This window comes from Oncorhynchus nerka, linkage group LG10, assembly GCF_034236695.1.
Source record: "Oncorhynchus nerka isolate Pitt River linkage group LG10, Oner_Uvic_2.0, whole genome shotgun sequence".
Classification (NCBI taxonomy): domain Eukaryota; kingdom Metazoa; phylum Chordata; class Actinopteri; order Salmoniformes; family Salmonidae; genus Oncorhynchus; species Oncorhynchus nerka.
Window position 1 is genome coordinate 91,895,467 of NC_088405.1, and position 71,470 is coordinate 91,966,936.

The 71,470-nt window shown below is 44.9% G+C and overlaps 3 protein-coding genes across 5 annotated transcripts; all 3 read left to right on the forward strand.

Annotated features, from left to right (window-relative positions):
• Positions 1-3,660: 3,660 nt before the first annotated feature.
• On the forward strand, positions 3,661-46,472 carry LOC115136176 (ankyrin repeat and KH domain-containing protein 1-like). The gene is made up of 35 exons (XM_029671705.2): positions 3,661-4,091; positions 20,769-20,922; positions 22,513-22,669; positions 24,397-24,544; positions 24,764-24,911; positions 25,016-25,249; positions 25,427-25,521; positions 25,615-25,852; positions 28,699-28,890; positions 29,326-29,435; positions 29,953-30,040; positions 30,238-30,365; positions 30,935-31,078; positions 31,190-31,292; positions 31,473-32,114; positions 32,395-32,643; positions 32,919-33,040; positions 33,673-33,784; positions 36,434-36,579; positions 37,806-37,948; positions 38,072-38,285; positions 38,414-38,589; positions 38,704-38,866; positions 39,307-39,402; positions 39,860-39,976; positions 40,162-40,336; positions 41,210-41,693; positions 41,815-41,970; positions 42,206-42,355; positions 42,590-44,103; positions 44,335-44,508; positions 44,766-45,008; positions 45,218-45,381; positions 45,634-45,798; positions 45,897-46,472. Exons 1-35 carry the CDS (start codon positions 3,816-3,818, stop codon positions 45,954-45,956), a joined length of 7,680 nt encoding a protein of 2,559 aa, XP_029527565.2. The 5' UTR covers positions 3,661-3,815; the 3' UTR covers positions 45,957-46,472.
• A 1,189-nt stretch (positions 46,473-47,661) lies between these two features.
• LOC115136174 (eukaryotic translation initiation factor 4E-binding protein 3-like) lies at positions 47,662-52,015 on the forward strand. The gene is made up of 3 exons (XM_029671702.2): positions 47,662-47,973; positions 50,459-50,620; positions 51,479-52,015. Exons 1-3 carry the CDS (start codon positions 47,835-47,837, stop codon positions 51,508-51,510), a joined length of 333 nt encoding a protein of 110 aa, XP_029527562.1. The 5' UTR covers positions 47,662-47,834; the 3' UTR covers positions 51,511-52,015.
• A 6,869-nt stretch (positions 52,016-58,884) lies between these two features.
• On the forward strand, positions 58,885-64,298 carry mat2b (methionine adenosyltransferase 2 non-catalytic beta subunit methionine). 3 transcript variants are annotated; one of them, XM_029671676.2, is made up of 8 exons: positions 59,568-59,730; positions 60,599-60,793; positions 60,989-61,103; positions 62,239-62,385; positions 62,547-62,740; positions 62,849-62,962; positions 63,006-63,055; positions 63,480-63,550. In XM_029671676.2, exons 1-7 carry the CDS (start codon positions 59,674-59,676, stop codon positions 63,012-63,014), a joined length of 831 nt encoding a protein of 276 aa, XP_029527536.1. In that variant the 5' UTR covers positions 59,568-59,673; the 3' UTR covers positions 63,015-63,055; positions 63,480-63,550. The 3 variants fall into 3 exon arrangements, with proteins under 3 accessions (XP_029527535.1, XP_029527536.1, XP_029527534.1); XM_029671675.2 differs by lacking the exons at positions 59,568-59,730; positions 63,006-63,055 and adding an exon at positions 58,885-58,993 and having other exon boundaries at positions 63,480-64,298; XM_029671674.2 differs by lacking the exon at positions 63,006-63,055 and having other exon boundaries at positions 59,570-59,730; positions 63,480-64,298.
• The last annotated feature ends 7,172 nt before the right edge of the window (positions 64,299-71,470 follow it).

Here is a 71,470-nt window from a genome sequence, read left to right on the forward strand (position 1 = left end):
TCCACCTTTCCAGAAACAAGTCTCTCCATTGCTGCTTGTTATAGACCCCCTCAGCCCCCAGCTGAGGGGTCTATGAATTGATTGCCCCCCCATCTATCTTCAGAGTTCGTACTGTTAGGTGACCTAAACTGGGACATGTTTAACACCCTGGCCATCCTACAATCTAAGTTAGATGCCCTCAATCTCACACAAATGATCAATGAACCTACCAGGAACAACCCCAAATCCATAAACACGGGCACCCTCATAGATATCATCCTGACCAACCTGCCCTCCAAATACACCTCTGCTCTCTTCAACCAGGATGACCGCAATCACTGCCTCATTGCCTGCTTATATTTGTCCTATTTCACACATGTACAAGTGTGTATTAATACTCCTAAACTGGGACATGCTTAACACCCCAGCCATTTTAAAATCCACACTTGATGCCCTCAATCTCACACAAATTATCAGTGAACATACCAGGTACAACTCCAAATCCGTAAACACGGGCACCCTCATAGATGTTATCCTAACTAACTTTTTATTTTTTTTATTGTACTTTTATTTAACTAGGCAAGTCAGTTAAGAACAAATTCTTATTTTCAATGACTGCCTAGGAACAGTGGGTTAACTGCCTGTTCAGGGGCAGAATGACAGATTTGTACCTTGTCAGCTCGGGGGTTTGAACTTGCAACCTTCCGGTTACTAGTCCAACCACTAGGCTACCCTGCCACCCCTAAATACACCTCTGCTGTTTTCAATCAAGATCTCAGCGATCAATTCCTCATTGCCTGCGTCCGTAATGGGTCTGCGGTCAAATGACCACCCCTCATAACTGTCAAACGCTCCCTAAAACACTTCAGCGAGCAGGCCTTTCTAATTGACCTGGCTGGCGTATCCTGGAAGGATATTGACCTCATCCCGTCAGTAGAGGATGCCTGGTTGCTCTTTAAAAGTGCTTTCCTCACCATCTTAAATAAGCCTCATTCAAACAATGTAGAACGAAGAACAGATATAGCCCTTGATTTCACCCCAGACTTGACTGCCCTTGACCATCACAAAAACATTGTGTGGCGTTCTGCATTAGCATTGAATAGCCCCTGCGATATGCAACTTTTCAGGGAAGTCAGGAACCAATAGACACAGTCAGTTAGGAGAGATAAAGCTAGCTTTTTCAGACAGAAAATTCCATCATGTAGCACTAATTCTGAAACGTTTTGGGACATTGTAAAGTCCATGGACAATAAGAACACCTCCCAGCTGCCCACTGCACTGAGGCTAGGAAACACTGTCACCACCGATAAATCTACGATAATCGATCATTTCAATAAGCATTTTTCTACTGCTGGCCATGCTTTCCTCGTGCCTACCCCTACCCCGGCCAACAGCTCCACAACAACTTTCCCAAGCCTCGCTTTTCCTTCACCCAAATCCAGACTGCAGATGTTCTGAAAGAGCTGCAAAATCTGGATCCTGACAAATCAGCTGGTCTATACAATCTGGACCCTCCCTTTCTATAATTATCTACCGAAATTGTTGGAACCCGTATTACTAGCCTGTTCAAACTCTCGTATCGTCTGAGATTCCCAAAGATTGGAAAGCTGTCGCGGTCATCCCCCTCTTCAAAGGGGAGACACTCTAGACCCAAACTGTTATAGACCTATACCCATCCTGCCCTGCGTTTCTAAAATATTTGAAAGCAAAGTGAACAAACAGATCACTGACCATTTCGAATCCCACCGTACCTTCTCCACTATGCAATCTGGTTTCCGAGCTGGTCATGGGTGCACCTCACCTCAAGGTCCTAAAGGAAATCATAGCCGCTGTCGATAAAAGACAGTACTGTGCAGCAGTCTTCATCGACCTGGCCAAGGCTTTCGGCTCTGTCAATCACCACATTCTTATCGGCAGACTCAATAGCCTTGGTTTCTCAAATGACTGCCTCGCCTGATTCACCAACTACTTCTCAGATAGAGTTCAACGTGTCAAATCGGAGGGCCTGTTGTCTGGACCTCTGGCAGTCTCTATGGGGGTGCCACAGGGTTCAATTCTCGGGCTGACTCTTCTCTGTATACATCAATGATGTCGCTCTTGCTGTTGGGTGATTTTCTGATCCAACTCTACGCAGACGACACTATTCTGTATACTTCTGGCCTTTCTTTGGACACTGTTAACAAACCTCAAAACAATGCCATACAACTCTCCTTCCGTGGCCTCCAACTGCTTTTAAATGCTAGTAAAACTAAATGCATGCTCTTCAACCGATTGCTGCCCGCCCTACCAGCATCACTACTCTGGAAGGTTCTGACTTAGAATATGTGGACAACTACAAATATCTAGGTGTCTGGTTAGACTGTAAACTCTCCTTCCAGACTCACATTAAGCATCACCAATCAAAACTTGTATCTAGAATTGGCTTCCTATTTCGCAACAAAGCCTCCTTCACTCATGCTGCCAAACATACCCTTGTAAAACTGACTATCCTACCAATCCTTGACTTTGGCGATGTCATTTATAATCCAGACAGGATTTACACATGCTGTACATACACAATAGAAAAATGTATGTTTGTTTATGTGTAACTCTCTGTTGTTGTTTTTGTTGCACTGCTTTGCTTTATCTTGGCCAGGTCGCAGTTGTAAATGAGAACTTGTTCTCGACTGGCCTACCTGGTTGAATAAAGGTTAAATAAATAAAAATATGGAAATGCCATGTCCCATATGCCAACCTCATCAGTGGCTTTTGGAAAGGGTTTTAATGGTCTAATAAAAGTGGCATGGTTCTGAGAGATTGAGTTGAAATACAGGTGACATTTGTATATTTATGGACAGAGACTGACATGAAAATGGAAAGAAGTGGCCTCTTTACTATTGCATTGTTTATGTACCCCTGACAAATCTTGGCAAAGATTTAGCTCGAATCCTAAGTTGCTAAATATATTGTTGGACTTGTAAATTAATGATATATACCCCATTGATATTTAAAAAATATGATTTATAAATTCCTGATTAGCTTAGTTCAGCTGTCATACCCCATCATAACCCAACATATAAGCTTGTTTTACTCCCAATGTTTAAACAATTTAAAAACACTATGGACTCAACATGGTATAAACTATTTTGATTTCATGGATGGTCGGTCTTTGCATCCATACCTGTCTATGAGTGTGAAAGTGGTTACATTTATCCAGGCCCACCCCTTAATTAGATGTACGTGTATTTTGGTTCTATGTTGTGAAACTGTTACGATATTACTGCACTGTCGGAGCTAGAAACACAAGCTGTTCTCGCTACACCCGCAATATCTGCTAAACACGTGTATGTGATAATTGGAATTCGATTTGATCCCTCAGCTTTGTACCAAAACGGAAGCGGGGTGTCGTATTGTATCAATTAAGGATATCTAAATTTGATAAAGCGGCAATACATTATTACTATTTGCAAGGATAGGCGTATCACGGAGGTGCCACTTTTTGTGACAGACGTGCAAGTGTCCAATCATCTTCCAAATATTTCGTTTCAATTTGTTCTCGTAAACCGACCTTGACGTCGCGTGCTTTCCACTGATAAGCATCTATTCTAGCCAACTGCAGCATAAATATGTTGGTATTGTATTTTCCTAACCAATTATGCGCATGGATTCTGAATAGAGGCGGGCTAAGAGCGAACTATAGCGAAGCATGTTAGGTTGTTAGAAAGTTAATGGCTTGAAGGAAAGAGACGCTCTTCTCGCTTCAGGATTTTAGTGTAGTATAAACATAATTACTAACAACCTCAAAGAAAGTTTAAGACAGTATTGCGGCTATTAGAATACAAAATACTAAGGAAAGTATGCAGGATGCAGTAGCCGGGACGGCAATGCTGACGGACGGCTTCGAGGACGAGATTGACTCTGTGACTCCGCGCTCCCCTGCCGTAGGAATGGGGGTTGGAGCCACACCAGGAGCCGGACTCGGGGGTTTAGGGATTGGTGTTGGTGGAAAGAAAGTCCGCTTGTTTGGCGAGGCTGGTGGGCCTGCAGCTGACCGGCTTGATTTCCAGCTCGCAGCGGCCGCAGTGCTTTCCTCCGGCCCTGGATCTGCCAGCGACGATGATGAGGTATCTGAGGTAAGCAACTCATGCTAGCTAAAACTAACCCAGCGAAACTGGACAAGATTCACGTTAGTTAACGTTGCCTAATCCCGTCTCTTTCGACGATATCATTGAACCCTCATTACTTTCTTATATCAACAAAAATAATATCAGTCAGATGTCTTGCAATTTTTTTGGCGGATAGTTTTGCAGAGTCTTGTGGCTAACAAGCGAGTAACATGTTCTGCTATTTGTCATATTATGAACAGTATTTTTTTTGGCGGAGGGCTTCGATTTAGGCCCGACGTAGTGGGAACACACACGGCGCCATCAACTGCTAAAGTTAGCTTGCTTGTGAAATTTAGCTAGGTAGTGAGTGTAGCTAGCTAGTTAATGTTAACCACACGTTTTGTTAGCCTGTTATAGGACAAACTGGTCAGGTGTTTTGAACAGGTAACAAGGTGACGACGCATGTTAATAGTGTCAGATATGGTAACTGGCATTCAATCATGCATTAACTTATTCATTGTCACCCCAGTTGTCTTATTTGGCTCTAACGTTGCTTAACTAGCCAGCTGGCTAGACACATTCGCCCTCAACTTTGAATAGCAAGCTAATTAGTTACAAGTCCTCTTTAACTTGACATGCAGTTTATGAATTTTCATTATTACTTCGCCAGGGTTGATGGCACACTTTCCAAACACAACACGGCCTGATATGTGATGTTTGTTGAGAAGCATGATGCCGAGCTGTCAGTCAAGATGCTTACTGGAGTGGTGATGTAACATAATTCAGCAAGGATTTAGAAATGCCACAGTGATCAAATCAAACGTGACATTTCAGAGCGAGCTAGTTCTTTCCTCTACCTATTCTAAAATGACTAATCTCATATGTAGGATAAAGTAATGTTCAAGCAAGACACACTCACACTTTGATTCACACTGGACTGGGAATAAATAGCCAGAATATTTGATTTGTTTACACTTATTTCCCCCTTAACTGTACACTTTGTAAATGTCTGCTCTCAGACTCTGAAGGAGTGCCTGACCAGTTTGAAGAGTGTTGGAATAGGATGATGTGCCTCTACCACCTGGTTCCTCTGTGTTCTCACACTCACCTCAAGGAAATTCAAATATATATTTTTACACAATTGTCTTTTTCCTGTATTTGGTATTTAAGTTAGTCGACTTTTGGTCACAAATGTTTGAGAAATACATTTTGAAATCAGCTGTTAATTAAAGGGATCCTAACGATTTTAATTGACTTCACCTATGAAAATAGGTGATGTCAGAACAGTGTAGAGACATGCACATCATCGCAACACATTTCTGTCTGCAGGACAAGGGTGTCTGTTGCCTTGCATAGCTCACTTCCTCCCCTTGGGTTGTTGGTATTTGGGTTTGAATTTAGGGGTGTAATAGAGGGGGAGGGGTCAGCGGGGTATAGTTACTAGCACTGCCCCAGGTAGACTCACCATTAGTCTGCATTCTTAGATCAGGCAGCCATTTAAAGGCCCTGGCTGCCACACAAGCTGTTTATTAGGGCTGTGACAATGCAATACTTTTTTCCAGGGAAAAAATGAATACATGAAGCAGCCCAAACTCTTAGGTCCTTTAAAAACCTGCTGCATGTGAAATATTGGTTGCTATAGCTTGGAAAATAAATGTGAATCTGGATGACAAAATAATGCTTGTTTTCATAAAGAAGTTAAATCCAGCCTTGATTGCTGTAGTCATGTGAATGAGACTTGGTGTGAGCCAGAAGTGTAGGGGTCCACTCCACAATGAAAGCCAGGCTGGTGAGCCAGAAGTGTAGGGATCCACTCCACAATGAAAGCCAGGCTGGTGAGCCAGAAGTGTAGGGATCCACTCCACAATGAACGCCAGGCTGGTGAGCCAGAAGTGTAGGGATCCACTCCACAATGAAAGCCAGGCTGGTAAGCCAGAAGTGTAGGGGTCCACTCCACAATGAAAGCCAGGCTGGTGAGCCAGAAGTGTAGGGGTCCACTCCACAATGAAAGCCAGGCTGGTGAGCCAGAAGTGTAGGGATCCACTCCACAATGAAAGCCAGGCTGGTGAGCCAGAAGTGTAGGGATCCACTCCACAATGAAAGCCAGGCTGGTGAGCCAGAAGTGTAGGGATCCACTCCACAATGAAAGCCAGGCTGGTGAGCCAGAAGTGTAGGGGTCCACTCTACAATGATCCAACTGTCACTTCCTCTTTCAGAGATGGAGCTTGACCCAACTTGACATTGGTATTGATCTGTAGATTTTACCACAGCATGTTTTGTAAGTACAAAGCGGTACAACATTTTAGGTAACAGTTAAAATGTTCCAATGTCCAAGAGGGGTCCACTGCGCTGCTAGTGAAGGTTTTACACACACATGTAGTGGGTTATGCAAATTCTGGCTCATCTCACAGCTGGCCATGTGCTGGTCATGTTGTTTTATACTTTAATACCGGATCACATTCTCTTGCACAACGGCATGTTGCGTGAATTAGGTTAGTGATTTGATAATGATTTTAGGTCAAATGCACTATAGACAACATGACACTTTATCAGTAACCCAACCCCATACAGATTTCTATGTCAAAATAATTAATAGTAAGAAAACGCCGATGATACAGTGCCACTTTGAGGGCTTCCTTCCCTGTTTGTGTTGGAGTAACGGCAGATTGACTGGGATTATTCAAGGCCCCTTGACCACAGGATGTTTTGTCTTTAATTCCCTGTGAATCTTATTAGGCACACACATTTCCATTGAAGGTTTAAATACTGTAGCAGCTCAGTACTGTGAGTGTGTGTGTATGTGGCTGAGGGTCAGGGGTCGACTATTGGACAGGAGATACTTAATTACCGGTGCCATGTACAACAGAAGTTATTGCTGCCGTAAGTCTTCCACCTCATTGTTATTTATGTATGTGTTTTTGTGGACTTTGACTTTCAGGTAAAGTCTCGTCACAGTGTACTGTACTAGTTTATCTTTTCTTTGTCGTGAGGTTCACATGGGGGGGGGCAAGTCAGAGATTAGATGGCATAAGTAAGTACCCGGGTAATTGTAGAGCAAAATAATGTGCCAAATACCATGATTGTGTGCAAGTAACCACGTTTCTATCCACTTTTTTTCTGCGAGTAAAGTCATACGGTACGGAGAGAGAATCACGGTCGCTGTGATGGAAATAGGAGGTTTCGCTACAATTTTATAAATGCTGTTCGTTTGACACGGTGGGATGTTTTTGTGTCAGTAAAATTATTGCAGGAATGGCGGTTGAAACGCCCTCATGCGCAAATGTTTTATATAATAACCATCATATCAAAATAAACTTGGAGTCACACGATAATGTGGTGTGTGGTTCTTCCACTACGACTTGGGGAAACCATGCAGTTTTATAGGCTAATGATGAACTTCACAGGATGGTCAAAGTACACTGTGATGAGCTTGGTGCTCCTTTCTAATAAATATTGAGGGTCTTATTCTGGTGACATGATGATAGATGCTTGACTGCCCTTAGTGAGAATATATTCTTAAATATTGTAACTAACAATCTCAGTTTACAAGATTAGGAATGAAAAGTCAGTTTAGTGGTGGATGGTCATTTTAATTTTCCTCATTGTGCTCCAGCTGAGAGGTCTCAGAAGTGCAGGACATTTTGGCAGAAGTGGGATTTGACCAAATAAACTAGCTAGTTTGTAGGGAGCTATGATGTCAATGTTTCATGACAATTATTAATGATCTTCACATGATCTGTTTTAATAAAGCATTCTATGATTTAGTTTCCGCCCTCACCAGAATTACCCGCCTAAGTGTAATGTAGGACGTAAGATCATTTACAGGCTCCATCTCTTTCTCCGTCCCGCCCTGCATCAGGGTCTGTCTCACACACACACACACGTACGTAGACAGATGCGTGGATGAGGTAATCAGTTACTTGTTTATGTGGCCTCTTGGTCAGACACACCCTGAGATGTACGCACAAATAAAATTGTATTTGTCACATGCTTCGTAAACAACAGGCACACACATTTCCTAACAGTGAAATGTAATTTTCCAACAATGCAGACGTAAAGATGTATACAATGGGGAGAACAAGTATTTGATACACTGCCAATTTTGCAGGTTTTCCTACTTACAAAGCATGTAGAGGTCTGTAATTTGTATCATAGGTACACTTCAACTGTGAGAGACGGAATCTAAAACAAAAATCCAGAAAATCACATTTAAGTAATTAATTTGCATTTTATTGCGTGGCATAAGTATTTGAACACCTACCAACCAGTAAGAATTCCGGCTCTCACAGACCTGTTAGTTTTTCTTTAAGACCCCTCCTGTTCTCCACTCATTACCTGTATTAACTGCACCTGTTTGAACTCGTTACCTGTATAAAAGACACCTGTCCACACACTCAATCAAACAGACTCCAACCTTTCCACAATGGCCAAGACCAGAGAGCTGTGTAAGGACATCAGGGCTAAAATTGTAGACCTGCACAAGGCTGGGATGGGCTACAGGACAATAGGCAAGCAGCTTGGTGAGAAGGCAACAACTGTTGGCGCAATTATAAGAAAATGGAAGAAATTCAAGATGACGGTCAATCACCCTCGGTCTGGGGCTCCATGCAAGATCTCACCTCGTGGGGCATCAACAATGATCATGAGGAAGGTGAGGGATCAGCATAGAACTACACGGCAGGACCTGGTCAATGACCTGAAGAGAGCTGGGACCACAGTCTCAAAGAAAACCATTAGTAACACACTACGCCGTCATGGATTAAAATCCTGCAGCGCACGCAAGGTCCCCCTGCTCAAGCCAGTGCATGTCCAGGCCCGTCTGAAGTTTGCCAGTGACCATCTGGATGATCCAGAGGAGGAATGGGAGAAGGTCATGTGGTCTGATGAGACAAAAATAGAGCTTTTTGGTCTAAACTCCACTTGCAATGTTTGGAGGAAGAAGGATGAGTACAACCCCCAAGAACACCATCCCAACCGTGAAGCATGGAGGTGGAAACATTATTCTTTGGGGATGCTTTTCTGCAAAGGGGACAGGACGACTGCACCGTATTGAGGGGAGGATGGATGGGGCCATGTATCGGGAGATCTTGGCCAACAACCTCCTTCCCTCAGTAAGAGCATTGAAGATGGGTCGTGGCTGGGTCTTCCAGCATGACATGTGTGAAACACAGCCAGGGAAACTAAGGAGTGGCTCCATAAGAAGCATCTCAAGGTCCTGGAGTGGCCTAGCCAATCTCCAGACCTGAACCCAATAGAGAATATTTGGAGGGAGCTGAAAGTATGTTTTGCCCAGCGACAGCCCCGAAACGTGAAGGATCTGGAGAAGGGTCTGTATGGAGGATTGGGCCAAAATCCCTGCTGCAGTGTGTGCAAACCTGGTCAAGAACTACAGGACACGTATGATCTCTGTAATTGCAAACACAGGTTTCTGTACCAAATATTAAAGTTCTGCATTTCTGATGTATCAAATACTTATGTCATGCAATAAAATGCAAATTAATCACTTAAAAATCATACAATGTGATTTTCTGAATTTTTGTTTTAGATTCCATCTCTCACAGTTGAAGTGTACCTATGATAAAAATGACAGACCTCTACATGCTTTGTAAGTAGGAACCTGCAAAATCGGCAGTGTATCAAATATTTGTGCTCCCCATTGTATAAAAAATAGAAATGGTGACATGAGGAATAAATGCAGTCAATAAATAGTAAAATAAAATAACATTTATATATATATCCAGGGACTACAGAGTGCAGGGGTATGAGGTAATTGAGGTAGATGTGTACATACACAGCGTTCAGACCCCCTTCTCCATATTTTGTTATGTTACAGCCTTATTCTACAACGGATTGAATATATTTTTTTATAATCAATCTACACACAACACCCCATAATGACAAAGCAAAAACAGGTTTAGAAATGTTTGCAAATGTATTAAAAAATTAAAAAACACCTTTTATTTACACAAGTATTCAGACTCTTTGCTATGAGACTGAAAATTGAGCTCAGGTGCATTCTGTTTCCATTTATCATCCTTGATGTTTCTACAACTTGATTAGAGTCCACCTGTGGCAAATTCAATTGATTAGACATTATTTGGAAAGGCACACAACTGTCTATATAAGGTCCCACAGTTGACAGTGCATGTCAGAGCAAAAACCAAGCCATGAGGTCGAAGGAATTGTCCATAGATCTCTAAGACAGGATTGTGTCTGCACAGATCTGGGGAAGGGTACCGCAGCATTGAAGGTCCCCAAGAACACACTGGCCTCAATCATTCTTAAATGGAAGCTATTTGGAACCTCGAAGACTCTTCCTAGAGCTGGCCGCCTCTCCAAACAGAGCAATCGGGGGAGAAGGGCCTTGGTCAGGGAGATGACAGATCACTCTGACAGAGCTTCAGAGTTCCTCTGTGGAGATGGCAGAACCTTCCAGAAGGACAACCATCTCTGTAGCACTCCACCAATCAGGCCTTTATGGTAGAGTGGCCAGACGAAGCCACTTCTCAGTAAAAGACACATGACAGCCCCCTTGGAGTTTGCCAAAAGGTACCCAAATGACTCTGACCATGAGAAACAAGATTCTCTGGTGTGATGAAACCAAGATTGAACTCTTGGACCTGAATGCCAAGTGTAACGTCTGGAGGAAACCTGGCACCATCCCTACGGTGAAACATGGTTGTTGCAGCATTATGCTGTGGGGATGTTTTTCAGTGGCAGGGACTGGTAGACTAGTCAGGATCGAGGGAAAGATGAATGAAGCAAAGTACAGAGATCCTTGATTAAAAACTTGCTCCACAGCACTCAGGACACCTGACTGGGGTGAAGGATCACCTTCCAACAGGACAATGACCCTAAACACACAGCCAAGACAATGCAGGAGTGGCTTCTGGACAAGTCTCTGAATGTCCTTGAGTGGTCCAGCAAGAACCTGGACTTGAACCCAATCGAACATCTCTGGAGTGACCTGAAAATAGCTGTGCAGCAACACTCCCCATCCAACCTGACCGAGCTTGAGAGGATCTGCAGAGAAGAATGTGGAAAAACTCCCCAAATACAGTTGTCAAGCTTGTAGCATCATACCCAAGAAGATTTGAGGCTGTAATCGCTGCCAAAGGTGCTTCAACAAAGTACTCCGTTTTTTTATTTATTGGGGAGGTGGGGTAGATCACCTTTAATAGCACAGATTGTATCTTCCATCAATGCAATTGTCTGCAATATTTACAATCTGTATATGTAAATATATACAGTACCAGTGAAGTTTGGACACACCTACTCATTCCATGGTTTTGTTAGGGTTCATTCCTTACGTCCTTCCTTGTCAATCATTGGTGAAATTAGCATTATGACAATCAATTCAAACTTTTATTAATGCAATTACAGACAAAGTTGACAAACAGGAACATAGAAACATGCGTGCTGAGTAAGTTCTGCCTCAAACAAAAGGATCCAGTTGTTTTATTAAACTGAAGTCCCGCCTTAGTGATGTCACTGACTACGTCGTTACCTTTATACTCCTGAGACCCAAAACCCTGCAGCCATAGCTTTACAAACCGTTTCAGTGTTATAAAAGCTAGGCAATAAATGTCCCCTCCCCAAAGTTGATGTATTGTGGAATGTCTGAGTTGTCTCTTATCTCACACACTCCCCTTGAGAGAGAGAGAGAGAGAGAGAGAGATCTTATAACATAAGCATAATCAAACATTTGTACAGCCCCAATCTTGAACCCTGACAGTTTCTTTATTTGTACTATTTTTACATTGTAGAATGATACTGAATACATCAAAACGATGAAATAACACATGAAATCATGTAGTAAGTTATAAAGTGTGAAACAAATCAAAATAATATTTGAGATTTGTGTAAGTAGCCACCCTTTGCCTTGACAACTTTTCACACTCATGGCATTCTCTCAACCAGCTTCATGAGGTAGTCACCTGGAAAGCATTTCACATAACCATGTTAAAAGTTTGTGGAATTTAATTATTCTCTAATGCGTTTGAGCCAATCAGTTGTGTTGTGACAAGGTAGGGGTAGTATACAGAATATAGCCCTATTTGGTAAAAGACCATGTCCATATTATGGTAAGAACAGCTCAAATAAGCAAAGAGAAATGACAGTCCATCATTGACTGACCTTCATGTCTTAAAGTAATCTGACTCAGTTACACCATCAAGTGCAGTTGCAAAAACCATCAAGCGCATTGATGAAACTGGCTCTCAAGGACCACCACAGGAAAGGAAGATCCAGAGTGAACTATGCTGCAGAGGATACCTTCATTAGTTAACTGCACCTCAGATTAAAGCCCAAATAAATGCTTCACAGAGTTAAAGTAACACACATCTCAAAATTAACTGTTCAGAGGAGACTGTGTGAAATCAGGCCTTCATGGTCAAATTGCTGCAAAGAAACCACTACTAAAGGACACCAATAATAAGAAGATACTTGCTTGGCCCAAGAAACATGAGCAATGGACATTAGACCAGTGAAAATCTGTCCTTTGGTCTGATGAGTCCAAATTTGAGATTTTTGTTTCCAACTGCCCTGTCTTTGTGAGACGCAGAGTAGGTGAACGGATGATCTCACCATGTGTGGTTCCCACTGTGAAGCATGGAGGAAGTGGTGTGGGGGTGCTTTGCTGGTGACACTGTCTATGATTTATTTAGAATTCAAGGGACACTTAACCAGCATAGCTACCACAGCATTCTGCAGCGATATGCCATCCCATCTGGGTTGGGCTTAGTTCCACTATCTTTTGTTTTTCAACAGGTCAATGACCCAACACACTTCCAGTTGTGTAAGGGCTATTTGAAGGAGAGTGCTGCATCAGATGACCTGGCTTCCACAATCACTCGACCTCAACCCAATTGAGATGGTTTGGGATGAGTTGGACCGCAGAGTGAAGGAAAAGCAGCAAATGAGTGCTCAGCATATGTGGGAACTCCTTCAAGACTGTTGGAAAAGCGTTCCTCATGAAGCTGGTTGAGAGAATTCCAACTGTGCAAAGCTGTTATCAATGCCAAGGGTGGCTACTTTGAAGAATATATATGTAAATGTGAATACTTTTGTTAATGTGATATTTCAGTTTTTAATACATTTGATACATTTAATACCTTGTCTTTATGGGGTGTTGTGTGTAGATTGGGGGAAAGAAAGGAATTTATCCATTTTAGAATAAGGCTGTAACTTAACAAAATGGGTAAAAAAAAGTCAGGGGGTCTGAATACTTTCCGAATGCACTGTAGGTAGGTGTAAAAGACACACCCCCGAGACGACAGACGCTCCCCTCAGCTGGAGCACAGAGCACAACATTCCCAGCCATTCCGCACCCTCGGCACAGAGAAATACCCCGGGTATGGTTTCAATTACATTCACCGCAGTCTTTTTTTTTTTTTTTTTTTCTCTCTCTCGCTCTCAAAGAAAAATGAAAACTGAGAGTTGCTGACCACACCCTCCTCTGACTCGGTTCAGGTCATCGGGTCAGTTCTTTTGGCAGAGCCTCAGGTCCATTTGCGCCGGTGACGCTTGCTGATATCGGGCAGCTATAGAGTTGTTAGTCATCCAGTCTGTAAAGAACATTGTAGGATATTGTACGGTTGGGTACGTCCGTGTTAGTAAACAGATTTACTTCAAGTACGGCTTTTAGTCTACTGTTATTCCCGGGATCCAACACACCGCTCCGTCTCTGGAGGGTGACCGAAGGTGATGGCTGGAATGTATTGGCACACTCTGGTGCTCTTCTGCCCTGAAGACCCTCACATGGTTGGACAGCTTGTTCAGTGTCCTGTCCAGTGCAGGAAGTCCTTCCCTGTGGGCCATAAGGCAGGTATATGGAGGTCACAGAGAGAGTAGGGGAAACGTGCTGATCAGCTCATCTTGGCGCTTAATGTAATTCAACCAAGGCTCAGGGCCTAAGCACTGTTCAGCTCTGTCTCCAGGCAACATGTTAGAGGGGATGGAGCTTAGGGATTACCAAAAAAACTTTGTCACTGGTGCCCTCGTGCCAATTACTAGGCTATACCTGCATGTGTTGTCACAAAATGGTCCTGCCCATGCCTCTGTCAGAATATGCAAAAAAAAAATGTCATCGTTTTACCAGCGTACAGTGTACAAAACATTAGGAACACCCTACTATTGCGTTTCACCCCTCCCTTTTGCCCTCAGAACAGCCTCAATTCGTTGCCATGGACTCCACATTGTGTTGAAAGCATTCCACAGGAATGCTGTCCCTCGTTGAGTCCAATGCTTCCCACAGTTGTCCAAGTTTTCTGGATATCTTTTGGGTGTTGGACAAATCAAATCATTCTTCATACACACAAAATGTTGAGTGTGGAAAAACCCAGCAGCATTGCAGTTCTTGACCCAAACTGGTGCACCTGTCACCTGCTACCAAACCCCGTTCAAAGGCACATTTTTTGTCTTGCCCATTCAGCCTCTGAATGGCACACATACACAAACCATGGCTCAATGGTCTCGAAGGTTAAAAATCCTTATTTAACCTGTCTCCTCATCTACACTGACTTTGAAGTTAATTTAACAAGTGACCTCCAGAAAGGATCATAGCTTTCACCTGGATAGTAAATAGGCATGACGGGAACCACACTTGCGGAAACCATCCGTTCACCTACTCTGCGTCTCACAAAGACACAGCTGTTGGAAACAAAAATCTCTCATTTGGACTCATTAGACCAAAGGACAGATTTCCACCAGTCTAATGTCCATTGCTCATGTTTCTTTGCCCAAGCAAGTCTCTTCTTATTTGTGTCCTTTAGTAGTGGTTTCTTTGCAGCAATTTGACCATGAAGGTCTGATTTCATGCAGTCTCTTCTGAACAGTTGATGTTGAGATATGTCTGTTACTTGAACTCTCTTATGCATTTACTTGGACTGCAATCTGAGGTGCAGTTACCTAATGAACTTATCCTCTGCAGCAGAGGTAACTCTGGGTCTTCCTTTCCTGTGGCGGTCCTCATGAGAGCCAGTTTCATCATAGCGCTTGATGGTTTTTGCAACTGCACTTGAAGAAACTTAAGTTCTTGACATTATCCAGTTTGACTGACCTTCATGTCTTAAGGTAATGGACTGTCACAACCTTGTCACAACACAACTGATTAGCTCAAACACATTAAGAAGGCAAGAAATTCCACAAATTAACTTAACAAGGCACACGTTAATTGAAATACATTCCAGGTGCCTCATAAAGCTGGTTGAGAGAATGCCAAGGCAAAGGGTGGTTACTTTGACGAATCTAAATTATTTAATTTGTTTGAACACTTTTTGGTTTCTACATTATTCCGTGTGTATTATTTCATAGTTTTGATGTCTTCAATATTATTTGACATTGTAGACCATTAATAAAAACAGCAAGAACCTCTTGAATGAGTAGGTGTGTCCAAAATGTTGGCTTGTACTGTATGTACAGTGGCCTGTGAAGGTATTTTCCCCCTTGGCATGTTTCCTATTTCATTGCCTTACAGCCTGGAAAAAAAATAGATTTTTGAGGGGTTTGTAACATTTGATTTACCCAACATGCCTACCACTTTGAAGATGAAAAATATTTTTTATTGTGAAACAAACAAGAAATGAAACTTAACTTGAGCGTTCATAACTATTCAGCAATTGCAGCTGCAAGTCTCTTGGAGTATGTCTCTCTAAGCTTGGCACATGTAGCCACTGGGATTTTTGCCCGTTCTTTAAGGCAAAACTGCTCCAGCTCCTTCAAGTTGGATGGGTTCTGCTGGTGTAGAGCAGTCTTTAGGTCATACCACAGATTCTCAATTGGATTGTGGTCTGGGCTTTGATTAGGCCATTCCAAGACATTTAAACGTTTCCCTTAAACCACCCGAGTGTTGCTTTAGCAGTAAGCTTAGGTTCATTATCCTGCTGGAAGGTGAACCTCTGTCCAAGTCTCAAATCTTTTGAAGACTGAAACAGTTTTTCCTCAAGAATTTCCCTGTATTTAGCACCATCTATCATTCCTTCAATTCTGACCAGTTTCCCAGTTCCCTGCTGATGGAAAAAACATCCCCACAGCATGATGCTGCCACCACCTTCCTTCACTGTCGGGATGGTTTTCTTTGGGTGATGAAAGGTTAGTTTTGCGCCAGACAGTGTTTTCCTTGATGGCCAAAAAGCTCAATTTTAGTCTACTCTAACCAGAGTACCTTCTTCCATATGTTTGGGGAGTCTCCCACATGCCTTTTGGCTAAAACCAAATGTGTTTGCTTATTTTTATTTCTTTAAGCAATGGCTTATTTCTGGTCACTCTTCTGTAAAGCCCAGCTCTGTGGAGTGTCCAGCTTAAAGTGGTCCTATGGACAGGTACTCCGATCTCTGCTGTGGAGCATTGCAGCTCCTTCAGGGTTATCTTTGGTCTCTTTGTTGCCTCTGATTAAGGCTTTCCTTGCCTGGTCTGTGAGTTTGGTGGGTGGACCTCTCTTGGCAGGTTTGTTGTGGTGCCATATTCTTTCAATTTGTTAAATAATGGATTTAATGGTGCTCTGTGGGATATTCAAAGTTTCTGATATTTTTTTATAACCCAACCGTTATCTATACTTCTCCACAACTTTGTCCCTGACCTGTTTGGAGAGCTCCTTGGTCTTCATGGTGCCGCCCCTTGCATAGTGATGTTGCAGATTCTGGGGCCTTTCAGAGCAGGTGTGTGTACAGTTGAAGTCGGAAGTTTACATACACCTTAGCCAAATACATTTAAACTCAGTTTTTCACAATTCCTGACATTCAATCCTAGTAATAATTCCCTGTCTTAGGTCAGTTAGGATCACCACTTTATTTTAAGAATGTGAAATGTCAGAATAATATTCTGAATTTATTTCAGCTTTTATTTCTTCACATTCCCAGTGGGTCAGAAGTTTACATACACTCAATTAGTATTTGGTAGCATTGCCTTTAAATTGTTTAACTTGGGTTAACCGTTTCGGGGCAGGCTTCCCACAATAAGTTGGGTGAATTTTGGCCCATTCCTCCTGACAGAGCTGGTGTAACTGAGTCAGGTTTGTAGGCCTCCTTGCTTGCACAAGCTTTTTCAGTAATGCCCACAAATGTTCTATAGGATTGAGGTCAGGGCTTTGTGATGGCCACTCCAATACCTTGACTTTGTTGTCCTTAGGCCATTTTGCCACAACTTTGGAAGTATGCTTGGGGTCATTGTCCATTTGGAAGACCCATTTGCGACCAAGCTTTAACTTCCTGACTGATAATGCCATCTATTTTGTGAAGTGCACCAGTCCCTCCTGCAGGAAAGCATCCCCACAACATGATGCTGCCACCCCGTGCTTCATGGTTGGGATGGTGTTCTTCGGGCTTGCAACTGCCCTTTTTCCCTCCAAACACAATGATGGTCATTATGGCCAAACAGTTCTATTTTTGTTTCATCAGACCAGAGAACATTTCTCCAAAAAGTATGATCTTTGTCCCCATGTACACTTGCAAACCGTAGTCTGGCTTTTTTATGGCAGTTTTGGAGCAGTGGCTTCCTTGCTGAGCGGCCTTTCAGGTAATGTCGATATAGGACTCGTTTTACTGTGGATATAGATACTTTTGTACCTGTTTCCTCCAGCATCTTCACACAGTGTTTTGCTGTTGTTCGGGGATTGATTTGCACTTTTCTCCAAAATACATTAATCTCTAGGAGACAGAAAGCATCTGCTTCCTGAGCGGTATGACGTTGTCCCATGGTGTTAATACTTGCGTACTATTGTTTGTACAGATGATCATGGTACCTTCAGGTGTTTGGAAATTGCTCCCAAGGATGAACCAGACTTGTCGGTCTACAATTTTCCCAATTTTCTTGGCTGATTTCTTTTGATTTTCCCATGATGTCAAGCAAAGAGGCACTGAGTTTGAAGGTAGGCCTTGAAATTAGAGGTCGACCAATTAATCGGAATGGCAGATTAATTAGGGCCGATTTCAAGTTTTCGTAACAATCGGTATTTTTGGGCGACGATTTCCGATTATTATTTTTGTATTTATACATTTAAAAAAATATACCTTTTTATTTAACTAGGCAAGTCTAGGCAAGAACACATTCTTATTTTCAATGACTGCCTAGGAACTGTGGCTTAACTGCCTTGTTCAGGGGCAGAACAACAGATTTTCACCTTGTCAGCTCAGGGGTTCCAATCTTGCAACCGCACAGTTAACTAGTCTAACGCTCTAACCATCACTCCACGAGTAGCCTGCCTGTTACGCGAATGTCGTAGAAGCCAAGGTAAATTGCTAGCTAGCATTAAACTTATCTTATTAAAAACGATCAATAATTTTCACTAGTTATAACTACTGATCCAGTTTAGCAGGCAATATTAACCAGGTGAAATTGTCATTTCTCTTGCGTTCATTGCACGCAGAGTCAGGGTATATGCAACAGTTTGGGCAGCCTGGCTCATTGCGAACTAATTTGCGAGAATTTTACGTAATTATGACATAACATTGAAGGTTGTACAATGTAACAGAAATATTTAGACTTAGGGATGCCCACCCGTTAGATAAAATACCGAACCGTTCCGTATTTCACTGAAATTATAAACGTTTTCTTTTCGAAATGATAGTTTCCGGATTCGACCATATTAATGACCAAAGGCTCGTATTTCTGTGTGTTATGTCATAATTAAGTCTATGATTTGATAGAGCAGTCTGACTGAGCAATGGTAGGCAGCAGCAGGCTCATAAGCATTCACTCAAACAGCACTTTCGTGCGTTTTGCCAGCAGCTCTTCGCAAGCACAACGCTGTTTATGACTTCAAGCCAATCAGCCTAATGGCTGGTGTAACCGATGTGAAATGGCTAGCTAGTTAGCGGGGTGCGCGCTAATAGCGTTTAAAACGTCACTCGCTCTGAGACTTGGAGTAGTTGTTCCCCTTGCTCTGCATGGGTAACGCTGCTTCGAGTGTGGCTGTTGTCTTTGTGTTCCTGGTTCGAGCCCAGGTAGGGGTGAGGAGAGGGACGGAAGCTATACTGTTACACTGGCAATACTATAGTGCCTATAAGAACATCCAATAGTCAAAGGTATATGAAATACAAATGGTATAGAGAGAAATAGTCCTATAAATACTATATTAACTACAACCTAAAACTTCTTACCTGGGAATATTGAAGTCTTATGTTAAAAGGAACCACCAACTTTCATATGTTCTGAGCAAGGACCTCAAACGTTAGCTTTTTTACATGGCACATATTACTTCTCCAACACTTTGTTTTTGCATTATTGAAACCAAATTGAACATGTTTCATTATTTATTTGAGGCTAAATTGATTTTATTGATGTTTTATATTAAGTTAAAATAAGTGTTAATTCATTATTGTTGTAATTGTCATTATTACAATTTTTTTAATTTTTTTTATTGTACGCTTTAATCGGTATCGGCGTTTTTGGTCCTCCAATAATAGGTATCGGTATCTGCGTTGAAAAAAATCATAATCGGTCGACCTCTACTTGAAATACATCCACAGGTACACCTCCAATTGACTCAAATTATGTCAAGTAGTCTATCAGAAGCTTCTAAAGCCATGACATCATTTTCTGACATTTTCCAAGCTGTTTAAAGGCACAGTCAACTTAGTGCATTTTAACTTTTGACCCACTGGAATTGTGATACAAGTGAAATAATCTGTAAACAATTGTTGGAAAAATTACTTGTCAGGCACACAGTAGATGTTCGAACCGACTTGCCAAAACTAGTTTGTTAACAAGACATTTGTGGAGTAGTTGAAAAACGAGTTTTAATGACTCCAACCTAAGTGTATGTAAACTTCCAACTTCAACTGTGTGTGTGTGTGTATATATATATATATATATATAAATCACACACACACGTATGTATGTATGATCATATGACACACATTATTTAACTAATTATGTCTTCTGAAGGTAATTGGTTGCACCTGATCTCATTTAGGGGCCTCATAGTAAAGGGGGTGAATACATATGCACACACCACTTTTCCGTATTTTTTTGTTGACCTTTTGAAACAGGTCTTTTTTCTTCAGTTCACTTCACCAATTTGGGCTACTTTGTGTATGTCTGTTAAATGAATTACAAATACATATCTATTTAAATTACAGGTTGTAATGCAACAAAATATATGAACAACGCCATGGGGGATGAACACTTTTGCAAGGCACTGTATATCCATAAAAAATTATACTGATTCTTGATTTCGACTGGCTGAGAAAAGCTGCCTTCACGTTCATTACTATGCGACAGCTGGCGATCGAATTTGAATATTGAAACAACGTTGCAAATGTCGGAGAAAGACAGCAAGGTTTATTCAAATCTCTGCTGTTACACTATGTTAGTCTAAAAGAAATGTGAGAACGTCTAGATGCCTATTTTGATAGTGGAGATGAAGTTTATAAATTGCCCGGCTGGGCTGATGAGACGGTGGATAGCGCAGTCAGATGGAACAGAGTAAATAGGCTTTTTTAAAGTCACATTTAGCCGGTGGTAACTTGTGGAATAGGCACCGGTTGTAATGTGGTTTTAACCAATCAGCGTGCGGGATTAGACCCACCTGTTTTATAAAGCACTGTATAATAGAAACCACTATTGTTCTCATAAGCTGATATGTATAAAAAAATATATATATATTACAATGACTCCTTAAGGCGATGGGTTTCTCCCAGCAACTATCTTGAGCCAAATAAACATCAGCATGCTTCCTAACTTTCTCATCTTTCTCCTTGTTTCTAGGTGGAGTCCTTCATATTAGACCAGGAAGACCTGGACAACCCCATGCTAAAGACTGCGTCGGAGCTGCTCCTGTCCAGCGCTGCCGACGGAGCTGATCTCAGAACAGTGGACCCGGAAACACAAGCCAGATTGGAGGCTCTGTTGGAAGCAGCCGGTACGTATCGTAGTGGTGTGAACCCTTCACCTGTTACTTTATTTTAATTTTTATTTATTTATTTTTAATGCACCTGTTTGATCACTTTAAATTACGAAGATGTTACATGCTAAGGCTGCTTCAGTCCTGTTCTCTTTATCAAATAGGACTGCTGCTCTTTTGGGACTTTGAATCCTGAAACCTGCTTGAAACTCCGCCCAATTTAGTATCAATGCTTAATTAAGGCCTACAATTTAGTTTGTACTTAGGCCTGACAACGTCAGAAAGTATGTGTGTGGTGTTTCTGTTCCTACCACTGTGTTGGGACATGACCTCGTAGGTGTGTAGAGATGGCACATTGCCAGGGAGAAATACCTGCATAACAAACGCAAGTGCTCAAAATAGATGTTCAAATCCCTGTTGCACTACAAATCAAATGTATTTCTAAAGCCCTTCTTACATCAACTGATCTCTCAAAGTGCTGTACAGAAACCCTCAGCCTAAAACCCCAAACCGCAAGTAATGCAGGTGTAGAAGCACTACAGCCTGTGTTTACCCTGCTTTCCATGTGGTTGTGTTTTGGTTTCTTTCTTCTACCTACTTCCCATGTTGGATTGTCTATGGGGGTGGGGTAACACTGATCAATTACAGTGATCAGTAAATTTGACTGCAGGGTGCTCACAGGCTAAGTGTTGCAAGGCAATTATCAAACCGGCTACGACTCTCGCTCAGGCCTCTGTTGAGCTAAGCTGAACCAGCCCGTCAAAGCACTTAGCCTTGGTCTGTATAGTTAGTGCCTCACTGCTGCCTCTTTAGAGAAACTAAAAAGCTTTCTGAAACAATGAAAGAAGTCTTTGCGTCTAATTTGATGCGCATGAACCTGTGGGATGGATGGATGTTGTGTGCATCAGGAAGACATGCAGCATGTTTGCCAGGTCCCAGCCAGTCAGTATGGGGAGTTGGTACAGGCTAGCGCAGCACATGAGATGGTAGGTAGCTAGGCTCGCGGGGGCACCACGGGGAAGATTAACATGAGCAATGGATTTCGATAGAGCAGCGACAGCTTCCGTCATGACTCAACCTTTAGTACACTGCTTCTGTGCATGTCGGCCTCCCATCTATTGTTGTCTGTGTGTAACTGTGTGCATGTCTGTGTGTAACTGTGTGCATGTCTGTGTGTAACTGTGTGCATGTCGGCCTCCCATCTATCGCTGTCTGTGTGTAACTGTGTGTGTGCACATTTTAACATCTGTGTAACCAATCATGTGGCGCATGCAGTGGGTTTTGCATACCGCAACTAATATCGGATTCTGTTGCTTCTGTTCTTAAGCTTCAATGTTGGCTGATCATCAGATTCTCTTCCATTAATCGTTATTATGCCCACTTACTCAGTCATGTGATTAGGCCCCCCCCTTGATATGTTTCCTCAATGCTGTGTTCACAACTTGACAATACAGACAATGTGTTTGTGTTCTCTTTACACCTTGTTGCATAGTTTTAATTGTGTGTGGTGTATGCTGCTGTGTGTGGTGTGTATGCTGCTGTGTGTGTGTGCTGCTGTGTGTTTGGTGTGTGTGTGTGTGTGTGTGCCTGACCCTGGGTCCTCTGAAGGTATTGGTAAACTGTCCACCACCGATGGAAAAGCCTTCGCAGATCCAGAGGTGCTTCGTCGCTTGACGTCGTCCGTGAGCTGTGCGCTGGACGAGGCCGCCGCCGCTCTCACACGCATGAGGGCCGAAAACACACTCAACGCCAGCCAGGCAGACAAGTATGTATCTCCTCTGCGCTAAAGTCTAAACATTAAGTGCACCATTAAGTGCACTACACCATATTCAGGGATCCTCCCTCACACCAGTCTTGTCTAGGCCGTATGTTTCCTTTCCACATGTTGTGCTTTCTTCAAGTTCGCGTGAACATCTGACAATTCCTTAGGTGAGAATTTTTAAGAAGGGGAACAAAAATCTATAGTCCTATAATATAGTGTTAAATAACAATATTTTTGTGAACCAAATGTTTAATTTGGTCGTTTTAATAATGTTGGTAGCAACGCGTGAAAAAAAGTTGTCAATCTGTTGCAGTTCAAGTCGACTACAAAACCCGTAATGCAATGGTCTCGCTGGGCTAGCTAGGTAGCTAGTTAGCAAACATAACTACACACAATAATAGCGAAGTCAGCATGTGAAGTCAGCATGTGAAGTCAGCATGTGAAGTCAGCATGTGAAGTCAGCATGTGAAGTCGCTACAGTAGTTAGCTGTAAAATTGCCTAAACAAACTGCACTATCAATTTAGGAGTCTACAATCTCACCATGTTCACCCTGCAGAGTGGAGTCTGATATTTGCAACGGTACCATGCAAAGCACCCTGGACTGAAGAGGCAGACCAATAAGGGAGATGTGTTAGGACCTCTGTTAAATTACACATTTCTGGAGGTTGTTATATTGCAAAAAATATGATCAATGGCTTATTTCTAGAGAAGACACCGTCCTGCGTTATGACATCGTCCAGTATTGAAATCTGACGCTTTATTACTGCAACGTTGAAACTAGGAACGCAAGCATTTCACTGCACCCGCTATAACATCTGCTAAATATGTGTTTTTGCGACCAATTTAACAAATGTATTTGATTTGTGTGATGTTTTCACGATGTAAAAGGGCATGCCTATTAACTTCCAGTGTAGTGAGGGAGACTTTCTCAATGCTACGTCATACTGGACGAATTTCTGCCTGCTTAGACGGATATCTGATACACCTGAGAACGTGAATCGATAGGACATCGCATAACTTTAGCTGTCCTTTCTCCTGGCCTTTGTATTAAGACTGGAGTTGATTTTTAAGTCCAGTGGCAGCTAGCTGATGCTCTGAATAACTCCCATGATTCATAGAAGATGCGTTTTGTCTCTACTGTTCTCTGACTTGATCACTGTTTTACTGACACGCTTTAAGGTGCCATATTGGGTCAAAGGCCGTTCATGAAATGTACTGCTCAGTCCTGAATGAAAATGAATTATTACCAGGTTGAAATCACTTTTTCTTTCAGTTTCCTTGTTTCTTCTATCGGCTATTGAAAATGAGCACGTTTAATGTATTAGTTGGTTTAGGGATTACATTAATAGTAATCCGGCCCCCAAAAACCGTTTTATTCTGTCTACAAGGAAGGTAACGAACGGAGGACATGTTTCCAATGACTTGTTCAATCACATGCAGCTCAGATAATTTTTTGTAGACAAAGAGATAAAAAGGAGTGAAATAATATAATAAATCCAGAAAAGGGGAAGACAGACGCTGTTAGAAATATTTAAAAAATAAACAGCGATCCACATGTGGTGGTTCCTGGGGCTCCATCTTCTTACAAGGTCTGATATTGTAGCTAAATCTAATTCACAAATTATATTGATTAAATAAATACTGCGTGAATTGTGACAACTCCGTTCATCTGATGCTTTGGCCTGCGCAGCCACAGTCCCAGTAATTGTAGCAGTCTGGTTATTTTCAGCCGTAGCTTGGCGGAGGCGTGCTCAGACGGAGACGTCAACGCTGTGAGGAAGCTGCTGGATGAGGGGAGGAGCGTCAACGAACACACCGAGGAGGGAGAGAGTCTGCTCTGCCTAGCCTGCTCTGCTGGTTACTATGAACTTGCACAGGTATAGCGAACACACACACACACACACAAACACACACACACAGACCTTTTAGCCACTCACAGTATACTGCTAACATTGTTCTGCCTTTCTGTCAGAGTTTCCATCCAGTTCTGTAATCAAATGTAGTTGTAAATCCAAATGTTGCAGAGCCAAACCTGATCCTTTTGTGGTAGTCTGGATGTCTGTTTTTAAAACGCCCCGACGTGTGTCCTCCTGCAGGTCTTGCTGGCCATGCACGCTAACGTGGAAGATCGGGGCATCAAGGGTGACATCACGGCCCTCATGGCCGCAGCCAGCGGCGGCTACGTAGACATCGTCAAACTGCTGCTGGTACATGGGGCTGACGTCAACGCACAGTCCTCCACAGGTGAACACACACACACACACGTCAAACACCACTAGGTGCTGTGACCGAGACCAGAAACCATCACATCTACTTCTAATAAAAACGGACAACTCTGTCCCCGTCAGGTAACACGGCGCTGACGTACGCGTGTGCGGGCGGCTTCCTGGACGTGGTGAAGGTGCTGCTGAAGGAAGGCGCCAACATCGAGGACCACAATGAGAACGGCCACACCCCCCTGATGGAGGCGGCGAGCGCGGGTCACGTGGAGGTCGCCCGAGTGCTCCTGGAGTACGGGGCTGGTATCAACACGCACTCCAACGAGTTCAAGGAAAGTGCACTTACGCTGGCCTGCTACAAAGGTACGTCCTTAGACAATGAACCCTTTAGCCGTGCACCGGAGAGATCAGAGATCTTTATCCAGAAATCAGTAACTCAAGTGATCCACTTATGTTGACAAACCAGTGTGTGAAAAAGGAAATGTAATTGTAGGGATGAAGCACCCAGAGCATTTTTTCCCTCTTCGTCACCACACACAGGGCACCTGGACATGGTGCGCTTCCTGTTAGAGGCAGGGGCTGACCAGGAGCACAAGACCGACGAGATGCACACAGCACTCATGGAGGCTTGTATGGTGAGACACACACACACACACACACAGACCACACTATTAAATTGAAGGTGCAGTATGACTGATGAGGTCTCCTGTTCCTCTGCCCCTCTTCAGGATGGGCATGTGGAGGTGGCGCGGTTGCTGTTGGACAGCGAGGCGCAGGTCAACATGCCCGCTGACTCTTTCGAGTCTCCGCTGACGCTGGCGGCCTGTGGGGGCCACGTAGAGCTTGCTGCCCTGCTGATGGAGAGGGGCGCCAACCTGGAGGAAGTCAACGATGAGGGATACACTCCCCTCATGGAAGCTGCACGAGAGGGCCACGAGGAGATGGTGGCGCTGCTTTTGGCACAAGGTATGGCCTTCTCTTGCTCTCTGGTTTGAATGAAACTAGTGTTCCCAGTAGATATGTTTTCCCTACTATATATTGAGCCTCCAACTTTGTGTAAATACAAAAGTTTTTTAAATATATATATATATATTTTTTATGTAATGAAAGGCGAAGGGGGGATAGCTAGTCAGTTGTCCAACTGAATGCAAAGGGGGATAGCTAGTCAGTTGTCCAACTGAATGCAAGGGGGGATAGCTAGTCAGTTGTCCAACTGAATGCAAGGGGGATAGCTAGTCAGTTGTCCAACTGAATTGTCCAACTGAATGAATGGTCAGTTGTCCAACTGAAGGGGGGATACCTGGTCAGTTGTCCAACTGAATGCAAGGGGGATACCTGGTCAGTTGTCCAACTGAATGCAAGGGGGATACCTGGTCAGTTGTCCAACTGAATGCAAGGGGGGATACCTGGTCAGTTGTCCAACTGAATGCAAGGGGGATACCTGGTCAGTTGTCCAACTGAATGCAAGGGGGATACCTGGTCAGTTGTCCAACTGAATGCAAGGGGGATACCTGGTCAGTTGTCCAACTGAATGCAAGGGGGATACCTGGTCAGTTGTCCAACTGAATGCAAGGGGGATACCTGGTCAGTTGTCAACTGAACAGGGGGATACCTGGTCAGTTGCTGAAAGGGGGATACCTGGTCAGTTGTCCAACTGAATGCAAGGGGATACCTGGTCAGTTGTCCAACTGAATGCAAGGGGGATACCTGGTCAGTTGTCCAACTGAATACCTGGTCAGTTGTCCAACTGAATGCAAGGGGGATACCTGGTCAGTTGTCCAACTGAATGCAAGGGGGATACCTGGTCAGTTGTCCAACTGAATGCAAGGGGGGGATACCTGGTCAGTTGTCCAACAACTGACCTGGTCAGTTGCAACTGAATGCAAGGGGGATACCTGGTCAGTTGTCCAACTGAATGCAGGGGGGGATACCTGGTCAGTTGTCCAACTGAATGCAAGGGGGATACCTGGTCAGTTGTCCAACTGAATGCGGGGGGGATACCTGGTCAGTTGTCCAACTGAATGCAAGGGGGGGATACCTGGTCAGTTGTCCAACTGAATGCAAGGGGGGGATACCTGGTCAGTTGTCCAACTGAATGCAAAGGGGGGGGATACCTGGTCAGTTGTCCAACTGAATGCAAGGGGGGATACCTGGTCAGTTGTCCAACTGAATGCAAGGGGGATACCTGGTCAGTTGTCCAACTGAATGCAAGGGGGATACCTGGTCAGTTGTCCAACTGAATGCAGGGGGGGATACCTGGTCAGTTGTCCAACTGAATGCAAAGGGGGGGATACCTGGTCAGTTGTCCAACTGAATGCAAGGGGGATACCTGGTCAGTTGTCCAACTGAATGCAAGGGGGGATACCTGGTCAGTTGTCCAACTGAATGCAAGGGGGATACCTGGTCAGTTGTCCAACTGGCAAGGGGGGGATACCTGGTCAGTTGTCCAACTGAATGCAAGGGGGGGATACCTGGTCAGTTGTCCAACTGAATGCAAGGGGGGATACCTGGTCAGTTGTCCAACTGAATGCAAGGGGATACCTGGTCAGTTGTCCAACTGAATGCAAGGGGATACCTGGTCAGTTGTCCAACTGAATGCAAGGGGGGATACCTGGTCAGTTGTCCAACTGAATGCAGGGGGGATACCTGGTCAGTTGTCCAACTGAATGCAAGGGGGGGGATACCTGGTCAGTTGTCCAACTGAATGCAAGGGGGATACCTGGTCAGTTGTCCAACTGAATGCAAGGGGGGATACCTGGTCAGTTGTCCAACTGAATGCAAGGGGATACCTGGTCAGTTGGGAATACCTGGTCAGTTGTCCAACTGAATGCAAGGGGGATACCTGGTCAGTTGTCCAACCAACTGAATGCAACTGGGGGGATACCTGGTCAGTTGTCCAACTGAATGCAAGGGGATACCTGGTCAGTTGTCCAACTGAATGCAAGGGGGATACCTGGTCAGTTGTCCAACTGAATGCAAGGGGGGGATACCTGGTCAGTTGTCCAACTGAATGCAAGGGGGATACCTGGTCAGTTGTCCAACTGAATGCAAGGGGGGATCCAACTGAACCAAGGGGGGGATGGTCAGTTGTCCAACTGAATGCAAGGGGATACCTGGTCAGTTGTCCAACTGAATGCAAGGGGGATACCTGGTCAGTTGTCCAACTGAATGCAAGGGGGGGATACCTGGTCAGTTGTCCAACTGAATGCAAGGGGATACCTGGTCAGTTGTCCAACTGAATGCAGGGGGATACCTGGTCAGTTGTCCAACTGAATGCTGAATGCAAGGGGGGATACCTGGTCAGTTGTCCAACTGAATGCAAGGGGGATACCTGGTCAGTTGTCCAACTGAATGCAAGGGGGGGATACCTGGTCAGTTGTCAACTGAATGCAAGGGGGATACCTGGTCAGTTGTCCAACTGAATGCAAGGGGGGGGGGGATACCTGGTCAGTTGTCCAACTGAAATGTGTCTTCCGCATTTAACCCAACCCCTCTGAATCAGAGGAGGGGGGGTAGCCATAATCGCCATCTGATGTTCGAAGCCCGGGGAACAGTGGGTTAAATAGATTTTTACCTTGTCAGCTCTGGGATTCAATCTAGCAACCTTCTGGTTACTGGAAGGAATGTAATGAAGTGACATGTTTTGAGCTCATGATCTAATTGGGTTGATGCCGAAGGGACAAGATGGCTTTTCCAGAACTAATTATAATACTTTTTCTGTGGTCAATATCCAATGGTGGGAGTAGGTTAGTACTGTTTTTAAAGTGTGTTCCCAGCTGAACCATCTTGAATCCTCCCTCTGTTGTCTGCAGGTGCCAACATCAACGCTCAGACGGAGGAGACCCAGGAGACGGCCCTGACGCTGGCCTGCTGCGGGGGCTTCCTGGAGGTGGCCGACTTCCTCATCAAGGCCGGGGCCGACATCGAGCTGGGCTGCTCCACGCCTCTCATGGAGGCTGCACAGGAGGGACACCTGGAGCTGGTCAAGTACCTGCTGGCTGCCGGTGAGCAGAACCACTCCCCTCTGGACAGCCTCTCTGTTTGTCTGTCTCAAAAACAAACTCCACCAACATCTATTTGAGATGACCTCAACTAACCGGTCCCCACATTGACTCTGTACCGGTATCCCCCCCTCTGTATATAGTCTCGCTATTGTTATTACTTCTTCTCTTTAATTACTTGTTACCTTTTTTATTTCTTATTCTTATCCATATATATATATATTTTTAAACTGTATTGTTGGTTAGGGGCTCGTAAGTAAGCATTTCACTAAGGTCCACACCTGTTGTTTTCGGGTCATGTGACAATTTTTAAAAATTAACTATTAAAATAAAATTGGATTCTATCATTTAATAAATTATTGAAATTGACTCGGTTATTCCCAAAAACCCACATTTTATTTGAAGTTTGTAGTTTGACACCTGTGCTCTTGTCCCCAGGAGCCAATGTCCACGCTACCACGGCGACGGGAGACACGGCGCTGACCTACGCCTGTGAGAACGGACACACAGACGTTGCTGACGTGCTGCTGCAGACAGGGGCTGACCTGGTGAGACCTCCCCCTCTGGAGAAACACACTTCATGTCCATGCACAGACCTTTTTTTGTTGTTTTTTTGTAGTTGAGTTGTTCACACGTTTGCGTAAGTGTGTGTGGGCTTCTCGAATGGCACCCTATTTGTTTTCTAGTGCACTACTTTTGACTGGCGCCCATAAGGCTCTGATCTAAAGTAGTGCACTATATAGGGAATAGGGTACCTATAGGGCTCTGGTCTAAAGTAGTACACTATATAGGGAATAGGGTCCCTATAGGGCTCTGATCTAAAGTAGTGCACTATATAGGGAATAGGCTCCCTATAGGACTCTGATCAAAAGTAGTGCACTATATAGGGAATAGGGTCCCTATAGGACTCTGATCAAAAGTAGTGCACTATATAGGGAATAGGGTCCCATTTGTGACGCTGTCTCTGTTGTGTAGATGCTGGATACGTACGTCGCTGCTTGAATAGGCTCTCTGTTTCTACTTGTACACGTTACACACTCCTGTCTCTGTTTGTTTGTCTTACAGGAGCATGAATCGGAGGGGGGCAGGACCCCTCTAATGAAAGCTGTTAGAGCGGGCCACCTCTGTACTGTACAGTTCCTAATCAGCAAAGGTGTGCTTCTGCTCCTTCACTGTGTAGCAACGCCACACAAAACCACACGCCAGACATTGACACGTTGTAGCTTGAGCCGCGTTGCTCATCAGATAAAGCCTCATTGAAACAGTAGAGTATTTAAACGTTATAGGGTTGCTGTTGTTTTCCATGTGGCCTCAGATTGACCCTGTTCTTGGTCTCTCTCCCTCCACCAGGAGCTAATGTGAACAGGGCGACGGCCAACAATGATCACACAGTAGTGTCTCTAGCCTGCGCCGGGGGCCACCTGGCCGTGGTGGAGCTGCTGCTGTCTCATGGGGCTGATCCGACACACAGACTGAAGGTGAGATCACTTGTCCCAAACTCCTGGGCACAACGGTCTCAGGAGTGACCAGGAAGGACATCTGATATTAAGAATGTCACACTGCAAGCCTTATAATGGACCCCTGTGTAAACCAAACCTTTCTCTAACCCCTGTGTAAACCAAACTTTTCTCTAACCCCTGTGTAAACCAAACCTTTCTCTAGCCCCTGTGTAAACCAAACCTTTCTCTAGCCCCTGTGTAAACCAAACCTTTCTCTAGCCCCTGTGTAAACCAAACCTTTCTCTAGCCCCTGTGTAAACCAAACCTTTCTCTAGCCCCTGTGTAAACCAAACCTTTCTCTAGCCCCTGTGTAAACCAAACCTTTCTCTAGCCCCTGTGTAAACCAAACCTTTCTCTAGCCCCTGTGTAAACCAAACCTTTCTCTAACCCCTGTGTAAACCAAACCTTCTCTAAACCCAAACCTTTCTGTAACTGCTGTAAACACACAACTGTCTCCGTGTATTTGTTCCTCTTTTAATGCTTGATCAAATTCTCCCAAGATCCTGATACTAACGATGAGGTGTGTTTTGTGTCAATCTCTCACCTAGGATGGCTCCACCATGCTGATCGAAGCTGCTAAGGGCGGTCACACCATCGTGGTGTCCTATCTCCTCGACTACCCCAACAACGTCCTGTCGGTCCCCGTGCCAGACTTGTCTCAGCTCACACACCCCTCCCATGACACTTCTCCGGTAGGGACTTCTACGAACATGTTCGTTTATTGTTGATACCAGTTACAATTTTTATACGTTGATTCCAAGTATTGATACTAAATATACTTTTCTAATATCCTACCCAAACAGGCTCCACGAGTTCCATTCCAAGCCCTGGCCATGGTAGTGCCTCCTCAAGAGCCAGACAGAGTGCCCTCCAACATCACACCGCCTCCACCCGTCATCACAAAAGGTCCGATCATACAACGTGTGTTAACAGCAAATACATTTTCCAACTTTGCCAAGAAGAAAGACCACTAGACCACCATTTGACTGCACAAGGAATCAAAGTGTTACATTCAATGATTACTGCAATATTGTATGGTACAACCTCGTAGCTAACTGGTTGTGTTGTCCTGTGTGGCTGTCTCAGGCGGATCCAAGCAGAGGCTGAGCCCTCTACAGGGCAGCCCCGTCGCCGCAGGCGGTCCGGACGCGGACCTGCTGCCTCCTTTCCACCCGTACCAGCCCCTAGAGTGCATCGTGGAAGAGACTGAGGGCAAGCTGAACGAGCTTGGCCAGAGGATCTCCGCTATAGAGAAGGCCCAGCTGCAGTCCTTGGAGCTCATCCAGGGAGAGCCTCTCACCAAAGACAAGATCGAGGAGCTGAAGAAGAGCCGCGAGGAGCAGGTCCAGAAGAAGAAGAAGATCCTCAAGGAGCTGCAGAAGGTGGAGCGCCAGCTGCAGCTCAAGACACAGCAGCAGTTCACCAAAGAGTACATGGAGGCCAAAGGCCTGAAGGACGACCCGGGGCAGCTTGGCCAGGCGGCAGGGGTGGAGCAGCCCGGCACCCCCCTGCCCTTGCAGGCTGCAGAGCCGGGCTCCGACACCGAGGGGGACGGGGAGGGCATCCACCACCACCATGATGGACAGCCCCACCCCGCCGCCGAGGAACAGGAGGAAGAGGACGATGATGAGGAGGACTACGCCAAGCTACCTCAGGTGGACACCATCCTGTATAGACAGGCCCAGGAACCCCCGCCACCTGCTCCTCCTCACACCCAAGACCTGCAGTGTCCTGCTCCTCCTCACACCCAAGACCTGCAGTGTCCTGCTCCTCCTCACACCCAGGCCCTGCAGTGTCCTGCTCCTCCTCACACCCAGGCCCTGCAGTGTCCTGCTCCTCCTCACACCCAGGCCCTGCAGTGTCCTGCTCCTCCTCACACCCAGGCCCTGCAGTGTCCTGCTCCTCCTCACACCCAGGCCCTGCAGTGTCCTGCTCCTCCTCACACCCAGGCCCCAAGACCTGCAGTGTCCTGCTCCTCCTCACACCCAGGCCCTGCAGTGTCCTGCTCCGCCCCTCCTGCAGGCCCGTTTCTTACCCTCCCATCTCCTGGCCACCCAGCAGTCCACAGACTTCAGTACGGCGGACTACCCCGTCAGCTCCAGCCCCGATCTGGAGAGGGTGATGGTGAACCAGCAGCAGATGTTGTGGCAGCAGTTGACAGACCTGGGACCGGGCCTTCTCACCCAGGCCCCTGAAGGACTCATGGTGGCCACCCCAGCACAGACCCTCACAGATACTTTGGACGACATCATGGCAGGTGTGTTCATTAACATGGTCCTCTCTTTGCTTTGTGCTCTCAGTCCAGGTCTCTTTTTGACATTTTTAACTTGACTAAAATCAGAAAATAAAACCTAACCATTTAAGGGCCCGCTTGATCACGCATCCTTTTCATTAGCACTGAACTTGGTTTCAGTACATTTTCAACAGACTTTTTCCAAATGGTTTTAATCCGTCTTGAATTCGAATGGGATGTAGTTTATATTTTGAAGGTGGACTAACAACTCTCCTTCCCTCTCGCCCCTGTGACAGCAGCGGTGAGCAGCAGAGTCCCCATGTTGAGCACGACTGCCTCGCCCCCAGCACAGACGCCCATCCATTCAGTGTCCCCACACTCTATGCTCCCCCTCTACCCCTCCGTAGACATCGACGCACACGTACGTCACACCACATGTCTAACAATAACATGCTAGTGGGCCTCCCGGGTGGCGCAGTGGTTAAGGGTGCTGTACTGCAGCGCCAGCTGTGCCACCAGAGACTCTGGGTTCGCGCCCAGGCTCTGTCGTAACCGGCCATGACTGGGAGGTCCTTGGGGCGACGCAAAATTGGCCTAGCGTCGTCCGGGTTAGGGAGGGTTTGGCCGGTAGGGATATCCTTGTCTCATCACTCACCAGCGACTCCTGTGGCGGGCCGGGCGCAGTGCACGCTAACCAAGATTGCCAGGTGCACGGCGTTTCCTCCGGCACATTGGTGCGCCTGGCTTCCGGGTTGGATGCGCGCTGTGTTAAGAAGCAGTGCGGCTTGGTTGGGTAGTGTATCGGAGGACGCATGACTTTCTACCTTCGTCTCTCCCGAGCCCGTACGGGAGTTGTAGCGATGAGACAAGATGGTATCCAATTGTTTTAGTAGCTACTATGAAATTGGGGAGAAAAAAGGGTTAAAAATGGAAAATAAATCAAACAAAAAACTAACACGCTAGTTTAGCTAATAATAGTCTGTCTGGTCTGTCTGGTCGGTCTGGTCTGTCTGTCTGATCAGGAAAATAACACCCGCCTGTATCTCTTGTCAGACGGAGAGTAATCACGACACCGCTCTGACGCTGGCCTGTGCCGGCGGTCACGAGGAGCTGGTGTCGGTGCTAGTCGCCCGCGGGGCTAACATCGAGCATCGGGATAAGAAAGGTACACAACTCCCATACTTTCTCTTTAAAAAATTAAAAAATGTTTTGTAGCAATAAAAAAAAAATGTTAAAAACATGTTGGGATCAATTATCAGGGAACTTGATAATTTGTGTTTAGAAGTGGGAGTCCGTCTGTATGGTTGGAAACTGATTGGATGACTAGATTTAACGGATGGGCATTTGACCGTTTTTTTTTCCTTTTTCACTGTTTGAGTCCTGGCAGGATTTATTTTCTAAGTACTTAAATGAAAAATATTATTTGAACACAAGGCATGTACTCAAAATACATATGTGTACATTGATCTATAGGCCTTTGCCAACAGTGCGCAACAAATTCCAATTTATCCTAACCATTACAGAGAACACATCCATAATGACAAAGCAAAAACGGGTATCACATTTCCATAAGTATTCAGACCCTTTACTCAGTACTTTGTTGAAGCACCGTTGGCAGCGATTACAGCCTCGAGTCTTCTTGGGTATGATGCTACAAGCTTGGTACACCTGTATTGGGGGAGTTTCTCCCATTCTTCTCTGTAGATCCTCTCAAGCTCTGTCAGGTTGGCTGGGGAGTGTTGCTGCACAGCTATTGGGCCACTCAAGGACTTTCAGAGACTTGTTCCGAAGCCACTCCTGCATTGTCTTGGCTGTGTGCTTAGGGTCATTGTCCTGTTGGAAGGTGAACCTTCGCCCCAATCTGATGTCCTGAGTGCTCTGGAGCAGGTCTTCATCAAGGATCTCTCAGTACTTTGCTTCGTTCATCTTTCCCTTGATCCTGACTAGTCTTCCAGTCCTGCCCGCTGAGAAACATCCCCACAGCATGATGCCACCACTATGCTTCACTGTAGGGATGGTGCCAGGTTTCTTCCAGATGTGACTCTTGGCATTCAGGCCAAAGTGTTGAATCTTGGTTTCATCAGACCAGAGAACCTGGTTTCTCGTGATCTGAGAGTCCTTTAGGTGCCTTTTGGCAAACTCCAAGTGGGCTGTCATGTGCCTTCTACTGAGGAGTGGCTGCCGTTTAGCCACTCTACCATTACGGCCTGATTGGTGGAGTGCTGCAGAGATGATTGTCCTTCTGGAAGGTTCTGCCATCTCCACAGAGGAACTCTGGAGTTCTGTCAACGGGTGATTGTGGAGGCCAGGTCATCTGATGCAGCACTCACTCAATCACTCTAATTCTTGGTAAAATAGCCCTTACATAGCCTGGAGGTGTTTTGGGTCATTGTCCTGTTGAAAAATAAATGAAAGTCCCACTAAGCTCAAACCAGATGGGATGGCGTATCGCTGCAGAATGCTGTAGTAGCCATTCTGGTTAAGTGTGCCTTGAATTCTAAATAAATGAGACAGTGTCACCAGCAAATTGCCCTCACACCATAACACCACCACCTCCGCAATTTACATAGAGAAATACACATGCGGAGATCATCCGTTCACCCTACTCTGCGTCTCACAAAGACACGGCAGTTGGAACTAAAAATCTCTAATTTGGACTCCAGACCAAAGGACAGATTTTCACTGGTCTAATGATCATTGTTCATGTTTCTTTGCCCAAGCAAGTCTCTTCTTCTTATTGGTGTCCTTTAGTAGTGGTTTCTTTGGAGCAGTTTGACCATGAAGGCCTGATTTTTAACGCAGTCTCCTCTGAACAGTTGATGTTGAGATGTCTGTTACTTGAACTGGTAACTCTAATGAACTTATCCTCTGCAGCAGAGGTAACTCTGGGTCTTCCTTTCCTGTGGCGGTCCTCATGAGAGCCAGGTAAACTCTAATGAACTTATCCTCTGCAGCAGAGGTAACTCTGGGTCTTCCTTTCCTGTGGCGGTCCTCATGAGAGCCAGGTAACTCTGGGTCTTCCTTTCCTGTGGCGGTCCTCATGAGAGACAGGTAACTCTGGGTCTTCCTTTCCTGTGGCGGTCCTCATGAGAGCCAGTTTCATCGTAGCGCTTGATGGTTTTTGCGACGGCACTTAGACATTTTCCAGATTGACTGACCTTCATGTCTTAAAGTAAACCTCGACTCGCGTTCGTTGAACACCGTCCACTTCTTTCTTAATTACCTTTAGCAACATTTAATTTTAAGAAAGGGGGTTTATTGGTGTGTTGCTTTTTAAAATATTTTTATACAGTTATTCTGTATAAACTGCAGCTGTTTGTTGGAACACAGAGTTTCCTACTTCAGGATTAAACTGTCATCTTTTGGCAAGAAATGTAGCAGTTCGATACGTTTTTCTAGGTGTTTATTTCTGTCGGACTAAACAGGAGCTTGTGAGCGCATAGCACCTGGCGCGTAGGAAGAGGTCGGAACGCAATTGGGTGAATGAGACATGGAGGGGAAAGGGAATTTGGAAGAACTTTGATGCCTGGCTTGGTTCCTTTTGTTGTGCCACGCAAACACACATGTACACAAGGAACACTAGAGTCGAAGCAAATAAATTTTAAAGACAAAAAATATATATAATTTGGACCATTTTACTTGCCCCCCCCAGAAAGCACATTTCACAAAATAGTTTTACATTATTTTTAAAAAACTTTTTTTTTTTCATCTCTGGTTAAAGATTGACCTTTGTCGGTTCGAGCAGTCCATTATTCATGCCCATCCTTAGTATGTTGGAGAGTAAATCTAAATGTCTCTAACCATCTGTCCCCAGGTTTCACTCCGCTGATCCTGGCTGCTACAGCGGGTCATGTTGGCGTGGTGGAGATCCTGCTGGATAAAGGAGGGGACATCGAAGCCCAGTCGGAGAGAACCAAAGACACTCCTCTCTCCCTGGCCTGCTCTGGAGGAAGACAGGAGGTGCTGCTCTGCTTGTTATATTTTGTGTGAACAACAGGACGAGGCAGTGCCGTAAAGCGAGACATTTTAGCGTAGCCACTTTCCCACAGCACTCTAACAGCACGCTAACCCCAGAAGTCCCAACACTAGCATTCATGCAATTGCAAACACATTCGCAGGGAAACGGCTTTAATTTATTGCATCGAACATACATACGATATGCTACATTAAGGCTACATCGACCCAAAATACCATGTCGGCCTAAGACATAAGTCTAATGTCCAGAATTGAATCAATATAATTTGTGAATTAGATTTAGCTACAATATCAGACCTTGTAAGAAGATGGAGCCCCAGGAACCACCACATGTGGATCGCTGTTTATTTTTTAAATGTTTCTAACAGCGTCTGTCTTCCCCTTTTCTGGATTTATTATATTATTTCACTCCTTTTTATCTCTTTGTCTACAAAACATTATCTGAGCTGCATGTGATTGAACAAGTCATTGGAAACATGTCCTCCGTTCGTTACCTTCCTTGTAGACAGAATAAAACGGTTTTTGGGGGCCGGATTACTATTAATGTAATCCCTAAACCAACTAATACATTAAACGTGCTCATTTTCAATAGCCGATAGAAGAAACAAGGAAACTGAAAGAAAAAGTGATTTCAACCTGGTAATAATTCATTTTCTTTCAATTTGCTCTAGAATCTAATTGTCAATATAATAAAGCTTGGCGTAGGATATTTCCTTAAAGTAGACTCAAACAGATATTTCCTTAAAGTAGACTCAAACAGCTTATGTTGGATATGAATTGGCTTTAAATCAAATCACATTTTATTTGTCACATACACATGGTTAGCAGATGTTAATGCGAGTGTAGCGAAATGCTTGTGCTTCTAGTTCCGACAATGCAGTAATAACCAACAAGTAATCTAACTAACAATTCCAAAACTACTGTCTTATACACACAGTGTAAGGGGAAATAACACGTAAAAAAAACAAAAAACTGCATAGTTTCCTAGGAATGCGAAGCGGCCAGCTCTGTCGGCGCCGGAATTAAGCAAGATGCTGTGCAGATTTAATTCATTTTCAGCACATTGAGTCTAAAAATATATGTAGAGATTCTACACAGTGGCTTGTTCTGGCCAATCCTCTCAATCTCTTCATCCATTGGTTGGGCTTACTGGTCATTTCCACCAATAGGCTGTTCTGCGGATTGACTAACCTGTGGTCCATTCACTCCAGGTGGTGGAGCTGTTGCTGCTGCGCGGGGCCAACAAGGAGCACCGTAACGTTTCAGACTACACTCCGCTCAGCCTGGCCGCCTCGGGGGGCTTCGTCAACATCATCAAGATCCTCCTCAACGCTGGAGCTGAAATCAACTCCAGGTATCCACAACCAGCCCTCCTTGCCACAGTTTGTGCAGGCTGTGCCTCTGTCCCAATCTTAACAGTTTGTATAATCACCCCCCCGCCCTGTCTGTCCCCCTCGCCCCTGTCTGTCCCCCTCAGGACTGGGAGTAAGCTGGGTATCTCTCCTCTGATGCTGGCGGCCATGAACGGGCACGTCCCTGCGGTCAAGCTGCTGCTGGACATGGGCTCAGACATCAACGCTCAGATCGAGACTAACCGCAACACGGCGCTGACCCTGGCCTGCTTCCAGGGACGGGCGGAGGTGGTCAGTCTGCTGCTGGACCGCAAGGCCAACGTGGAGCACCGCGCCAAGGTGGTAGCAGCTGGAGCCCGACATGTCATCATGTTGTCTGGGCTTGTGTCAAAGACATTAGAAATGATGTTCTGGTGTTGGTCCGTGTGGTGTGCAGTCTCACTGACCCATTATGCGTTCTCTCTCAGACTGGGCTGACCCCCCTCATGGAGGCGGCATCGGGTGGCTATGCTGAGGTAGGGCGGGTGCTGCTGGATAAGAGCGCTGACGTCAACGCCCCACCCGTTCCCTCCTCCCGAGACACCGCGCTCACCATCGCTGCAGACAAGGGCCACTACAAGTTCTGTGAGCTCCTAATCAACCGGTAATTACATCTTTTAATGTACAAGTTTGACCGTGAGAAGAACCTTTCAGTCAGAATATCATTCCTCTCCAGTCTCTCTTCCTCCCTCTACTCAGCCTGTTGTCCTTCTCACAGAGGTGCTCACATTGACGTGCGCAATAAGAAGGGAAACACTCCCCTGTGGCTGGCGGCCAACGGCGGCCATTTTGACGTGGTGCAGCTGCTGGTGCAGGCTGGGACCGATGTCGACGCAGCAGACAACCGCAAGATCACACCACTCATGGCTGCCTTCCGCAAGGTGGTACACACACACACACACACACACACACACACACACACACGCGCATGAAATAGCGGAGGCTGCTGAGGGAGGACTGCTCAAAATAATGTCTGGAACGGAGCGAATGAAATCAAACACATGGAAACCATGGAAACACCTGTGTTTGTTGTATTTGATACCATTCCACTTAATCCGCTCCAACCATTACAACAAGCTCATCCTCCCCAATTAAGGTGCCACCAACCTCCTGTGGTATGAAACTAAACTGTGATTAAACACTAGTGTTACTTGCTCCTTTAAGTAAATTGGTTCTCATACTGATACCACAGTTGAGTATCTCATATATGACCTGTGCTCCCCGTTCATTTCCTGTTCTTAGCTAATGACCCCGGTGGAGCGTAAATAGAAGTGTATGTATAATAATCCCAGGAGGCTGACCTCTGAACTCTGTCTCATAGGGCCATGTGAAGGTAGTTCAGTACCTGGTCAAGGAGGTCAACCAGTTTCCCTCGGACATCGAGTGCATGAGATACATTGCCACCATCACGGACAAGGTAAGCTGAAACAGACAAGACCAACAACACATTCATTGAAAATGACAAAGGGGGTCTCCCGTGTGGTGCAGTGGTCTAAGGCAGTGCTAGCTGTGTTACTACAGATCCTGGTTCGATACTAGGCTGCGTCGTGACCAGGAGACATGAGGCAGGGGTACGGTGTTTCCTCCGACACATTGGTGCGGCTGGCTTCCGGGTTAAGTGGGCATTGTGTCAAGAAGCAGTGCGGCTTGGCAGGGTTGTGTTTCGGAGGACTCACGGCTCTCGACCTTTGCCTCTCCTGAGTCCGTACGGGAGTTGCAGCGATGGGACAAGACTGTAACTACCAATTGGATATGACAAAATTGAGGAGAAAAGGGGGGTGGGTCCATTTTTAGAAGATGACAAAGGGTAAACTTTTTATTTTTCTGAAAGGAAGTGCGGTTCCAACAGTACATTTTTCTCGTACTCCTCCTAGGACCTGCTGAAGAAATGTCACCAGTGCATGGAGACCATTGTCAAAGCCAAAGACCAGCAGGCAGCAGAGGCCAACAAGAACGCCAGCATTCTGCTGAAGGAGCTGGACTTGGAGAAGGTAAATTACTTTTCCACCCAACACAACCTTCTGCTCCTCATGGATTTGTATGGATTTACAGCTCTCTGTAGATGTTGGGTGCACTATGGAACCCTGTTCCCGTAGGGTTCTAGGGTTCCATTTGGGATGCATTCTCTGGCTTGTAATCATCCAGTTTTAAAAAAAAATTATTTTGGGGTGTACAGTCCAGGGAAGAGAGTAAGAAGCAAGCCCTGGCCGCTAAGCGTGAGAAGCGTAAGGAGAAACGCAAGAAGAAGAAGGAAGATCAGAAGAGGAAGCTGGAGGGGGAGGAAGAAGAGGAGGAGGAGGAGGAAGAGGAGGCCAAAGTAAAAGAGTTAGAGGACCAAGACTCCTCTGAAGGTAACCACCTTTTTACTAGCTGTACCTGAACAGCCTCTGTTAGACTAACCCAGCACATGAACAGCCTCTGTTAGACTAACCCAGCACATGAACAGCCTCTGTTAGACTAACCCAGCACATGAACAGCCTCTGTTAGACTAACCCAGCACATGAACAGCCTCTGTTAGACTAACCCAGCACATGAACAGCCTCTGTTAGACTAACCCAGCACATGAACAGCCTCTGTTAGACTAACCCAGCACATGAACAGCCTCTGTTAGACTAACCCAGCACCTGAACAGCCTCTGTTAGACTAACCCAGCACCTGAACAGCCTCTGTTAGACTAACCCAGCACATGAACAGCCTCTATTAGACTAACCCAGCACCTGAACGGCCTCTATGTGGCCTGGCGCGGCCTCCGGCGGCCAAGCTGGGCTCCTGAAATCAGCATGGTTTTTGTCTTGAAGATGACCGTCTCTGTCTGTGTGAATTAAAGGATATTCAAGTCAGTTTAATTAAAATAGTTTGAACATAAAATAATCTATAAAATTAACTGAAAGAATGACGTGCTCATATTAATTTGGGAACGGCAGGGTAGCCTAGTGGTTAGAGCGTTGGACTAGTATCCGAAAGGTTGCAAGTTCGAATCCCCGAACTGACAAGGTACAAATCTGTCGTTCTGCGCCTGAACAGGCAGTTAACCCACTGTTCCTAGGCCATCATTGAAAATAAGAATTTGTTCTTAACTGACTTGCCTAGTAAAATAAAGGTAAAAATTAAAATTTCAACTGAGACGAAGCCACTCGACATCTTTCTAATGTGCTTTTGGTAGTTTCAGTGGCCCAATGGTAAAATAAGGGTGAATAACCTTCTGCATTTCACGCTCTGTTTAGACGGTGATGTCCCCATTGACCCGCCCAGCGCTACCACCACCACTACCATCGGCATCTCTGCCACCTCTGCCACCTTCACCAACGCCTTCGCCAAGAAACGAGCCAACGTGGCGACCACGTCCAGCACCAACCGCAAGAACAAGAAGAACAAGACCATGGAGCCCATCATCCTGCAGGACCCCCAGGTGGTGCTGGCTCAGCAGAAGACTGACAAAAACAAGATCCACGGGGAGCCCAGGGGCGGTGGGGTGCCGGGTGGCAGCGACTCGGACAACCTGGACAGCACCGACTGCAACAGTGAGAGCAGCAGCAACGGAGGCAAGAGCCAGGAGCTCAACTACCTACCGGACATGCCCTCTTCATCTTCCTCGTCTTCATCGTCTGCTCTCTCGGGGGTGAGCCAACAGCCCCAGCCGGTCCCTGAGAAGAGGCACAGCTCCCGAGACCACAAGGTCACAGTGTGCATCTCCAAACCACACCAGAAGTAAGAGACCAGGTCTTAATGCTAAAAAGCAGTGTCCAAACTGGGAATTCTTAAGTCTAAAACTTGTGAATTGTCTACAGTACACCACAGGGCTCTCTGTTTCTTTTCTTCTTCTTCTCAGACTCCATGACTGCATCAACGTCCTGGCGCCCAGCTCCCTTCCCCCCTCCTTCAAAACCATTTCAGTGCCGGTCACCTCGCCCAACAGCAAGATGAACCTCACCAGCCCCAAGAGGGGCCAGAAGAGGGAAGACGGCTGGAAAGAGGTGGTACGGAGGTGGGTTGGCCTCAACTCAAACGATGGCTACTGTAGTTACGGTTACCTTTCACGTTTACTGTGACCTTTACCCACAGAGTGCAGTGAGGGTACAGCATCTCCCTTCCTCTTGTTCGGAATTTATAACTGTCACTTCCTGTTAACTAACAATCAACTGCACCTGGTATCTACTACATAGTTAAGTACAGCCGTTTGACCCAGATATGAATGGAATGGCTTGTTTGTCTTCTGTCAGATCTAAGAAGTTATTGGTGCCTGCCTCGGTCGTGTCTCGGATCATGGGCAGAGGTGGCTGTAACATCACTGCCATTCAGGACGTGACTGGTGCTCACATCGACGTGGACAAACAGAAGGACAAGAATGGAGAAAGGATGATCACCATCAGGTAAGGTCGGCCCACTGATCACCACTAGGTATGGTCGGCCCACTGATCACCGCCAGGTATGGTCGGCCCACTGATCACCGCCAGGTATGGTCGGCCCACTGATCACCGCCAGGTATGGTCGGCCCACTGATCACCGCCAGGTAAGGTCGGCCCACTGATCACCGCCAGGTAAGGTCGGCCCACTGATCACCGCCAGGTCAGACACTCACCTGCTTCTCTCCCTTTGGTCTTCAGAGGAGGTACAGAGTCAACTCGGCACGCTGTACAACTGATCAACGCCCTGATCCAGGACCCAGCCAAGGAGCTGGAGGACCTAATCCCCAGAAACCACATCCGCACTCCTGGTACCAGCACCAAGATGGGCTCCACCTACACCACCTCCACAGGGGCCACCAACACTATGGCGGCCGGCTCAAAGGGCCTGGCATCGGTGTTTCCGTCGTCCGCTGTGTCCTTCCAGACCCCCCCGGTCTCTCAGCAGGGAGGGAAGATGGGAAAGAACCTGTCCGCCGGGGTGAGGCCCCCCTTTGTTTCACTGCCCCTGGCGTATGCCAACCCACACCTGGCCCTGCTGGCTGCCCAGACCATGCACCACATCCGACACCCACGTCTGCCCATGGCACAGTTCGGTGGCACCTTTTCTCCATCGCCCAACACCTGGGGCCCGTTCCCGGTGCGGCCCGTCAACCCCGGCAGCACTCACAGCTCTCCCAAGCACAACGGGAGCACTGCCCCCCGGCCCTCGCCTGTCTCCGCCGCCCATCCAGAGTACACAGCTCCTGCAGCCACCGTCTCGCCCACCAGCACTGCCCCCTCCGGCACCCCAACGCCCTCCTCTGCCAGGAAGCAGCTCTTCTCCGGCGAACCAAAGACGACCAGCATGACAGCAGTCACTTCCACAGTGAGCAACGTTCCCGCCACGCAGCTGGCCCCTGCACCCTCCACCATGTCCTCTACTCCGTCCTCCCCTTCCGTGCCCATCGCCACGTCTGCACAGCAGCTGCCCGTCTCCAAGCCGGAGCCTGCTGGTGGCACCACGCCTGGTAAAGAGAAGTCCTCTCCAGATGCAGCACCTGTCCAAGGTGACGCGTCGGAAGGTTCCAGCTCCAACGGCCCCATGTACTTCACAGGTCCTCCCACGGCTCCTCCATCACTGCCCTCCCAGCAGCCGGACAGCCGACAGCAGCAGCTGCCCCTCCCCTTCTCCCCCAGCACAGAGCCCAGCCCCCAGGCCGCCCAGCCTCCCTCCTCTCACGCTGCACCAGCAGGGGGCAGCACCGTACCTCACTACGCACAGCCTTCTCCCTCATGCGTGCAGCCCTCGGCCCAGGTCTACCCCATGACAGCTGGGACATCTCCGCAGGAGCACCATTCTGTGTTTGTATCCTCTGGAGCCTCCCAGGAGCAACACCAGAAACAACCGCAGCAGTATACCAACCAGGGCATGGCAGCCCCTTCCATGGGCATGATGAACGGCTCCCAGATGCACAGCCACGGGGGCAAGACCCAGCAGCTGCCCCCCAACTACGGCCCCAACGCCCTCTTCAACCATTTCAGCAGCATGTTTGACAGCAATCAGGTGGGCAACAATCAGGTGTGGGGAGCATGTCACCTGCCTGCTCGGACCCCTCCGGAGCAGCCCTACATGGGAGGCATGGGACAGATGGAGAAGGTGATGCCAGCTCCTGACGGCTCCAAGGCTCCAGGGTACCGCTGCAACTCCCAGAGGATTGTCACCAGTCCCATCGGTAAGCAATAAGGACCATAGACTACACTACACACACACACACACACACACACACACACTCAGCAGGAAATAACACCATGTTGTAACCCAAGAAAATAATTTTGTTCCAGAGAAACAAATTCTACTGATTCCACAAAGCAGCACTAATCATGTTTATATTGACGTACTTGTTCAGTTTATTAGTGGTTTGTGCCTAAATATTTTAACCAGGTCAGTTGACCTCTTGTTTCAGGCATGCACCACATGGACCCGTCGGGAAACTCCATCTCTTCGTCTGCTGCTCTGACCAGCTTCGCCACCAGTATCTCTGGCAGTGCAGTGTACCTGCAGGGTCCGTCCCCGGTGGGAACCCCCTCCTTTAGCCGCCAGCATTTCTCCCCTCACCCCTGGAGTGCCTCCACTTCCAGTAAGGGCACGGGACAGGGCACGGGGCGGGACGGGGGACGGGAGGGGGCAGGGCGGTGCGGGACAGGGAATGGGGCAGGGCAGTTCATTCATAGATCTAAAGTGTTTTTCTTTGCAAACAAAGTAGCTTCAATGTCTACTTTTTGGTAAAAGAAAGAAATTAAATTAAGTCAAATCAAAGGATTTCATGTGATTTCATCTTAAGTCTTCTCTGATAAATTAAACATTTGGAAAGTTAACAAGCCTTTGCCCCCTCAGGTGAGTCCCCGGTGTCCTCCGTGTCGTCCCCTCTTTGTGCGTCCACGGTGACCACGACTCTGATTCAGGCTAAACCCAGCAGCAACAGCCAGCAGGACCGCAAGGTGCCCCCACCCATTGGCACTGAGCGCCTGGCACGCATCCGCCAAACGGGCTCCGTGAACCACGCCATGCTCACCGCCGGCTACACGCCGCCTGTGGGACAGGGAGGAATCTGGTCCTTCGGCGTGGGCAGTGCGTCTGGTGAGTGTTTTGGAGAGAGGTGGATCGGGTTAGTGTACAGTTGTAGAGGAATTGGATAGTTGTAGGACTGATAATCTTTAATCGTCAGTGGTTTAAGATGTTTATCATAATGCTTTGAAATATATTGTAAATGTTTTTTTGAACATAACGATGAACTCTCACACGATCCAAAATCTCAGTCCTCCCCTGCTCTTACCCTCCACCTTTAGAGGCGATGTCAGGCTGGTCTCAGCCCCTGATGGGTGGTCACGTGATACAGCAGCCGTCTGGCTTCTCCCAGCACCAAGCCATGGAGAGGGACGACACCGGCATCGTGAACCCCTCCAACACCTTCCATCAACCCATGCCCACCAACTTCATGGACTTTCCGAAGGTAGTGGACAGACACGGCTAAATAGTTGATGCAAAGATTTTGTGGTTGGAATGATCCAATGAGAACTATCACAAAAACATATTTTTTATATTTATGTATATAAAATACACACAAATATACATATATACACACACAAATATACATATATATGTATATTTGTGTGTGTATATATGTATATATAGATATTTATGTATATATGTATATAGATATTATTTTTTTACCCGTTTTTTTAAATGTTATTGTCCTTTCTAGGGTTTGCCAATGTCAATGTATGGCGGGACGATCATTCCTCCCCACCCTCCTATGGGAGAGGCCCCTGGGGGCCCCATGTACAACGGGCTCCATAGCGCTGACCCTGCCTGGAATCCCATCATGAATGTGGTCCCCAACTCTGCAGAGACTGCAGAAACCCAGCAGGTAAACACTCCCATCAACCTCACTCACTTATTTTCACCATTACTCAGTCTTCCTCTGTTGTGGTTTTGTAACTCTGTGATGAAAACGTGTCGTTTCAGGTCTGGCCTGGGACTTGGGCCCCGCACGTTGGGAATGTGCACCTGAATCACGTCAACTGAACACATCTAGCGATTTGAAGCGTAGGACCATTAATAACAAGACTCATACACGTTTAAGAGAACCAGATAATTACATAATATACAAAGATATTAACCTAGGGAGTGTCCAGAAACTGAGAAATTGGATGTTCGGACACCGTTTTGATGTGCCTAACTAAAAAGATGACTCCAGTGTGGGCTGCAACTTGTTTATCACTGTCTATGAACAAACCGATTGCCTGTTAAACAGGATCCATTCTTTGCTTAGTATAGCCATTATTTTGACTTTAAAAGCCCCCACATTAATTGTTCTTGGTCTGCAGGGCTCTACAGGACTGTACGCTTATTTATACTCAGTCCAAGAACTAGGTGATAACATAAAGCGAGAACTCAGACCTTTTAGTGGTAAAGACATGTATAATTGTTTACATACTAAAACAAAAAGGGTTAAAACCAGAGTACATGTCGTATAGTGACTCTACTGTATTAATGTGTAATATTTACCTTAATAGTCAATAAAAAAATTACGAAACTGTACTGTTGTGCCTTTATTCATATTGTATTTACCTCATGACATCATACACCTCATGATTTATCTCCGCACCCTTTTTGTTGATATGAAGTGCCCTTGGTCTGTCTACAGAAGCGGGAGACCTGCTCCTGTGTGTCATGTTTACTCACGATGATGTAATCACTCACTCTGACTGAATGTTCTGGCACGGGGTGCTATTTATCATGCATGGTGAAGTTTCCACGAAAGACTGCAACCGGACACTTAATTTTACATTCACTAAGAGTCTACCCAGGGAACACCATAAGGTCATTTTATGTTTTGACAGACGTTCAACTAGGATTGCTATCTTTGTTATCCAACTTCAGATTGATTATTTGCTAATTGCCTTGTTTGAATTGCACTTATTAACAAGTAATGCTGGAGATGTTTACTTTTTGTTTCCCCCCAACAAGATTGACTGGGAATTTGATATATTTGAGGAGAGACTAATCACTTAAACCATAATGTGACAGTAAAGTAATCTAAAGTTTTGGATGATTTAAGAACAGAAGACTGGAGGCTGGTGGGAGGAGCTATAGGAGGACGGGCTTATTTTAGTGGCTGGGATGGAATAAATGGAACACACTGTATCAAACCTATGGAAAACCATGTTTCATTCTGTCCCATTCATTCCATTCCAGCCAATACAATGAGGCCATCCTCCTTATAGCTCTTCCTACCAGCCTCCACTGGGAGAAAAACATTGTCATGACGTCACAAACAGAAGGTCAAGTTTATTTGGGGGTTGGGCTATTGCGTTAGTATTTTGATTGTTTTTAAATGCAAACTTTGTTATGCTATGCATCTGTCCTCGTTTGCAAGGTATACAAAGATCAACCGGGGCGGCAGGTAGCCTCGTGGTTAGATTGTTGGACTAGTAACGGAAAGGTTGCAAGATCGAATCCCCGAGCTGACAAGGTAAAACTGCCCCTGAACAAGGCAGTCATTGAAAATAAGAATTTGTTCTTAACTGACTTGTCTGGTTAAATAAAGGTAAAATACAAAAATAAAACCCGGCCTAAGCATGTGACCGTTCATTTCAGTTCACACTGAGTCCACATAGGTGATTGTGAGCTTTAAAATGAAATGTTGCGCAGGTTGATACAGTAGTGAGGTGATTGTGAAACTCAAATTAAACCACGCCTCAAATCAGCAGATTTTAAAAACACCTGCACGTGGCTGCTAGAGCTTACTGCGTTGTACGTCTCCCAGTCCCCTAGTTGTCAAACAAATCTTCAGAGTTGGCGCGGCTTTACTATCTTACAGGCTATAGTAGACATCGATCACAAATAATTTGCTGTGTCTTACTTAAAACAACTTATTTGTTCATTCATCTGCTGTCTACGATGTCTTCTAACGGTACCACCAGTATAGGCCTAAACTGCCCTATTCCCAGTCGCTTTGAGCAGTCAAAAGACTGGTCTCAGCTGGCCGACTCCTACAGTCAGACGCCTGGAGGCACCCTGTTCTCCACGACACCTGGAGGTAAGTTTAGCAAAATAAGGGACTATTTATCGTCTTGAAGAACACACTAATACGGCCTCGGGAGTTTAAGCGCTGCGCTAGTTTGGAGAACAGCACATTGCGCACAATTGCATAAAGATATAATCTGAGAGTTTGGTGACGCTTTTGTCCAGTTTTGAATGAACGGTTATGTACTTAAATTCCTATTGCATTAAATGCACTTTTACCTGTTCCAATCATTTTAGTTGCATCAGACAATAAACATATGTATTGTATGTATCCAGCAATGACAGAATCAATTATCTTTATCAAGATGCAGTTGATCCGATTTATCAACGTGTGTGTGAGGACATTATGTGGCCTTTACAAGGAGGCCAACGTGGAGGGGCGAGAGGCTGAAGGAATGGGGTTGTTTTCACCGGTGGTGGTGTTACATAGCTGGAATTGCTGAGGACGTTACGGCTCCGTTACAAGGAGGCACTACAGGGGTAGCGGAGTTTGTAAAGCCAGGCAACACACCTGAACTGAGGGGACTGAGATCCGGAGACTTCTATTGAACTGTAAAGAGTGCATAGGTGTGATTGCGTTCAAATTATTTTCCCAGCACAGCATATGAAACATGTCAGACCAGTAGATTCTCAGAGGGTGTTTTCACATATAGTCCTCAAAAACAAAAAAAAGATTCCATTCCTCTTTATAGTGAATTCTGGGGTAAAAAATATAATGTTTTAAAGCTGCAAAACAACTTTTTGTGTTCACACTGCCCTTGCCTTTGAATGAGGACTCCGCTATGTTTCCAGTTCACTTCACCTAAACCCAGAGGCCTCTGCATTCACATTGCAATGTTTCGAAAGGAACCAAGATATTTTTCCAACATGCACTCTGGATTTTTATAAAGTGCGGGACAAGCCAATCAATCAGAATGTGTTCTCGGACAGCTAGATATATCGACTTACATTTTGGAAGCTAATAGATTGCATTTAGTTCAAATGAGACATAATTGTAATCAGACGATACTATTAACATGTACATTTAATTGGTAACAGAATAAATAGCAATAGAATAAATCATGCTGTAATTGGAAATTGTACACCCAATGTAGGCTACTGCCTCTTTAAGAGCAAGAATAGATTTTGGACCCAGTGTTGTGATTCTTGCCAAATATATTGTCTTCTCACGCTAATCAAACCCCACAATCAATAAATAGTTAATGGCGTTCTCTTAACCTATAAATAACATATTGCTAACAAATAATCTGAACTAAAAACATAACATGTTTGTGTTTCTGTGCGTCCTTGATAATCGCCAATCAATATTCAATATCCAAAACCCCGATTTTTCGCGAAACCTCCACATCTCTTTTTTTTAGTGGCACCAATGTGCTGGTTTATGGCAGGGGAAACGGTGTTGCAGTAGTCTAGTGTGGGTGCTGCGGGAATAATGACAAGCGAACCTGGGGAGCTTTGCGTTCACATTGTCCTAAAAAAGGGAACCGGACAGTGGCATTCAAACGGACCGTACTCAGACCATCCCCTCGAGATGGCTTTGCTTCGGGGGCTCTTTTGAGTGTGCCGAATTACTGTTCGAGTGTTCACACTGCACAAAAACGAATCACAAAAATTGGCTTAAAGAGACCAAGTGTGAAGACACCCTGATTTAGTTGCTAGTAGTATTAGGATCCATATCAGATCAAGGTGAGCTCTTCTATTGAAAAGTACACACGGAGTATAGACCGCCCACTTTTCTATGTAGCCTGCACTAACACACCTTGGATAAATATTGTGCACAAGAATACCTCATGATCTCGACGGATTGCTGCACATCATGACTCTTGGTCATTGCCAACACATTTTCAGGGTAAGTTGCTAGAGGCAGGTTGATTTGTTGCTAAAAGTTTCTAAATGACGTTGTGATGTCATTGCGTGATAACGTAAAGCCGCGTCATTACGTAAAATACACAACAACGTTGCTCAAATTAACTGGCCCCCTCGGCAAAAAATATGATTTGACATTTGTTCAGGTACAGACTCCCACTCTTTTCTGTACTTCTGGCTTTTCATTTTTGATTGAGGCATGTTGATTGATGTTGTAAGTCCTGTTCAAGATCAAACATTCGTGACCAACTATATTCATCGAACGCTGAAATTGCTGCTGCCTGTGCACGAGCTGAGCGCCCGCTGCTGACGTCACTCCACAACGCACTTTTGCAGCTAGGCACGTGTGTTATGACTGAGTGTGTGACAGAGAAAATCGTACCTGTGTCATTTAGAGGGAAAATGCGTGCATTTTAGCGTTCAAGTCACTTTTCAAAAGTTGCTAAAAGTTCCAAATACATTTTTAAAAGTAGCTAAATTTGTTGCTAGGTGCTGTTTGGGGGAAAAAAACGTTGCCAGGGTAGTCTGACAAGTTGCTAAATCTAGCAACAAAATTGCTAAATTAGCATCACTGCTCCTGGTACTTCTGTGTTCTTACCCGAGACAGACACTCCAACCCTTTGTCCTCACAGGAACCAGGATAATCTATGACAGAAAGTTCCTGCTGGAATGTCGGAATTCACCAATCGCACGTACCCCTCCGTGCTGTCTCCCCCACATCCCAGGGGTCACGGCACCGGCCCAGCACCCTCTGGGCAAGCTGAAGGAAATGGACGAGAACAAAGACATCTCGGGTTGGTCTGGATCCTGATACTTACAGTGACACTACTGTATATCCTATGAGACCCATTAACCTCTTCCCCTAGCCAGGCCTCTTGGTTACCTGCTCTCCTAAACACCTGACTCCTCTCCCACATGGCTTTGCAGCAGATGTGTTTTTACTGAGCAACACAAGAGGGAACACCTTTTTAAGGGCTCCTCAAGGAAATACTTGAGAAACAAGTTCTCTTGTTTTGTTATTAGAAACTGTGCAAGGAGAGTAAATCAAATCATTGCATTTATTCTGTCTTAGTTCACAGTGTAGGGAAATGGAAAGCAGTTGCTATGTCTGAAAGGCATCATGCTAATATCCCAAGATACAAATATATCCTTGTCATTCAGTCCCTGTTACTTGATTTACTCAATCTTGCATTCACATGATGTTCTGATGTCTCACCTCTATAACTTGCCTAATTTTTAAGTCTCCTTAAATTCCTTACCAGTAATTACAGGGAGGGGATAGGTTGCTTTGTTCATGTGATGTTGGTGACCAATAAGTAGTTTATTTCCGAGGATAAGGAAGTAGGCTACATAGGCCTGTTATCATCAGTGCAGTGTGTATGAGGTGACAAATGCCTGGTGTACAAACCAGTTAGTCTGTTTTGTTGACTTTTTTTTTTTTTTTTGTACCAGCACTAGACCAAGTTTCAAGGTGAACTGCTCCTCGAGAAAAGCAAACAAAAACCTGTCTGATATGTCAAGCTGCTGGACAAGCATTATGCTGCATATCTTGTGACCGACCCATTTAGTTTGTAGATGCTCAAAGGTTTTTGGAAGTTTAGGAAAGGATATGTCCTCGACGCTGACCTGGGTTCTCTCTTCTGTCCCTACAGCTGACGATGCCCAGTTTGTGATTGACATCTGAACCTACTCGTCCAGACCAATTCTTTTGGAGAAATTGTATTCTGTTCAGACCACTGGGTGGTCGCTCTACTGGTCATACTCTCACTGTAGATTCCCTCCTGTCTAATCCTGGTGGATGATTAATGAACTGTCAAACACTCAGAGAGTTGATCTCTGAGGCTGGAAGCAAGAATTCTGGGTAAATTTGGGAAGGGTGGCTGCAGTCAGTCTGTTAACTGCTTTTCATCTTGATGTGCTTTTTTTCTTTTTGTACTTTCTGTTTTTTCAGGATGAATGAATTTATCATTTTGAGTTTTATTAATTTCTTCAGGATTAATGAATTTATCATTTTGAGTTTTATTAATGGGAACTATTTTTTTGAAGTTGCATTTTTATACATGGTCTGGGGGTTGGCAGCTGATTACAAGGGTATTCAGAGATGACTTCAATTCATCTCTGGGCTCTTTGAGAGTGTGCTGTTCCACTGCAGAGAAAATAAATAAAACAGAAAGAAATGTAAAAAGTTACATGGTGCTTTGTGTTTTTTGATCATCTGATGGTTTGAAAAGACTTGGCAATAGGCCAAGAAGTGTGGTGTGGTTGAATGAACTCGTAAGTTTCAGGACTCTGTACATTACCTCTGGACCTTGAAGCCAGTGCCACTGCCTACACTTTTTTTTTTAAATCCTCTAATCAAGAATTGATTTCGACCTGGGACACCAAGTGGGTGTAATTCATTATCAGGTAGAACGGAGAACCAGCAGGCTCCTCTGGACCTCATAAGGGTAAGAGTTGAATACCCCTGGTATAGAGCAGGGATGTTCCTTTCTGTTCCTGGAGGGCCAAAACACTTTATTTTATTTATACCTGGTAGTTCATTGCACTCACATGGTGTCCCAGGTCTGAATTAGTCCCTTATGAGATGAGGATGTAAACCAGAAGTGTTTCGACCCTCCAGGACTGACATCGAACAGCCCTGCTATAGAGTATACAGTACATTCAGAAAGTATTCAGACCCCTTAACTTTTTCCACATTTTGTTACGTTAGCCTTATTATAAAATGTATTAGTTATTTTACCCCCTCATCAATCTACACACAATACCCCACAATGACAAGGCAAAATAGGTTATTAGAAATGTTTGCAAATGAATAAAAACAACACATTTACATAAGTATTCAGACCCTTTACTCAGTCCTTTGTTGAAGCAACTTTGGCAGCGATTACAGCCTCGAGTCTTGGGTGTGACGCTACAAGCTTGGCACAGCTGTATTTGGGAAATTTCTCCCATTCTTTTCTGCAGATCCTCTCAAGCTCTGACAGGTTGGACGGGGAGCGTCACTCCACAGTTATTTTCAGGTCTCTCCAGAGATGTTTGATTAGGTTAAAGCTCGGGTTCTGGCTGGGTCATTCAAGGACATTCCCGATGCCAAACCTGCATTGTCTTGGCTGTGTGCTTAGGGTCATTGTCCTGTTTGAAAGTGAACCTTCGCCCCAGTCTGAGGGCCTGAGCGCTCTGGAGTAGGTTTTCAAGGATCTGTACATCTTTCCCTCGATCCTGACACTGAAAAACATCCCCACAGCATGATGCTGCCATCACCATGCTTCATCGTAGGGATGATGCCAGGTTTCCTCCAGACGTGACACTTGGCATTCAGGCCAAAGAGTTCAATCTTGATTTGATCAGACCAAAGAATTGTTTCTCATGGTCTGGTGCCTTTTGGCAAGCTCCAAGTGGGCTGTCATGTGCCTTCTACTGAGGAGTGGCTTCAGTCTGGCCGCTCTACCATAAAGGCCTGATTGGTGGAGTACTGCAGAGATGGTTGTCCTTCCGGGAAAGTTCTCCCATCTCCACAGAGGAACTCTGGAGCTCTGTCAGAATGACCATCGATTTCTTGGTCACTTCCCTGACCAAGGCCCTTCTCCCTGATTGCTCAGTTTGGCCAGCTCTAGGAAGAGTATTGGTGGTTCCAAAACTTCTTCCATTTAAGAATGGAGGCCACTGTGTTCTTGGACCTTTAATGCTGCAGAAATGTTTTGGTACCCTTCACCAGATCTGTGTCAAGACAATCCCCTCACGGCTTGGTTTTTTCTCTGATATGCACTGTCAACTGTGGGACCTTATATAGACAGGTGTGTGCCTTTCCAAATCATGTCCAATCAGTTGAATTTACCACAGGTTTACTGCAATCAAGTTGGATAATCAAACAGGATGCACCTGAGCTCAATTTCCAGTCTCAAAACAAAAGGTCTGAATACTTACGTAAATAAGGTATTTTAGTTTTTTACTTGTAATTGTTAGGCACGCCTCTGAAGAGGGGACGTAACACCCTGCTACAACTCAACTCTCTGTGAAGTGAGAGGTATGGACTGTAGGTGTGAGTAAGGATGACAAAGGCAGAGAGAGTGGTACCATTTACTAGGAATTTATTCCTTCACACGGTAATATGGGGAAAAGGGGCTGTACGGAACCAAAGAAAGTAAATGTCAAAGCCCCCTCCATCTAACCTGCCTACCCACCCACTACTTGTCTAACCTGCCTACCCACCCACTACTTGTCTAACCTGCCTACCCACCCACTACTTGTCTAACCTGCCTACCCACCCACTACTTGTCTAACCTGCCTACCCACCCACTACTTGTCTAACCTGCCTACCCACCCACTACTTGTCTAACCTGCCTACCCACCCACTACTTGTCTAACCTAACCTGCCTAACCCCACCCACTACTTGTCTAACCTGCTTGTCTAACCTGCCCCACCCACTACTTGTCTAACCTGCCTACCCACCCACTACTTGTCTAACCTGCCTACCCACCCACTACTTGTCTAACCTGCCTACCCACCCACTACTTGTCTAACCTGCCTACCCACCCACTACTTGTCTAACCTGCCTACCCACCACTACTTGTCTAACCTGCCTACCCACCCACTACTTGTCTAACCTGCCTACCCACCCACTACTTGTCTAACCTGCCTACCCACCCACTACTTGTCTAACCTGCCTACCCACCCACTACTTGTCTAACCTGCCTACCCACCCACTACTTGTCTAACCTGCCTACCCACCCACTACTTGTCTAACCTGCCTACCCACCCACTACTTGTCTAACCTGCCTACCCACCCACTACTTGTCTAACCTGCCTACCCACCCACTACTTGTCTAACCTGCCTACCCACCCACTACTTGTCTAACCTGCCTACCCACCCACTACTTGTCTAACCTGCCTACCCACCCACTGCTTGTCTAACCTGCCTACCCACCCACTACTTGTCTAACCTGCCTACCCACCCACTACTTGTCTAACCTGCCTACCCACCCACTACTTGTCTAACCTGCCTACCCACCCACTACTTGTCTAACCTGCCTACCCACCCACTACTTGTCTAACCTGCCTACCCACCCACTACTTGTCTAACCTGCCTACCCACCCACCTTGTCTAACCTACCCACCCACTACTTGTCTAACCTGCCTACCCACCCACTACTTGTCTAACCTGCCTACCCACCCACTACTTGTCTAACCTGCCTACCCACCCACTACTTGTCTAACCTGCCTACCCACCCACTACTTGTCTAACCTGCCTACCCACCCACTACTTGTCTAACCTGCCTACCCACCCACTACTTGTCTAACCTGCCTACCCACCCACTACTTGTCTAACCTGCCTACCCACCCACTACTTGTCTAACCTGCCTACCCACCCACTACTTGTCTAACCTGCCTACCCACCCACTACTTGTCTAACCTGCCTACCCACCCACTACTTGTCTAACCTGCCTACCCACCCACTACTTGTCTAACCTGCCTACCCACCCACTACTTGTCTAACCTGCCTACCCACTACTTGTCTAACCTGCCTACCCACCCACTACTTGTCTAACCTGCCTACCCACCCACTACTTGTCTAACCTGCCTACCCACCCACTACTTGTCTAACCTGCCTACCCACCCACTACTTGTCTAACCTGCCTACCCACCCACTACTTGTCTAACCTGCCTACCCACTACTTGTCTAACCTGCCTACCCACTACTTGTCTAACCTGCCTACCCACTACTTATCTAACCTGCCTACCCACTACTTATCTAACCTACCCTCTCCTATCTGACCTGCCTACCCACTACTTACCTAACAAAAATACAGGGGGTGGTCCGCCCAGGTCTTATCTAGTGTGCCTAGACAGTGAATATGCTACGGCTATATGTTTTCCCGCGGGCCTCTTGCCTAAGCACTCCCTAGGTGCCTCCTTCCCCCTGGGAACAAAATGAAACAGAATATTAAACAATCCACTTCACAACAAAACTGAGAGAAAAAAACTAACTCAGGCCATTAAAGAAGTTCTGACAAAGCAACAAACACAGAACATACCAAAACGGCTATCAACAACAAGTAACATAGTACATACCAACATGCTATACCCCTCAGCCATCAACATGCTATACCCCTCAGCCATCAACCTCCTCTCTCAGCAATAATCTATATCACAATCAATCTCTTCTCTGAACAACAGAACACTGGCTTTTATAGCTTCAGAAGGCATTGGAAATTGGAGACAGCTGAGTCCTGACGAGGGGGCGGGGTCAGCTCTCCAATTAATCGTGGAGTCGACCAATCAGCTGCTGGGGGATTTCAGGAAGCTATCTCCTGAAACACACTCAAATACACAAACTACAACACAGAAACTGGGGAACGTAACAGTAATACATTTGTAAAAAATAATAATAATAATAATAATAATGTTTTCACTTTGTCATTATGGGATATTGTGTGTAGATTGATGTGGGAAGAAACAATTGAATACATTTTAGAATAAGGCTGTAATGTAACAAAATGAGAAAAAGTCAATGGATCTGAATACTTTCCAAAAAAACACCGTATGTACAGGGTATTCAACTGTTACCTTACGAGGTCTGGAGCCCGCTGGTTTTCTGTTCTAATTAATTGGACTCACCTGGTGTCCCAGGTCTAAATCAGGCCATGATTATAGGGGAACAATGAAAAAACGCAGCAGAACTGGCTTTGAGGTCCAGAGTTGAGTTTGAGGGCTTTAGTATATTATGGTATAATACTCTATAGATGTACAGAGTATTAGTGACCCAATTCATTACTCATGGTTTCATATGCATACTCCTGCAATAATGGTTTATATGATGGATGGTGTGTATTATAGATTCTGAGAATTCCAGCTTCACCAGGTTCCAAAGATGTAGGACTTGGATTTTTCGTTGAACTGTGAATAATTGTTCAAAACAAATTAGATTGGTCGTGTACACATATTTAGCATGTTATCGCGGGTGTAGCGAAATGCTTATGTTCCTAGCTGTTTAAGTATCCTACTAATACTTGAAGTACACACAACACTCATAATTAATTTCCTATAATATATTTCACCCATTTATTATGGTGCATTCAAGACAACCGAGAGCTCTGGGGGGGGGAACAAAGTCAAATCATAACGCCAGTGATGTTTAGGTAGGAAAGTTTGAGATCTAGAAAGATGCCAAGTTTCCGAATTCGGAGCTGGATGACTAAAACTATTTTTCCCAGTCTGATTTTTTATTTATTTTATTTTACGCGAGATCCCAGTGTACTTGAATGCACTGAAGTCAGAGATTCCAGAGTTACCAGTTGTTTTGAACTCAGCATTACACTCTAAGAAACAACATCCAACATGTACTGGTAGGTTCACTGGGTTTCTGCTGACCATGAGGGGTACAGCCTCTGGATTGTTGTAAAATCATGTCACTCACTCTTCCCCTTGACCTACCACAGGGAGGAGGTAGTGTTGGCCTATTCATTACAGGAGGAGGCATGAGGGTGAGTGAGTGGGATTGCTGCCATACTAACAAATTCACTCTTGTCCAGTTCTAAGAAATGAGGCATGCAGAGTGCACCAAAATGCCAAAACTTCAGGGCATTGCTTATCCCCATGAGTTATTTTCCTCTGAAATGTAAGTCTAATTCTGCAATGCACATGGCTGATGTGAAATTTACTTCAACTCTCAAGCAACTTCAGACCATGTTTTAAGTCACTGACAACATTGAAACAACGCGATGTCCCTTCACAACTGCTATTAACCTTTTGGCCAATGAATTGGTCATCTGTTCCTAAGTTGGTTTCTATCTTGACCCTTTCACTACCCTTCAATTACATAGTTTAGAAATGTGTTTTTGATTGTTACTCTTTTTCGGAGGTGGTCAATCTATTTATTTCTGTCCGATATTATTTAGTATTTCTTGACCTGATATGATATCTGCAATCAGGTTTCTATTGAATATTTTGTTTTAATGACGTACTGTGTAAAAGCCAGAAGTGTGAGCTACACCATACAGGAGGAAGGGGCGATTGATATTTGGGGGACATGGGAAGGAACACCTGTTACTTTATCTGTCACCTTTCACACGTTTCTCCACCCCAACCTTGACCACAAATATTGCTGTTATTGCAACAAAAAAATATCAAAGTTTGGTCTTTGAAGTGACCGTTCCAAGTGTGCACGTACAGACTCAAATGTGTCAGGATGTCACTCTCAGATGTCAGACCCTGTCATGTCTAGATGGGATACAGCTTTTGTTAACTTGACGTCAAAAGCAAATGTTTTGATTTGTACCTTTATTTAACTAGGCAAGTCAGTTAAGAACAAATTCTTATTTTCAATGACGGCCTAGGAACAGTGGGTTAACTGCCTGTTCAGGGACAGATTTGTACCTTGTCAGCTCAGGGGTTTGAACTTGCAACCTTGCGGTTACTAGTCTAACGCGCTAACCACTAGGCTACCCCGCCGCACTCATTCTAGCTTTTAATCTAATTCTCATAACCTGCTACTTTAATTATCATAACCTACTGTGTAAATTCTCCTAAAGCTGGTATTAAAAAGTCCATTTTGACAAAAGCTCTATCCCTTATAGACGAAACCACAGGACACGCCCAGTCCTCTCACCACTGGGTTGACTGTCCTAAATATATTTAATTTTTATTGAACCTTTATTTAACTATATTGTAGTATGACGCTCATGCTCAAAGATATAGCAAACCAGAAAGCCCACGTAGTCCAGCCCATATCACATCGGGAATATGGCAACTTGCTAAAGTAACCGAGAATCATACATTACCTTTTACCATGGGGCTAAGAACAAAGGGCGTTTGTTATAAAGTAGGTAGGTAGCTAATGACAAAAATGGAATGAAATTATTTCTAGTAGCTAGGCTTCATTAGAAGTGGCTATGGGAATATCTGCATGAGCTAAAAACACATTTACATATTCAAATAATTTATGTAACTGATGATGCTTTATTAGACCTGCTAGATATGTGAGATAGAACTGCCATCTATTGGTCGCTATGGGGTACACCACAAAACTTCCCCTTTAAGAATTGATGTTGCCGGAAAAAAAATACTTTGTCCTTTTTTTTCTCTCTATAAATTAGTGGTGGTGCTTGATCGAGTTGTATGGTTGTGTTTGTGGGAAACGATGTCGGAATATAAATACGGAGATTACGAGGTAAATGTACAGGGTTTACGTGAAGATCGATAATTTAGTAAGGAGTGACGATTTAACAGCTAGCTAAGATTAGCTACTGCTATAAAGGTAGCTTGCTAGTTAACTTTAGCTTGCTCAACGATTTTAGCCACAGGAGCTATGAATGTATGTGAATGCACCTGCTAGCTTGCTATCCCCAGCTAGTTGGGGGTTGTATCTATTGGGCCAGTTGCTGAGTTTAGCATACATGGTTAGTGTTTGTAAGGAGATATACCAACGTGATTTGCTAATACTGCACAATTTAATTAAACCCTTCCCTGATAATTTACACGTTTAAGAAATGTTACTATTAAGTTGTGCCTTCATTTATTATAGTTATGCTAAAATGTCAACTCTATTCTACTGAGACATTTTACTTATGTTCGTCTTTGTTTTTTAAATAGTTTTTATTGTTGCATTGTCGAGAAGGAACCTGCAAGTAAGCATTTCGTTGGATGTGTGTCCTCAACATAAGGACTAATATACATTTTGAGACCGTAACCAGTTGGACTCGCTTACCGGATCGCTGTGTCGCTACATCCGCGCAACCTCTCGCGAGACTGGAAACAGCTGATCCGGGAAGATGCGCAACAGAAATTATATAAACATTGGCGTTTATTGAATAAGCATAGTAGATATTACATTTTGATATTTCTCTTGACATGAACGAAAAGGAACTTAAGATACATTTCACCCCAGGGCACGTGGAGGTGGTGCAGGTAAAAGTAGAATCGGGGGCATTTTTACTTTTGAGAGAGAATTGCTACCTTAGCTAATAACGTTACATCACTATTACAACGAATTCATCTAGCTAATCCTGTTGCTAACTAGTGATGGTCGAAGTTGTCTAGTTAGCCAGTAGATTTCAAATAAATTATTATTTATTTAGGCGAAGACTTGTAATGTCTCGAATCGTGTCTAATCGGTTTAGACTCATTGGGCACCCATTTTGGCACGGTAGTGTGACAGAAACTGAGGTGTATTCATTACGCCGAGTCTGTTGTAAAACGTTTCGCAATAGAAACCGTACACTGCAAACGCTCTTTAACCTAACCTAAGCGCTGTTGGGTTTAAACGGAAGTTGTAGTTAATTTTAATTGTGTGGTTTTCACGCTTTGCCATTCCAATCTGAATAGTTTGCGAAGTGTTTGGTACAAATTGCACATCTATAAAGTATCGATTAATTCGTGCTGTAAAGCTGAGTTAAGTCCGCGGGGTACCTTCCCAACTTGTTCCAGATGCTTTTTTAAAAATGTTTTTTTTAAGAGACGACTGAACTACAGCATCCGTTTAAGAACAAAACGGAGCTCGATAGCGTTTGGTGTAAACAGTTTCTGTTGCAGACGAAATGTTTTGCAACAGAATCGGCATAATGAATACACCCCTGTTAGCACGTATCAGTACATAGGTCAAAATGGAAATGAAAGATCGTTTTACAACATTAAGCTGTAAATGATTATATGAATTTCATAATGTTTAGCTTCATATAACTGCAAGTTCATATGTGGATTACATCAGTTTATTGCCAGGAGTCATAACAAAACAATGTATAACTTAAGTTGTATTTTTCCCGTGTCTCTTCTTTAGGCGAATGTGGCCATCCCCTATAGGCGTGTGCTAGTGACAGGGGCCACTGGGCTGCTTGGGCGTGCGGTTTATAAAGAGTTCCAGAATAATGCCTGGCACACCTTGGGATGTGGGTACAGACGGGCTCAGCCCCGCTTCCTACGATGCAACCTAACGGACGAGGATGCTGTGCGAGCTGTCATTCGAGACTTCCAGGTGAGGATCGAAGTCTTGTCATTCTGTGTAAGCTGCAGAATTCTGGAAGTACTGTATTCCTTGTGGGAATCATTGTCATCAGAAATTTAGATTAAAGGCTAAACAGCCTAAAATGGGGATAAATGGCTTAGGTATCATTGTACATACATATTCCTTACTGTATTACCTTGTGTTGAATGTATTCTGTGTCATCAGCCCCATGTGATTGTGCACTGTGCTGCGGAGAGGAGGCCAGATGTGGTAGAGCAGCACACAGAGGCAGCCCTGAACCTGAATGTCCATGCATCTGGGACTTTAGCTAAAGAGTCAGGTGGGTCTGCTTTATTATCAGAATCATACACACTGAGAATTCAGGATGCACAATTGCACAATTTCAGGTGTTGAATGTATACTTTTTGATATATATATATATATATATATATATATATATATTGAACAAAAATATAAACGCAACAATTTCAAAGATTTTACTGAGTCTCAGTTCATAGAAGGAAATCGGTCAATTTAAATACATTTTATTAGGGCCTAATCTATGGATTTCACATGACTGGTTAGGGGCACAGCCATGGGTGGGCTTGGGACATCATAGGCCAGCCCACTGGGGAGCTAGGCCCAGCCAATCAGAATTAGTTTTTTCCTCACTAAAGGGCTTTATTAGAGTCAGAAATACACCTCAGCAGCATCCCCCAATCCCCAGACAATCCCGCAGGTGAAGAAGCTGAATGTGGAGGTCCTGGGCTGGCATGGGTACACGTGGTCTGCAGTTGTGAGGCCGGTTGGACATACCGCCAAATTCTCTAAAACGACATTGGAAGCGGCTTATGGTAGAGAAATGAACATTCAGTTCTCTGGGAACAGCTCTGGTGGATATTCCTGCAGTCAATTTGCACCCTCCCTCAACTTGAGACCTCTGTGGTGGTGGTGTTGTTGTGACTGGACATTGTAGGATAACCTTTTATTGTCCCCAGCACAAGGTGCACCTCTGTAATGATCATACTGTTTAATCAGCTTCTTGATATGCCACACCTGTCAACGTAATCACGCTGGTAAAAGGAGACACGCTCACTAACAGGGATGTCAATGCATTTCTGCATAAAATTATTTGAGAGAAATAAGATTTTTGTGCATCTGGAAAATTCTGGGGATCTTTTATTTCAGCTCATGAGACATGGGACCAACACTTTAGATGTTGCGTTTTATTTTTGTTCAATCTAATAACTTAACTGTGCAGTAATATTTAAAACATCTCTTGATAATGTGTTATGTTAAATAAACAAATTCACAATGTTCAAAAATGTAAATGAGCTCTTACTACAGTGCTAGTGTGCCATCGAGGTTGTTTGAAATATAATATTACTATTAACAAGTTTGTAAAAAAGCATGTAGGCCTATGGTTTCTACAGTTCACTGAACATATTTTCCTGTTTGTGTTGTGATATCTGAAGCTGGGGTCTTCCTCATCTACATCAGCACTGACTACGTGTTTGATGGTCGGAACCCTCCCTATGGAGAGAACGACACTCCTAATCCTTTAAATGTGTATGGCAAGTCCAAGGTAGCGGGGGAGAGTACGGTCCTGAGACACAGCCCTGGTGCGTCAACACTACTCATTCCTTTACTATCGGTGTCATTATGGTTGTCATTGTGTTTATCTTTCTTTTCGTACTCTATAGTCATGTGTGACTTCTCACGCATCCTTGGCTCCCTGATCCTCTAAATGTTAATCTGTCATTTAAATTCCTCCCCTATGCAGGTGCGGCTGTGCTGCGAGTGCCCATACTGTACGGCGAGGTAGAGCGTGTGGATGAGAGCGCTGTGACGGTGCTGTGGGACAAGGTTCAGGATGGGACAGAGAGCTGCAATGTGGAGCACTGTCAGCAGCGCTTCCCCACCTACGTCAACGATGTGGCTCGAGTCTGCAGACAGATGGCTGAGCGGCGGCACCAGGTGAGCTCAAACTGACTGGTTGATTGAACAGCCCATAAGGCAATGTCTATGGTCTGGTCCCTTCATTATATTAATTGTATCTTCTGCATGTGTTTTTGTGCTTTCCAGGACCCATCAATACGAGGGATCTTCCATTACTCTGGAAAGGAACAAATGACCAAATATGAAATGGCCTGTGCGATTGCAGATGCTTTCAACCTGCCCAGCAGTCATTTGATACCGGTATGACAACCTGCCCAGTAGTCATTTGATACCGGTATGATAGCCTGTGTGATTGCAGATGCTTTCAACCTGCCCAGCAGTCATTTGATACCGGTATGATAGCCTGTGTGATTGCAGATGCTTCCAACCTGCCCAGCAGTCATTTGATACCGGTATGATAGCCTGTGTGATTGCAGATGCTTTCAACCTGCCCAGTAGTCATTTGATACCGGTATGATAGCCTGTGTGATTGCAGATGCTTTCAACCTGCCCAGCAGTCCTTTGATACCGGTATGATAGCCTGTGTGATTGCAGATGCTTTCAACCTCCCAGCAGTCATTTGATACCGGTATGATAGCCTGTGTGCATTTCCTTTTTCTGTTACTCATGAATAAATGTGTATTTATTGATCGGTCTCATCTCATGCTGTTTCTCCCACACAAATGCACTTAAATATAATTCTCCATCTAAACATTATTTCCTGATGCTGTTTATCCCCCCCCCCTCCCCCACTGCCTATGACCCTCTTCCACCCCAGATTACGGAGCAGCCTGCCGGTGCGGCGGCTCAGAGACCTCACAATGCCCGGCTGGAGTGTTCCCGTCTGGAGCTGCTGGGCCTCAGCGTGGAGCCCATCCCCTTTAAGACGGCAGTGAGGGATAGCCTCTGGCCCTTCCTGTACGACAAGCGCTGGAGGCAGACCGTCTTCCATTGATCGCCGTCAGGAGGCCAAACCCACTGGATCAAGAGCAACCCTTTACCTACTTCAAGCTCTGACTTCTGCCTGCTCCTTACATTGAGAAATACATTGAAATACATTGAGAATGTATTTCATTGTGTATTAGGAAGTAACTGATTCAGAGAATTCATTGATTCTTTCCTGCAGGAATGAATGCACATTGCCTGTGTACCTAACGCATGTAGTGATTTGACCATTTTGAGAATTTTGTTTGAATGTATAGCTAAGGAATTAAAATTCTATGTTTCCTTATCTGCTGGATCAATTAATTTAGGTCATTTATGTGAAGCCACTGTCAAACTGAAATGTCAAATTTTCAATACCAATTAATGGCATTGTTAAATATATGTAGTCTAAAGATATTACTAAATACAGAATTTACTTTTTTATTTTTGAAATACATTTTGTCAATGGGTTACTTAAAAGTGTGCTTTTTTTTTTACTCAAATGAAAAAATGCTTGTTTCTTCACACAAACCCAGACTGGGTTTCATTCAGTTGGTGAAGGAGACATTTTTTTGTATTTATTAGTCTGTATCATGCACTATTTGTAATTCAAGCACAATATACAATCTTACTGAAAGACACAGCAAAAAATAAAGAAATCGGTATCGTGTGACGTTTAGTCCTGCTCAGTTTGTGACTACCTCCTCAAAACGGTGTGCAAGACGCTGTCACTGATCCTAAACCTCTTGTGAAGTTGCCTGTTGGAAGACTAAATCACGATCTTTATCAGAGAATAGCAAGTAAAGGTTGTTTGAGAAATTATATTCTGTAATTGTCAATTTTTCTCTCATTAAAGCATTTAATGGTTTTATGATCTTAGATTCATTTTGGGGATTTTTAAGGAAGTGAAATAGGCTTCTAAATCCTAAGATTTCCTGGGTTAACAATGTAAGAAATGTCATTAACCAAACACTTAATCGGTCAGGAAACAGACCTCCGACTGAAACGTTTTTTGTTTTTTTCTCCATGAGCAACTGCTTGTTCAATGGCTGATAGGCCAATGCTGCTTTCAAAACACATGGAAATCTCTGACTTCAGTGTGTTCATGAAAACTGGGATTTTTGGGGGAAAAACTGACTGGGAATTATTTTTTTTGGAAAGGTTTTTCAACTCAATTTCAAGTCTGAAGCTCTGGCATCTTTCTTGAGCTGATTCCATGTTCAAAACAACTGGGAACTCCGAAATGTCTGACTTCAGTGCTTTCAAGACCACTGGGAACTGTGCAAATAAAACAATCTCAGACTGGGGAAAATTCATTTTGAACGGTCATCCAACTCAAAGTTGTCTTGAAAGCACCATCAGAATATCTGACCTGAAGATCACCGTCATGATTTCACGTTTTTTTTTCTGAGTTCCAAGTTGTCTTAAGCCCCCATAGAGAATGATAAAGGTCTCTAGTGGCCAAAAGGCCATTTCAGCATGGGCAGTGCCATTGCAGACTTCCACCATTTTAATGTCAACTGGGTGGGACTTCCAACTAATTGGCTGATTCATCCTGATGACCTTGTAGGAATCATGTCATGAAAATTGACTACTTCAAATGGACATTGTCTCAATGGCACAGCCCACACTGTCACATATGTTATAATGGCACAGATATAAAGACCTCTATCTACAGGTCCTTGCAAAAGTATTCACCCCCCCCCCCTCCGTGGCATTTTTCCTATTTTGTTGCATTACAACCTGTAATTTAAATGCATTTTTATTTGGATTTCATGTAATGGACATACACAAAATAGTCCACATTGGTGAAGTGGTGCAACCAATTACCTTCAGAAGTCACATAATTAGTTAAATAAAGTCCACTTGTGTGCAATCTAAGTGTCACATGATCTCAGTATATTTTCACCTGTTTTGAAATGCCCCAGAGTCTGCAACACCACTAAGGGGCACCCCCAAGCAAGCGGCACCATGAAGACAAATGAGCTCTCCAGACAGGTCAGGGACAAAGTTGGGGAGAAGTAGAGATCAGGGTTGGGTTATAAAAAAATATCAGAAACTTTGAATATCCCACAGAGCACCATTAAATCCATTATTAAAACAATAAACCTGCCAAGAGAGGGCCGCCCACCAAAACTCACGGACCAGGCAAGGAGGGCATTAATCAGAGAGGACGCAAAGAGACCAAAGATAACCCTGAAGGAGCTGCAAAGCTCAACAGCGGAGATTGGATTATGTGTACATAGGACCACTTTAAGCCATACACTCACGCTATGTCTGGCGCAAATCCAACACCTTCATCACCCCGAGAACACCATCCCCACAGTGAAGCATGGTGGTGGCAGCATCATGCTGTGGGGATGTTTTTTATCGGCAGGGAAACTGGTCAGAATTGAAGAAATGATGGATGGCGCTAAATACAGGGAAATTATTGAGGGAAAACGGTTTCAGTCTTCAAAAGATTTGAGACTGGGACGGAGGTTCACCTTCCAGCAGGATAATGAACCTAAGCATACCGCTAAAGCAACACTCGAGTGGTTTAAGGGGAACATCTAAATGTAATGGAATTGCCTAGTCAAAGCCCAGACCTCAATTCAATTGAGAATATGTGGTATGACTTAAAGATTGCTGTACACCAGCGGAACCCATCCAACTTGAAGGAGCTGGAGCAGTTTTGCCTTGAAGATTGGACAAAATCCCAGTGGCTAGATGTGCCAAGCTTATAGAGACATAACCCAAGAGACTTGCAGCTGTAATTACTGCAAAAGGTGGTTCTACAAAGTATTGACTTTGGGTGGGTGAATAGTTATGCACACTCAAGTTTTCTGTTTTTTAGTTTTATTTCTTGCTTGTTTCACAATAAAAAAATATTTTGCGTCTTCAAAGTGGTAGACATGTTGTGTAAATCAAATGATACAACCTCCCCCCAAAATCTAGTTTAATTCTAGGTTTTAATGCAAAAAAATAGGAAAAATCCCAAGGGGATGAATACTTTCCCAAGCCACTGGAGTTCCTCTATCTGTCTCTATGAAAGCACCACATGTCGGCAGACCGTCTCAGCTGTCTCTAGACAACATCAACGCACCCATCGTCAAGTTCTCCTTTGCTGCCTGTGAGAGCCGAGGAGCCGACAAGCAACAGTCAATGGGTTTTTATACAAAGTAAATCAAGAAAAAGGCTTGGTTGATGCAAAAATACAGAAAAAGAATCGCATTACAGATAAGTCGATTCAACCCGAGGTAATACTGCAATTATTCACCCAGACACATTATAGATATCTTTAACTGTGCAAAGGGAAGATTTGAAATTATCTGCTTGATTTATTTATTCTTTCAATGTTGAATTTATACAGTTGGGTCTAAATTAAACTAAGGAAAGTTCAAATATAACTGCAGCTGCTTAAAACTATAGTTTTACTTTTCTGAAACAAATGTCAAAACTAATATAATAGTCTTTGATATGGGTGGGACTTGTCAGCCACAGAAAGAGCTCTTGGCCATATGACCCACACACCTCCTTATTAACTGTGTCTGTGGAAGTGGAAAGTATTGCACATAATTCAATTCAGACCTTGACCTGTTCTCTGATTATCATTACAATGTTAAGATATGCTGAACAAAAATATAAACGCAACATGGAAAGTGTTGGTCCCATGTTTCACAAGCTGAAATAAAAGATCCCCGAAAATGTCCATACGTTATGTGCACCAATTTCTTTTACATCCCTGTTAGTGAGCATTTCTCATTTGTCAAGATAATCCATCCACTTCACAGGTGTGGCATATTAAGAAGCTGATTAAACAGAATGATCATTTCACAGGTGCACCTTCTGCTGGGGGCAATAAAAGGCTACTTGTAAATGTGCAGTTTTGTCACACAACACAATGCCACAGATGTCTCAAGTTTTGAGGGAGAGTGCAATTTACATGCTGACTGCAGGAATGTCCACCAGAGCTGTTGCCGGGGAATTGAATGTTAATTTCTCTACCATAAACCACCTCCAACATCGTTTTAGAGAATTTGGCCTCACAACCGCAGACCACGTGTAACCACGCCAGCCCAAGTCCTCCACATTCGGCTTCTTCACCTGCAGGATTGTCTGAGACCAGACACCCGAACATCTGATGAAATTGTGGGTTTGCACAACCGAAGAATTTCTGCACAAACTGTAAGAAACCGTCTCAGGGAAGCTCATCAACTAAATCTTGTAGTAAATCATGTGGAAATTGAGCAAGTTCAGATGACTAAACTGCTTGGAGTAACACTAGATTGTAAACAGTCATGGTCAAAACATATTGATGCAGTAGTAGCTAAGATGAGGAGAAGTCTGTCTATAATAAAGCGATGCTCTGCCTTTTCAACAACACTATCAACAAGGCAAGTCCTACAGGCCCTAATTTTGTCACACATGGACTACTGTTCAGTCGTGTGGTTGGGTGCCACAAAAAAGGACTTAGGGTTATTGGCTCAGAACAGGGCAGCACGGCTTTACCTTGGATGTACACAGAGAGCTAATATTAATAATATGAATGTCAATCTCTCCTGGCTGAAAGTGGAGGAGAGATTGACTTCATCACAACTTTTATTTATGAGAGGTATTGACATGTTGAATGCACCGAGCTGTCTCTTTATACTACTGGCACATAGCTCAGACACCCATCCATACCCCACAAGACATGCCACCAGAGGTCTGTTTAAACTACTAACACACAGCTCAGACACCCATACATACCCCACAAGACATGCTACCAGAGGTCTGTTTAAACTACTAACACACAGCTCAGACACCCATCCATACCCCACAAGACATGCCACCAGAGGTCTGTTTAAACTACTGGCACACAGCTCAGACACCCATCCATACCCCACAAGACATGCCACCAGAGGTCTATTTAAACTACTAACACACAGCTCAGACACCCATCCATACCCCACAAGACATGCTACCAGAGGTCTGTTTAAACTACTAACACACAGCTCAGACACCCATCCATACCCCACAAGACATGCCACAAGAGGTCTGTTTAAACTACTAACACACAGCTCAGACACCCATCCATACCCCACAAGACATGCCACAAGAGGTCTGTTTAAACTACTAACACACAGCTCAGACACCCATCCATACCCCACAAGACATGCCACCAGAGGTCTGTTTAAACTACTACAGTAGCACACAGCTCAGACACCCATCCATACCCTACAAGACATGCTACCAGAGGTCTGTTTAAACTACTACAGTAGCACACAGCTCAGACACCCATCCATACCCTACAAGACATGCTACCAGAGGTCTGTTTATACTACTAACACACAGCTCAGACACCCATCCATACCCCACAAGACATGCCACAAGAGGTCTGTTTAAACTACTAACACACAGCTCAGACACCCATCCATACCCCACAAGACATGCCACAAGAGGTCTGTTTAAACTACTAACACACAGCTCAGACACCCATCCATACCCCACAAGACATGCCACAAGAGGTCTGTTTAAACTACTAGCACACAGCTCAGACACCCATACATACCCCACAAGACATGCCACCAGAGGTCTGTTTAAACTACTACAGTAGCACACAGCTCAGACACCCATCCATACCCCACAAGACATGCCACCAGAGGTCTGTTTAAACTACTAGCACACAGCTCAGACACCCATACATACCCCACAAGACATGCCACAAGAGGTCTGTTTAAACTACTAACACACAGCTCAGACACCCATCCATACCCCACAAGACATGCCACCAGAGGTCTGTTTAAACTACTGGCACACAGCTCAGACACCCATCCATACCCCACAAGACATGCCACAAGAGGTCTGTTTAAACTACTAACACACAGCTCAGACACCCATACATACCCCACAAGACATGCCACAAGAGGTCTCTTCACAGTCCCCAAGTCCAGAACAGACTATGGGAGGCGCACAGTACCACATAGAGCCATGACTACATGGAACTCTATTCCACATCAAGTAACTGACGCAAGCAGTAAAATTTGATTTTTTAAAAACGATTAAAAAACACCTTATGTAACAGCGGGGACTGTGAAGCAACACACACATTGGCACAGACACATGCACACGCGCACACACACACACACACACGCACGCGCGCGCATGCACGCACGCACGCACGCACGCACGCACGCACGCACGCACGCACGCACACACACACACACACACACACACACACACACACACACACACACACACACACACACACACACACATGGATTTAGTACTGTAGATATGTGGTAGTGGTGGAGTAGGGGCCTGATGGCACACAGTGTGTTGTGAAATCTGTGAATGTATTGTAATGTTTTAAAATTGTATAAACTGCCTTAATTTTGCTGGACCCCAGGAAGAGTAGCTGCTGCTTTGGCAGCAGCTAATGGGGATCCATAATAAACCCCAGGAAGAGTAGCTGCCTACTCTAACTTCCACCCAGGAGCCCCAGGTTACCAGGGTAACCAGATGCCCCCTCAGCCACAGTTTGGATGGTAGGATGCCACACCTGCACCACAAAGAAGCCCCATAAGAACACAGGTGAGATAATTGGAATTATGAAGCCGCTATGGAAGGGAATAACCCACTGATCCACGTTTGTCTTGCTGTGTATGACAGAGGTTAATTTGGGAATTCAGAGCCCTATTTTGAGCAGCTGTGGGTTAAGCCAGGGTTGACCATGAAGATAGTGTAACAGCTAGATAATATGCCAAGATTAGGGTTTGTTTTTCTATCATAGTTTATTCTATTTTTTTTTTGACCCAAGGTGCCAGAGTTCGGCTCCGCCTGACTTTCCCTTTGACCCAAGGTGCCAGAGCTCGGCTCCGCCTGACTTTCCCTTTGATCCAAGGTGCCAGAGCTCGGCTCCGCCTGACTTTCCCTTTGATCCAAGGTGCCAGAGCTCGGCTCCGCCTGACTTTCCCTTTGATCCAAGGTGCCAGAGCTCGGCTCCGCCTGACTTTCCCTTTGATCCAAGGTGCCAGAGCTCGGCTCCGCCTGACTTTCCCTTTGATCCAAGGTGCCAGAGCTCGGCTCCGCCTGACTTTCCCTTTGATCCAAGGTGCCAGAGCTCGGCTCCGCCTGACTTTCCCTTTGATCCAAGGTGCCAGAACTCGGCTCCACCTGACTTTCCCTTTCATCCAAGGTGCCAGAACTCGGTTCCACCTGACTTTCCCTTTCATCCAAGGTGCCAGAACTCGGTTCCGCCTGACTTTCCCTTTGATCCAAGGTGCCAGAGCTCGGCTCCAGGTACTTGAGGCTCAATTTAACCACTGCCTGTGCATATGCAAAAATAAACTGTTTCACCTCTTTCTATAGAAAGGATAATGCTTGCTTTCATTATTATTGATGACCGCCTGGTACGGCGTTGTGTCACCGCCTGGTACGGCAACTGCTCCGCCCACAACCGTAAGGCTCTCCAGAGGGTAGTGAGGTCTGCACAACGCATCACCGGGGGCAAACTACCTGCCCTCCAGGACACCTACACCACCCGATGTCACAGGAAGGCCATAAAGATCATCAAGGACAACAACCACCCGAGCCACTGCCTGTTCACCCCGCTATCATCCAGAAGGCGAGGTCAGTACAGGTGCATCAAAGCTGGGACCGAGAGACTGAAAAACAGCTTCTATCTCAAGGCCATTAGACTGTTAAACAGCCACCACTAACATTGAGTGGCTGCTGCCAACACACTGACTCAACTCCAGCCACTTTAATAATGGGAATTGATGGGAAATGATGTAAAATATATCACTAGCCACTTTAAACAATGCTACCTAATATAATGTTACATACCCTACATTATTCATCTCATATGCATACGTATATACT

Excerpts from the sequence above, each read along its gene's own strand:
- LOC115136176 (XM_029671705.2), top strand. The coding sequence starts at position 3,816 with ATGCAGGATGCAGTAGCCGGGACGGCAATGCTGACGGACGGCTTCGAG. Across the intron at positions 31,293-31,472 it reads TCCACCCGTCATCACAAAAG|GCGGATCCAAGCAGAGGCTG; the intron begins GTCCGATCATAC and ends TGGCTGTCTCAG. Across the intron at positions 38,590-38,703 it reads TGTGAGCTCCTAATCAACCG|AGGTGCTCACATTGACGTGC; the intron begins GTAATTACATCT and ends TCCTTCTCACAG.
- mat2b (XM_029671674.2), top strand. The coding sequence starts at position 59,674 with ATGAACGAAAAGGAACTTAAGATACATTTCACCCCAGGGCACGTGGAG. Across the intron at positions 59,731-60,598 it reads GGCACGTGGAGGTGGTGCAG|GCGAATGTGGCCATCCCCTA; the intron begins GTAAAAGTAGAA and ends TCTCTTCTTTAG. Across the intron at positions 62,963-63,479 it reads CCAGCAGTCATTTGATACCG|ATTACGGAGCAGCCTGCCGG; the intron begins GTATGACAACCT and ends CTTCCACCCCAG.
- LOC115136174 (XM_029671702.2), top strand. The coding sequence starts at position 47,835 with ATGTCTTCTAACGGTACCACCAGTATAGGCCTAAACTGCCCTATTCCC. Across the intron at positions 47,974-50,458 it reads GTTCTCCACGACACCTGGAG|GAACCAGGATAATCTATGAC; the intron begins GTAAGTTTAGCA and ends TTGTCCTCACAG. Across the intron at positions 50,621-51,478 it reads CGAGAACAAAGACATCTCGG|CTGACGATGCCCAGTTTGTG; the intron begins GTTGGTCTGGAT and ends CTGTCCCTACAG.